Below are 69233 nucleotides of genomic sequence, written 5' to 3'. Positions count from 1 at the left end.
CAAGTTGAGCAACCTGCAACATTTTCTGGTGGAGAACTTAAGTTGGGTTTTGGAAAATATCTACTGCATTAGTGATGGCATTCTCATCTGTTGTTAGTTTTGAGCAGAAAGCAACTCCAGGTTGTTTCATGTGCTGCTCCAAATAAATGAAAAATGAGAAATGTGAAATAAATATACAACTGATTCAGTAGTCGCAAAGAAACATTTTTTATAACACCCGCCTAGCTACCTTGCAGATAAATATAGTTGTAAAAGTCAAATATTGAGATGGAAAAGCAAAAATATAGTTGTCCCCCAAGAAACCTTAACCGAGAGGTATGAAACAGGGTTCACTTTTAAATAGCAAATAATGTTTTTTTTTTTTAATTAAATAAACAATTCATATAGAACAACTAGTCTAATGTGAGTCGAACCCATGACCTCCCATTTATAAAGGGGAGACTTATGCAAGCTATACCAAACGATATTGGGCTTTCTTAAATGACATCTTTTGACCAGCTATTTCAATAAAAAGTTAAAAAATTTGGCTAATTTGAGATAGTTTAGCACCGCTACTAGGTTTCTCACCTGGAGAGACAACGCCAAAGGAGTCTTGTCGCAGTCGGAGGAAGCCGCCGCTGCCCTGCACGCTAAACCTAGGTTTCACTTAGGACCTAGAAGCGCCCTTTTGATTTCTTAAACACATATATATATTAAATGAGGTATTTAAATCAAGGTCCAATTTGCTACATCAATTTTCATTGTAGTCCGGCCACTTTTTTATTTTTAATTGCAGTCCAACCACTTTTTTCATTGTCCATTTTGCCCTTCAAGGTAAATAAAGGAAACTAATCAAAATCTCATAATTTGGGGACTTTGTTTTTCAATTTAAATATTCCTCCTAAAATCTACTCAAGGTAATTATAATTAATAATATGACATTTAAATCTATGTAAGCATATCATGTACCTACATGAAAGGTTAATAAATTCTTAAACAATGTAGTGTATCTATATCAGAGTCAAAAAAGAAAAAATAAGACAAATTAAGTAGCGTTATTGACACAACAATACCTAGAGATATAGTAATAGACTAGTTCATGGTCGAATTCTAATATTATTCCTATTTAATAGGTAGAGAAAAAGAAACCAACACTACTCTACCTTTGTAATAGGTATGAAAAAGTGAAAAATTTTATGCACAAGGTAATTTTTTTGAATCAAAGTAATAAATTCCATTCATCTCAAGCTAGAATGGCACGGATACATTCCTTCCCTTGCCAACTCTAGGGCAAGTTTAGGACGTGGTATGCTAGCACCACCCATTAGATAACCAGTGCTCACTTATTATACGCAAGCCTATAACTATGACAAAACTAGGACAAAGTAAATAGGCATAGTTCAAAGGAAAATATAAGAAAATCAACATGTAAAAAAAACTTTTCTCTCTGAAAACCCTAGGAGCCTCCCTCTGAAAGTGCATGCCCAATCCGACGGCACGCCCTCGCGGCGGCGTCGTCGGACGGGCGAGAAAGGACTTAGTGTCCGGTGGTGAGCCAAGTCGGTGTGGCGGCGGTGTGGGGGTGTTTTTGCTATCTAGTTTGCTTGATGGCCTTGTAGGGGAACGGAAGCAGCTATTCGGAGGTAAGCGTGTGGTGCCGAGGTCGATCCAGTTGGAGCGCGGTCGATCGCCTGATATTGAGCGGGCGGCGGCGGCGAGAACGGGTTCTGCTATGCGAGAATCAGATCGGGTCTTGATCTGGTTTGGCTTATGTGGGGCCGCTCCGAGGAGGGAGCTGGTTGGGTGGGGCGGTGCTCTTTGTCAGAGGGACGGGGATGGTGGGTGGAGACAGGGACAGCCAGCCTTCAGATCTTGCACCGGAGCTATGGCTGAGGGTGGATCGACAAGGCTGCTTTCTGCAAGCTGGTGGTGGAGATGCACCTGCAAGCCTCATGCCTGGCTTGGGCTTGGTAATTGTTGGGCCTGTGCTTTGGCCCAAGACCTATACTATGTTTTGGTTATCTGTTATTGTTTTTTTACTTTTAATTAATTGTGGCTTTATGCCAGAAATAAGTCCCTGTCGTAGATTGGCAGGGCGACGTGGGCGTTGTCCCGGTATGCACACTCTGTGTGCCTTGTCTGGCCTAGTGAGGCGGCGAACTGTTTGCATGATCAAATGGACGCAACCTCCTAGTGGCAGGATGAAACGACGTGTCGCCAGATTTACTTCCGTGCGGCAACATAGTGGGAAAGCTGTGTTATTTGTAATGATGCTTCTTTGTATTAGAGTTATCTTTCCGGTATGTCACCGCTATGTCAAAGCAAATGGAGTAGCTATTCGTGCACTCTTTGCTAATTGGTGCTTGTTAGAATACATAGATTTGGTGGAGACTCCTGGTATTATTTCAAGATGTTCTCTCGATGCTTATTGTAATTTGGGGTTCAGGTTTCAATTCCCCCCCCCCCCTTGTATTCTGGAGTTTCATTAATCAAGGCTTGAGGGCAGCCGCACCAGACCATTTCAAAAAAAAAAAAAATAGGCATAGTTCAATACAAAACTAAATTCTCTCCTTGCCATCCAAACTAGGGCTGGGAGGTTTGGCCGGGATCACCCTCCTGGTTCCCAAATACGAAACCCCATAGAATTAGATCCCAACAGTTTGGTCCACAAAAAGGTCCAAGTCCAAAAGGTATTCTTATTTGTTTTGGGCACCCAAAGCCCAATCAACTTGGGCCATACAAGTGATCTGGGCACCCACCAGCAATTGAGTCCACCTTCTCCTACAGCGATCACCGCCGCCGCCGCCACACGCTTAGGACGTCGTTCATCAAATCTCTGACTCTTCAGGCGGAGGGGCTCTCTTTCAGGTTGGAGTCTTCGAAAAGTTCCGGCCATCCCTTCATGGTGTACAAAACTTCGTATAGGAGTCGCAAATTCCTTCACCGTCGCCCACTGAGAACGAGACTCTTTCCCCTGCCGTGATCGGACCACTGGTAGATCATTCACCGTCACCCAATTACACTTCATCCACGCCAGCAATTCCAAATCCTCACCAGCCTTGAGTCGTGCTCTGCTTGGTCGGATTAGACCTAGATCCTGGACGGAGGTTTCCCCAGTTACCAGCCTCCATCACAAAACTCTGTCACCTGCAAATCCATCCTTCTTTCCAGAGATTGTAGAGAGAGAGATTGATTAAGAGCCCATCGAATGAAGTCGAGGTTGGAATACCCTGAGAAGATAGTCAAAAGTAGAGATAGAGACTCTGCTTGTTGTTTGCACCGACTAGCGTTGCTTAGATCCCCAGCCATGGCGGCTAGGGTTTGATAAAAGCTGGAAGAGGATGCGCCTCATTTTTACTTAACTCTAATGATGGGAATAATTTAACGTAGGTAAAAAACTTTATGCACAAGGTAATGAGAAAAGACTAAGAGCATCTTTAGCAATGCTAGCCATTTTTTAGTCAAATTTTAGCTAAAGTAACTAAAAAGTCATTTTAGCTAGCTACTTTAGAATTACGTCTGCATCAATGCTCTCTATTTTAGCTAGTTTTGAATTTATATTATTTTTTAAATGAATGTTAAATAGTTTAATTGTATTTATAAATTACATAAAATAACTTATAAGGAATGTTTTAAATTATAGAGAGCCTCATCCCGCTCTCTATATTTAGGAGCGAGATAACTAAAAGTTATATTAGAGAGCTACTGAGTCTGGTGCAGTTGCTAAAATAGATAAAAAGCTAAACATGCTCTCCAAAATAGCTAAGGAGCCACAAGAGAGAGTCTGCTAAAGATGCTCTAAGGTAGTTTAAACATGGTTCCTAATAAAAAGGTAGGAAAAAAAAAACAAGAAGAAGAAGAATCATTGCAGCTTGCCTTTTCCCTTAAGAAATTACCTTTGTACTAGGCATCAAAATTGCAAACATATCTATGCACAAGGTAATGAAAAAAAAGCAACTTAGTTTTTAACATTGTTCCTAATCTAAAGGTACGGGAAAAAAGAACCATAGCAACTTGTCTTTCCCTTAAGATATGAAAAATGTATCTCCCTTTCTAGAATCCCTTTCCTTTGTACGATTTATCTTAAGGTGCAAAGGTAGAGATATAATGTAGAATATTACCTCTTTAGATGGATTAAAACCCTTTTTTTTTTTTTTTTTACACAAGGAGGTTAGCCCTTTATTGAAGCAAAAGAAATTACAAAGAAGAAGGGTCAGCTGCTATAGCTGCCATAAGAAAACTAGGAGTAAAAAAATAAAAATTGTCCTGCACTAAGGCATTCCCATGTGCAGCCATTAGATGGGCAACCATATTTGCCCTCCTATTAACATGAACAACCCTCACATTGCCCAGGCCATCCAACATTAGACTCAGATCATCATATAATTGACCAAGTACAGAAGTATTGGTAGTAGAAAGCGAGCTCAGTTGCCTCTGAAGCTCCATAGCATCTGTTTCCAAAATAGCAGGGGTAAACCCATATGCTGCTATAAACCGAACTGCATGCATGCATGCTTGAACCTCAGCATGTTCTGCTGAAAGTAAACCCCTTAAGCTCCCTGCACCGCCACCCAACATGGTTCCATCCGAATCTCTAACAACAAAACCGAACCCTCCGTCTCTAGTTTCGTGAAAAAAAGAACCGTCAATATTTATCTTACATAATCCAACCGGAGGAGCCACCCATTTTGCAACCCTTCCTCGACGTGGACTGCTATGTGAAGGTTTGGAATTATGAAATCTAAATTCCTGAATGCGAGAAATCGAACTGATTATCACGTCACAGGCCAAGCTAGTCTTATCCTCCCATACACGAGAATTCCTCTCTCTCCAAATACTTCATAACTGACATAATAACTCCCCCAAATCCCCTAGGGACAGATTACTTGCACAATAGCTCAACCATATAAATAAACTGAAATTTTCAGATTGTGGATGAAAGCACACCTGTCCCAAAATGCCATCCTGCTTCAACACCTCCTGTGTAAAAGGGCAGTCCCTATAGATATGCAAGGTAGTTTCAACCCCCTGACCACACAACTTACACACTTGGGATTCCAACTCGACACTCTTCGAAGCTAACCGCTCTAGAGAGGGGAGAATATTGTGACAGACCCTCCAGATGAAGATCTTCGCTGCATTAGGAATCAAGACTTTCCAAAGCTTCTTCCAAAAACCACCATTGACCATCAGATCAAAAGGCCTTCGACATGGAGATGTAGAGAAAGAATACCGATACGCAGTTCTAACTGAGAACACACCATTACGCTCAAATTTCCAAACCAACCTCGAGCTGAGAGGAATATGGAGAATTGCCTCTGCCTCCTCCATTGGGAACAACCGTCGGATCCGAGATACATCCCAAACCCCCGTCGCAGAGAGAAGATCACTAACCATAGTAACCTCCTCCTCAGCCAATCTGTTACGAACCGGTTTCCCATCTGGCAATGCAGAGACCCAAGAAGCAGACCAAATATTGATAGAGGTACCACTACCAACTTGCCAATAAGAACCTTCTTTCAATAAATCCCTTGTGGAGAGGATACTTCTCCACGAGAAAGATGGAGATGGGTGAGAGTCAGCAGTCCAGAAGGAACCCTGCGGAAAATATTTTGCCCTATATATACGGGCAATAAGGGACGAGGGATTGTTAACTACCCTCCAAGCTTGTTTAGCTAGCATGGCCGAGTTAAAGTTCGATAAACTCCGGAAACCTAATCCACCCTCCTCCTTTGGATTACATAACGCGTTCCATGTCTTCTAATGAATCTTCCGCTTATCACGTGTTGAACCCCACCAAAACCGAGCGCACATTTGCTCCAGGTCATCACAAAAGTTCTTGGTTAATTGAAACACACTCATTGTATAGGAAGGCAAAGTTTGAGCAACAACCCGAATGAGAATGTCTTTCCCTGCACCACTCAACATCTTCCCTTGCCACACCTCAAGTTTCTTAGCCAAGTTGTCCTTGATGTATTGAAACATAGCGGTCTTTTTCCTGCCTACATAAGTGGGTAAACCAAGATACTTCTCATGTGAAACGACTACCTCCACACCCAACAACTCAGACACTGCGTCCCTCATCCCCTCAGAAACATTGCTACTAAAAATAACTGAGCTTTTGTTGAAATTAACTAGCTGCCCAGATGCTCTTCCATAAGTCCCAATAACATCTTGTATTTCATAACAAGCCTCCAAAGAAGCTTGAGCATATAGCATGCTATCATCGGCGAATAAAAGATGAGCTACAGAAGGAGCCGAATCACAAACCTCAATCCCTGGTAGAAGACCTTGCTCCTGCTTCTGCTGGATCAAGGCAGAGAAACCTTCAGCCCCTAATAGAAACAAATAAGGAGACAACGGGTCGCCTTGTCACAAACCCCGACTTGGAATAACAAATCCCCGAGGCTTACCACACACCAAAAAAGAATACCGAACTGAACTCACACACTGCATGACCATGTCAATCCAATCTTGTGCAAACCCAAACCGGTGAAGAACTTGTTTAAGAAAAGACCACTCCATTCTATCGTAGGCCTTACTAAGGTCCAGCTTTAGAGCCATTAAATCCTCGTTACCCTCTCTCTTGTTATGGATCAGATGCACTATCTCATTTGCCACCAAAATATTGTCAGTAATCAGATGACCAGGAACAAAAGCACTCTGTTTGCAAAAAGCTTTGGACCGCAAGCGTAACATCATCACCGATCACCTTCCAATAGTGTTGAAAAAATAAAGGAGGCAGCCCATCCGGACCTGGAGACTTCGTGGGATACATTTGAAACAAAGCACGCTTGATCTCTTCTGCGCTATAAGCAGCACATAACTGACTATTCATCTCCGGTGTCACACAAGGCTGTATCGCTGCAAGGGTAGTATTCACCGCCTCTTGATCACAATCCTATGCAGTAAACATCTTAGTAAAGTACGAGGTAACAATATTCTCCATGTCTTTATCATCCTCACACCACGTACCATCTTCATCATATAGCCCCTGTAGCATATTTTTGCGTTGCCTATTCGAAGCTTTACGATGCAAAAAATTGGTATTGCGGTCACCCTCCTTAAGCCAAGTTACCCGAGATCGTTGTCGCCAGAAGGTCTCCTCTTGAGATAACAAAACCTGGAGACGATCTAACAAGCTTTTCTTCTCACTCTGGACAGCCTCTGAGATCGGTACATCCATCAACTCCTCCATACGAGCACGAATACCTAGCATACTCAGTTGTCTTGCTCGAAAAGTTTGTTTCTGCCATCGATCCAATCTCAAGCGAGTATGCATGATCTTTTTCGTAACACAAAACATTGGTGTTCCCGTAATATCAGTATTCCAAGCCTCCTGAATCACCCCCTTACATTCAACATGTTGCACCCAATACGCCTCAGACTTAAAGCAATGATGACGCGGTCGTTGAACTAAAGGAAATGAGCTCGCCTGCAGCAATATAGAAGCATGGTCCGAATCGCTGGGAGGAAGATGTCGCACCCTAGCATGGCCAAAGATGTCGCACCATGACGGAGTACACACAGCCCTGTCTAAACGCAACTGCGTTTCCGAATTCCACCAAGTACACATTGGGCCATGAAATCCGAGATCAAGCAGATCACCATAATCGAGTGCTTCACGAAATCCCCTCATCTGCCTTTCAACCTTAACTGGCCCATCGATCTTCTCACTACTGTTCAAGATCTCGTTAAAATCTCCAATTACTACCCATGGCAGTGAATCCAGATCGCTCGGAGTACGTAACAACTCCCATGAACGATCCCGCTCTCCAGTTTGTGCATATCCATAAAAACCTGTCAGGCGCCATTGTGGTTCACCAGGATTCCCAGAAACAACAAGATCTATATGATGCGCAGAGGAGGAACCAGGCACAATACTCACATCCTCGTTCCAAAACATCGCCAATCCTCCAGAATTCCCTTCGCTCGGCACCACCTCGTACTGCTGAAAACCAATAGCGCGATGCAGATCCATAAAATCCACCATCCGACTTATCTTTGTCTCACAGAGAAACACAATTTGAGGACGATTATGAGAGATAAGATCTTTCAGCGCCCTCTTCGTTGAATCATTGCAAATCCCTCTACAATTCCAACTAAGAATGTCCATATTCATGGTATACCAGAACCCGCTTACCAGAGAACCAGAAGCAAACCCTAGAGCGAACCCTAGGTCAAAGTGGTTGAACCACAAAAAAAATATTTAGTAAGAATTAAAACTATGCTTAAGATCATGTGACATGGATTAAAACCCTCTTATGAATACCCATCTAGAATATCTATTTGATTGTATAATGAAGTTGAACAACATGACAATTCTATAATACAGGTGTAGAAACAAGAAGACAAGATATAGGATGTAGAAAAATGATGGTAAGGTATGATCATTTTATGTAAGTTATAATTTTTTTTAATGACGATGCATCAATTAAGGGATTTGTTGTGCTGATGACATATTATAATTGGTATGGTTTTTATGAATACCAAATTGATTGAAAAACAACATTAACTCTCAATTTATTGACGCATAAATTTTTGATTGTTTTGAGTAATATTATTATGGGTAGATTTGGTATGTGAAAAAGTAGAAGTTGACTCATCATGCTAATATAGGAAAGTAAGCTGATGTGGATGCTTAGTCACTAGACCGCAATTAACAAAAATTTTCGTCCGGATTACAATCAAAACAGGTCATGGTTTTTGGACTTAAAACTAATTACCTCTATATTAAATACATATCAAATAATCAAATAGCTAACTGATCCAAAAAAATTAATTTTATAATGTTTGGTAGAAATTCGATAAAAAAAGTGTAAGACAATATAACATACCTACTCAAATTGTACCCTACGCTCTTAAATAGAAGCGAAAATCCTTATTTATTGTATCTATATCATAATTCTCAGCCAACTCTTTTTCTGACCTAATTTACCCAAAAAAAAAAAAAAACTTTTTATGCGACTATGCCTCTTAAAGTGAAATAAAAAATAAAATACAATCAAATACTTCAAGCAAAGAATAACATATATTTGACCAAAAAAAGAAAAAAAATAACATATGAACTAAGTTTAGAAATTTGGGTAGGTAACCGCATTTTCGGTACAAACTGCCCACCCTTAGTGTGTACTACGTCCTTGCTTACGTGGCAGGCAGCTGATGTAGCAGCAATACCAACCTATCACAAAATTTTATTAAATGACGTGGTTATCCCACATCCATTGTCAAGTAAGGTAGAATGTAGGTGATATTCAAAAATGTGGTTCATTTAGCATTATTCTTGGATGTCTCACACATGTAATAGTTTGTTAGACATGATTATGTGTGAAGTTCTTTATTCTAGTTATACAAGATTTTGTCAAAATTTCAGTATATTACAGCATTTTGGTCTTCAAAATGAAGCTTATTCACCTTTAGACCAAGAAAAAAATAATACTGAGTGGCAAACCAATGACCCAGGCACATGAGCACAACACAACACTAAAGATATGGCCTTTCTTTTCTTTGAAAATTGTTTATTATAAGCAAAGTTTATATTCACAAATAAAAAACATGCTAGTGTCTTGACCACGTTCTAATATGGAGAATGACCAAGACTAATGCAAAAGAAGATTAACCTTAGCAACTACATATAAATTAATACCACTAAGAAAGTTGGAATACTTTCTCTTAAGCATGAACTACTCTAAATCCCAACAACCTTGAAATTTCTTCATAGAAAACTCATTCGAGCCTACTATGTAATAAAATATATATCCAGAACGATCGACACGCACAACTTCATATGCAAACATTCGACAGTTATATTCCAACTGAATAAGAGTAATACATATTACATACCAAGTCGGTCAAACATCACTTTTCAATTTTGCACGGCAATGCCAAAAACAAGTAGAGGCATATGGAACCAAGTATTGAAATATCTACAATGTTTCTGATATATCACCCGATATCTCATTTTTTGGAGAAACCGATATATCATAGGGGAAAAATATCTTATCTTCCACCGTTTCTACGAAAATTTTCCAATATCGTCAAATATCCTTGATATATAAGATGTGATATCCCGAAAATTTGTTATTAATTTCTGATGATTTTCTGAAAAATATTAAGTTGATTGTTAGGATGATTATGTGGTTCGGAGATAGAGTGGAATTATTTTCAGATGAATAATTACTCAGAATGCGTCATTATGGGAGCTCGAGGGTTGACTTTTTATACATTCAGTTTCTCAGAAAATTTTCTTCATGAAAATCGTAAAGCGCGTCTATATGAGTTCGTGGACATGTGACACACATAAATCGGAGATCGTATGAGAAAGTTATGGTCAACGGAAAAACCTAATATTTTGGGAAGTTACTATAAATAGAAATTTCCGGATTTAATTTTCATAGCCTACCTTCTTTGGAAACCTTCCAAAAATATCTGAGATTTTTCTCTCTGACCGAAACCTTAACCCAACCCAAACCCGGCATACCGACCTGGTTCCAGTTTCCAATTCCGGCAACATCGACATAGACTTGATCGCCACCACCTCGCCGTTGTTTCCCCTCAACTCACTTGCCCGGAGAGCCACCAAGTACGGTGGATCGAAGGCCGGCGGATTGACGACGGCGGGCCGATCGATTTTCTCTTCTCTGGCGACGTACAGCTGAACACGAAATTGGTCGAGTCTTGTAGCCCCTTGCTTCCTCTTTCGATCTCTACTGGTCTTGTGGATCAATCCGACCGAAGGTGATCGAAATCTGGTGTGGAACCTAATCCTGATCTAGACCGATTTCCAGAGGCGATCCCGGCCGATCTAGGCTAAATTAGTCCAATCTTCGGCTATTAAAGTTGATCATCGTGTTGTACTCTACATTGTGGACGGTTGGATTAGCCTGGAATGGAGGTCGGAGTGGTGGCGTGTGGGGCTCATTATCAGTTAGAGCTCTAGTCTGTCTGCCATTGCATCTCATGGATTAGTTGGGAGTTACTTGGGACTCATGAGTATGTTCTATTAAAAGGGAGTTTCGGGATATTCTTTCTTTTATTATCCAGAGTGGACTAGATTTTCATATTTAATTGTTGGGTAACAGTTAAATATGATTTGTCATGAAGTGACTTATATTATTTTCCTTGGTGCAAGGGATATTGAGTTTTGAAGAGAATTGAGGTGTGAGTTGCTTCAACAAGTTTTATTGTCCAGGGTGGTCTTGGTTTTCATATTTTAAATGTTGGGTTAACATTTTATTTGATTTTGTCACGATGTGACTTGTATTGTTTTATTTTGGCAAAAGAATATTGGGGTTTTAAGAAATCATGATGTGAGTTACTTTTCCTTGAGTTGAAAGAGGTTCCTCATTATTTGCTTGAGTTGTGTGGTTTTATATTTGAGTTTACTCATATAAGCTTTCAAATGCTTACCGGGTTTGTGGTTGCAACCCGGTGCATTATTCAATAGTGTAAGGGTTAATCCTATAGGTTTAGTTAATCGTGGGTGAAGCTGAGATCTAGTAGCAGCTGTACAAGTAGGAAGCTAATTTTGGGGCTTTACTATTGTTAAGACTTCCTCTATATAGTAAGCTCTGAGGAGCATTTACTTATTATTTTGTTATGCAACTTAATTCGTAAACTTGTGTAATGTAAAATATGACTATACGGAGCGAGTCTGTATTGACATTGTGTATTCAGGGCATCAGTGTGTACTTGGTTTAAAAGGAAACATTTTCCAGGTATTTATACTGATGGTTCAGCATAAAAAATCGGGGCGTGACATAAGATATTTAGGATATATCCGGATAAAATGAAGAAATATCTATAAAATCTTATAGAAAAATAAATAAAAAATAGAAAAAAAGCTCACTTATCACAAAAAAACATACATTATAAAATATGGAGCTTATGTGGGGTATAAAATTTTGGGATAATGACCATTTACACAATTTTAGGATAAAAATTGCCCACTTACCCAAACACTCTAAGAGAATATTTCCCTAATACCCAATTAATTCTTTTTTATTTATTGTTGGGACTTTTTTGCCCTCTCCTTCTTTCTCACTTAGAGGGAGAAGTCATCGGAGACCTTGCCGGACTCCGGTGACCAGTGACAATAATATGGTTACTGGGTATTATTATGGGGCAATAAATTCAGACGCCGGAATCCGGTCATTAGTCCGGTCGCCAGATTCGGGATTCCGATGAACGGTCGCCGGATTCCGGTCACCGGAGTCGGCTCCCGGCCACTGGTCACCGGAGTCCGGCCGCCGACTCCGGTGACCGGAATCCGGCAACCGTTCATCGGAATCCCGAATCCGGCGACCGGACTAATGACCGGATTCCGGCGTCTGAATTTATTGCCCCATAATAATACCCAGTAACCATATTATTGCCCCCTAATAATCATATTATTGCCCCCTAATAATCATATTATTGCCCCCTAATAATCATATTATTACCCTCCAATAATCATATTATTGCCCTCAATAATCATATCATTGCCTCCCAATAGACCCCAATAAAAGCCAATAAAAGTTTACACTATCTTCATTAGTAAATTGGTTTCCAACTCTCTCTCCTCTATTAGACCCAAAACTAAAAAAAAAACAAAAAAAAAACTCTCCTCTACACTATCCTTCCCAACCTCCTCTCCATTGTGTACAAGGCCAAGGACAAAGCCACCGGCCAATTGGTCGCTCTGAAGAAGACGCGCGTCGAGATGGATGAAGAAGGCGTGCCTCCCACTGCCCTCCGCGAGGTCTCGCTCCTCCAGATGCTGTCCCAGTCGCTCTACGTGGTCCGTCTCCTTTGCGTCGAACACGTGGACAACAAGAAGGACGGGAAACCGGTCCTCTACCTCGTCTTCGAGTACCTCGACACCGATTTGAGAAGTTTATCGATTCCTACCGGAAGGGCCCGAATCCGAGAGCGCTGGCGCCGGCGATGGTCCAGAGCTTTCTGTTTCAGCTCTGTACTGCCACTCCCACGGCGTGCTTCACCGCGATTTGAAGCCGCAGAATCTGCTTTTGGATAAGGATAGAGGGATTCTCAAGATCGCCGATCTCGGATTAGGCCGAGCGTTCACTGTGCCTCTCAAGAACTATACGCATGAGATTGTGACTCTCTGGTATAGAGCGCCGGAGGGAAGCGAGGGGAGGAGGGTCGGACTACGATCGCCGAGCCGGAGTGCCGACGCTCTGGTTCTAAAGATGATGATGGGCTCTTTTCGGAGAAGCCATGGGTTTGAGAGAGAGAGAGAGAATGAGGGCAATACTGTCAAACATTGTTAGATTGGGTAAATGAGGTTAAAAAACTCTTAGTGGAGTAAGTAAGCAATTGTTAGGTTAAAATCGGGGGTACCGCGAAGGCGTGAGCGGGAGCTCGGGGGTGAGCAGAAGCTCGTGAGCGGGAAACTCAGTGGTGAGCGGAAGCTCGAGGTTGCCACGAAGGCGTGAGCGGAAGCTCGTGAGCGAGGAGCTCGGGGTTGCCGCCAAGGCGTGAGCGGAAGCTCGTGAGCGGGAAGCTCAGGGGTGAGCGGAAGCTCGGGGTGAGCGGAAGCTCGGGGTTGCCGCGAAGGCGTGAGCGGAAAGCTCGGTGGTGAGCGGAAGCTCGGGGGTGCCGCGAAGGCTTGAGCGGGAAGCTCGGTGGTGAGCGGAAGCTCGAGGTTGCCGAGAAGGCGTGAGCGGAAGCTCGTGAGCGGGGAGCTCGGGGTTGCCGCGAAGGCGTGAGCGGAAGCTCGGGGTTGCCGCGAAGGCGAGAGCCGAAAGCTCGGTGGTGAGGGAAGCTCGAGGGTGAGCGGAAGCTCCGGGGTGCCGCGTAGGTGTGAGCGGGAAGCTCGGTGGTGAGAGGAAGCTCGAGGTTGCCGCGAAAGCGTGAGTGGAAGCTCGTGAGCGGGGAGCTCGGGGTTGCCGCGAAGGCGTGAGCGGGAAGCTCAGGGGTGAGCGGGAAGCTCAGGGGTGCCGCGAATGCGTGAGCGGAAGCTCGTGAGCGGGAAGCTCTGGGATGCCGCGAAGGCGTGAGCGGGAAGCTCATAGGTGATGCCCTGAGGCAAGAGCGTGAAAGCTCGGCGGTGTCGCTGAGGCAAGAGCGCGACCGTTGTTAATTATGCTGGGTTGTATGTACAAGTCCCCGAAGTCCCCAGTCAAGGACGGTTTTCTGGCGGGATTGATACCAAAGCGTAGCTTTGTGCCGTATTGCGAGCATAATTAGTGCGAGTGCGTTGTCCATCTAGAATTGGTCAGAGCGAACGCTTATTCCCTTTCGGGTGGGCCCCTGCTAGGCCCTCCGAGGAGTCCCCAACTCCTGGTTATAGACCTTCGTATGGTCAGAAAATTGTTTGATGAGGGGAGCTGCGTTTAAGCAGTGGGTGTTAGGTAGCGAACCTAATCTTTGATACCCAAGTGTCGGGGGTTAACTGCCGGATCAATGGCTGCCGTGGGCTGTGTTAACCGGTCCCTTTAATCTTTCCCGGAGGAGAAAAGCTTGGCTGTAATGCCGCGTGGCGATCATTGTCATTATGAGGTGTTGCCTTTGGCGGTTGGTCGTAGACCATAGACTCGTGGAGTCTAGACCCGTTTAGGTCTATTTTTCCCGTGGGGAGAGTTTGACAAAGTATGGTGCCCGGAGGCTAGACAACATATTCGCATATAGAGTTTATGTAAAGTTTGTAAGTAATAATATATGGATCTTATGACCATGTAACATGTATTTTAGATAATTGCAAGTGTGATGGGTGTCCATATAAAATATTGGGAGTAGCTCCCGGTGGCCATTATGAAGCATTGTGAACTTGGAGCTTAACTAAAGTATGTTGGATATGTTTGAGCAAGTTGGGTTGTGTTCGAGCAAGTTGGGTGTAGTTAAGCGAGTAGGCGCTGTGCGAGCATGCGGGGCGTGGCCCAAGCAAGTCGTGGCCATGCTCGATACCCAAGCGAGTCGTAACCCGAGCAAGTGTTTTTATCCGAGCATGTTTAATTAAGTCATAAGTGTCACAAGCTTCTAGATGAGTCGTCACATGTTGATTTAATTAAGTTGCAATTAAAATAGAAGCGTGGCATATGTGTATAGCATATATTGTAGTAAAGTCGCTAATAACATTTTGTAGGCATGCGTAAGGGTTATGGAGACATGTAAAGACATGGAAATAGCTCGAATTGCAAGAGCATAAAAGATAAGATATAGTTACTTATCTTATGCCAATTTGGAGCGAGTTGGAGTTGGGATTGATATAAGTACCCAAATCATGTTGGAGTTGTCCAAGCATGACGCTCCATTGCTCCGGCGAAGCACCTTAGTCAAAGGATGATGATTTCGGTAATTTGGAAAGGTGATTGGTCCTTGCAACGAAAATAGGTGATTAGTACATGCAAAATGACATATTTGATTGTGTGCCCTAATATGCATTTCAATTTGGCAAAGTAGTAAGCGCCCGAGCCTTTATAGTCATATGCATGCCAAATATAAACAATGAACCACAATGACGACATTGGGTTTGTACCAAAAGTCGTTGCTATTGTGAATGTGCAATTATAATGTTGAGAAGATTAAGGGTGAGCATGTTATACATGCATGGTAGTTCACATAATTGACTTCCACGGTTAATTCATATGTGGGCATGTTCTGCTAACCAATTTGGATCGTTAGTATATATATATATATAGATATATAGCCACATATATACATAGCTCATACCATCACGTGCAATTGTGGTGCTATACAGGACAAGCACTTGACTGGGACTTATGACACAGTAGTTTGTCAAATGGAAGCATATATGAATAATTCACATTTGTGTAAGAGATAACTGACACAGAAGTTGGAACATATAATTGTTTATTTTGACAACTAGCTTAACAGGAGGTGTACGTGTCCACAAGTGATGGGAACGGCACAAACGGCCCATACATAAAGAGATATATATGTGCGAATGTGGAGTGTATGCAGGCAGGTGTCTCCTAGATTAATTATGCAAAAAGCCGAAGCACGTGGTGCTTGAATAGTAAGGAGGAAACCATAAATCGAAGGGAACTTAGCTTGTCGGTGTACAGAGTAAACTGCTTGATGGCTGGGTGCGAAGAACACAGCCCAGATGGCGCTGTTGCGTGGATGTTCGACGCCTATTGAGCATCACTGGTGATGATCATTGTTCAGCACCGATGACGGAGTTGCCATGGTTGCCCATAGTAGATTTGCCTTTGGTAGTAGTGGTGGTGTGGCTGTGCGGTCAGTGAGGTGCTGAGAATGAGTGAGGATACTGGTGTTAGCGTTCAGCGAAGGTTTTGCCGGCGGAGCTAGTGGTGGCGGAGGTTTGGGCCAGCGGAGCTTTGGCGGAGAACTCTCGGCGTTGGCTCCTTGGCAGAGATGGGATGATGAGTAGCGGAGTTCACTGGCCTGCCGGCGGTGGTGCCCAGCGGAGCATGGCCACAGGTGTGTGGCCAGCGGAGGTTGCTGACGGAAGTGATGCTGAGTGGCTTGTTGCTGGCGGAGGCCGCCTAGCAGTGGAGCCTTGGCTAGCGGTTTCTCCTAGCGACGTTGTGGCTGGCGGAGCTTTTGCCGACGGAGGTGGCTAGCGGACGAAGCTCGGGCCAGTGGTGTGGACCAGAGGTGGATCCAGCGGTGAATCCCAGCGGTAATTTTTGTCAGCGGTGCAACTCGACGGTGAAGTTCGGCTGTGAACTTCCAGCGGTGAAGCTATCTGGCGGTGAAGCTTAGTGGAGCATGGCCAGCGGTGCCTTGTCTTTGGCCGGCGGAGGTGTGCCGCTGATGATCATTGAAGAATGGCCATGGGTGCCCAGAGAAGTCCTCTGGGTGTCCAGAGTGACTCATCACCAAATTTTTTTTTCTTTGTTTACCGCCAAGGATGGGTTTTGATGCTGATCAAACTTGGGCAAACATTTTTTTTTTTTTTGAGTAGGTCAGCGTTGACTTTTTGATATGGGCGTTGACCAACCTTGTAGGCGTTGACTAGCCTTGCTCAGTGTTGACCAAGCATTGACCGGCGTTGACCGAGCGTTGACTCGACGCCTACGGGTCAAAATTCGTGGTAGGTGACGAAGCTTTTGTGTTGGTTTCCCACAGACAGCACCAATGTTAATGTTTAGAAACCGAAGACTAATTAACGTTAGAGAAATAGAGAAAAGACACACGATGTATAGTGGTTCATCTCCCGCCTTAGAGGGAAACTACGTCCACTTGAATATTGTATTATGTGTGTTTGGGCCTTGCGGCCCAAGTTGATTACATGAGTGAAATATGTAATGGGATGGTGATCTAAGTGGGTGGAGGTCCCTTTTATAAGTAAGGAAGCCTCCCCTCTTACACTTGTTTTCCAATGTGGGATGCTAAAGCCACTATTCTAGTGTAGAAAGGCCTATTGTGGATGCATGTTGGCAAGGCCGGGAAGGTGGCTTCCCAGCGAGGTTTTGGCCGCTTCTGACTACCGTGGCGTAGTTTGGACATCAGGCTACGGGATGCATGTCTCGGTTGTGCCCCACCATGGCTTGTGGGCTCCCCCAAAGAGGGTGTTACTTATGCTTGGTGATGTAGCAAAGTAGCTTGCTAGTAGAGGTATCTACACAAGTTGAGGGGCATATTGGTAAAACGTGTCAACAAACCAAAAAAGCAAATAAAAGCATTTCAGTGACCATATCTTATGCAAGTGTGCATCTCTCAGCTAACAGAACTAACAATATAATGCACTTTGAAGCAACAATATTTAGGCCATTCAAGCTGGCACATTATCTATTCGCATTCTATTCCATTACTAAAAAAGCTTGTACCGAGTAATGTTTAATGCTCAGCTAAGACAAGATATGTGGGCCATTTTTTCTGTGTCGATGCATACCCCAGAACCCACAACGAGAAAATACTAGCAAATGAAAGAGAAATGCCATTTTACTAAGCACCACAAGACTGAAGTGAAAAAACTAAGCACCCTAAATCCTAAACCTAGAGATCAGTAGACCACAAGAATCCCAACCAAAAAAAAAAAGTCACTTCAATGTTACTCCAAAGTTCGGAAGCTTCAAATATAGTTGACGAAAAACTTAAACTTGAATGGAAGGGGGAGAGTAAGTGTGCAACACTGCAGATTTCTAAATTAGAGGGTCTATAAACTTGGGGCTTGTAATGAAAACTTCATCCGATCAAGGTATGTGCCTCCAACCGTGAAGTGCAATTATGCAAAGCCACAGTTAATAACTCCAAAAGAAGATTTACCCCAAATTTCATAGGCACACCATTACAATTAAAAGAAGGAAATTACAAAAAATAAAAAATAATTGTACAACAGTACTAGCAGATAGTATGTGATCAAGCCAACATAAACTCAGAATGAAAATAAACCAATAAGTCAGAGAAATGCAAACGTGAAGTCCTTGATGCCTACAAGGATCCTCATGAAAATCAAAGTCTAAGAAATCAAGGATAATGCTAATAGGTCCTATCTTATAGAACGCAATAACACTACTTAAATAATAGGACTGGCTAACTTGCTACAGAGGTCTCTTAAATACTCAGATATTCTCCTATCATACCATATAACCAAAGTCGCGCCAGCAGCTCTAACTCCACCCTGCCGAAAAGCTGAAATAAAGAGAGCAATGGTAATCCTAAAAGCAATATAATTATATTTAAGAGAGCAGAAACAATATAATTACAACCAAAAGCAAAACTCAAGTACCAGTTACAGAATTATATAGTAACAGTGAGCGACTAAAAGAAATGGCATGAAGGACAGCCTTCACACATCTACCAGAAAGGATCCAGTGAATACAACCCAGCTTGATGCCATTACGTGGCCATCACAGTTCAAACATTCTATGCCTATGTCAGTGCGCAAAAGCATATTTATGTGACATGCATCTAAAAGTAGTATTTCAGGAGAGTCAACTTTTCCAAATGTCCTAAAACTACACTGCAGGCAAAATGCCCTCTCAAAGAGAAATCCTTATTTCCAATAAATAGAGGGTCTTTCTAAATGTACCTAGCAAATTTCTATGTATACCCAGCTACTTATTTATATTTAAAATATTTATTAAACCCAGCAAATATTCCCAAAATACCTAGAAAAAGAAAAAAGGGGGGACTAATCTATTATAGAGATCTGATTAGGTGATTCTGTTTTCAGAAAACACAAACCTAATGTTTGCCGAAAAATATAATTCTTAGGTTTTCTTATTGAGTTCAGCAACAATAAAATTCTACACATCAATGATAAGTTATGTCATGATGGTCACCCTTCAGCTACATTTTAGGTAGGTAGATCAGTTACATCTAAGATTTATGCAAGATCTAGAAACGTGCCCAACAAAGACAGAATTTTGATGAACTCCATACCTTCCAGTGAATGATTGACGCACAGAACCATAATCATAAATTAAGATATCCCTCACAAATGATATAACATTTTTTTTCATAAGACCTGCAAAACTACCAAACTATTGATATACATAGAGCTAAAGCAAGGAGCAGCTATATAATAAAGCTATGATTATTTATTTGTATCTAGCAGTGAGGCAAGAAAGTTAAAAGAAATATAAACTCCAAAGTTTTTGCAGACAACATGCCATCTATACCAATTATATGACATATGCAACACCCTCCACATGAACGACATGCAAGGACTTTACATAATGAAAAGTCCAGGTATGCACTACATATGGAACATCACAAGATTTGCCTAACAAAATGAATGCAACGACTTGGACATGCAAAATGAGTAAGATGAAGGTATGCATTGTGCACCACTACATATGAATGAAATTTTGAAAAATGAAATGGAAACAAAATCAAAAACTAATTTTCTTCAAAATCATTTCAAACAGTTACGAGAACCAAGATCATGATCTCTACCTGAGAATGCACAATTGTGGACTTGACAAGCCTTGTGTTGTAGTTAAAGTCATAGAAACTCTTCACCTTCTCCACTTGCAAGCACTCCTGTAACATTCCACTTGCAAGCACTCCTGTAACATTCACAAACAAACAAACAAACAAAAAAAATCAATAAAAAAACAAAATCAATCCGGCTGAAAATCAAATCACTCATAAGATCCAAAGGTATACCTTCTCAAGGTCTTGACGAGGCCGACCGAGGCTCTCATAGTTCTTATATTGCTTCAATCGCGCTTCACGGTACTTATCTCTGGTGAAATTAACCCTCTCCCATGGTATTCCCTGTATGTCTATTCCATTTCTACCTTCCAAAGCCGATGTATCACTCTTTAAAGATATTTCGATCTGATGAGTATCAGAGATCTTCCTCCTGAGTTCTACAATAAGAAAACAGAGTTCCAAAGAATTATACTAACATACCAGTAATAGAACATTGATTTTATCATAATTGCTTTATGCAAATTATACATGGTTTTATGTGCTCTACGTTTTATTGCTGGAACCCTGCAAACAACTCTGAAGAAAAAAACAAGGTACCACCAAATTTTTATGAAGCAAAGTGCCATTGTGCATAAACCATTACTTTGTGATTTCAGAGAAATACCTTCATGGTTAACTTCTTTTAACTCAACTTGCTGTCGAAGTTCTGCTACATGATTGACCTAGAAGAGACAAATAAAACAGAAAAAAGAGTTAACAACTATGATAAGTACTCACGACTCATATCGAACATATAAATAAATATGTTCACCGGACAAACTAAACGGCACAATTTCTGATTGTTGTATGAAATGCAGGAGGTGTAACAAAGAGAACAAGAAAACTTATGAGACAGTAAGTTGATTTCAATGCTGAAACTTGTTAAAAAAATATTAACGATGTATACAATAAAGTAAAACCATCAGTTGAGACTTGAGACAGATAGAGAGCAATTACCAAAAACAAGTAGCAAGAATATTAACATAAAACAGTTGATGGAATGGGAAAATTTATCCTTCACATTACATAATTAAAAGATTGTATTGATGCAAAACTTCAGTAAAGTTACATTACCAACACTTTGGCATACAAACATGTATAAGAAACTGCATTCAAATCATTCAAAATGCCAAAGAGCAGGGTTCAAATCCCTAATAATAAACTGAGAAGCTAATAAGTAAGGATTTAAGTGCAAGAACAAGCAAAGATGGTTTTACAAAAATTATTTCGCCTACTGTATTTGCACCTTAAGAGCAATTAAACCAGCTGGACATTTATCTACTGCTCAAAACATCAATTAACAGATGATCAAATATTTGTTGCACCACAGCAACCATTTAAATGAAGATATCACCATACCTCCTGTTCGAGATTCCACTGCACAGTGGCTAGTGATTTCGCAAGGTCAGCATTTGCAGTCTGCAACCATTTTGACAGTTAGTAATAAGAAAATCCAACTAAGGGCACTGACTAAAAAGTTCAACAGAGCAAGAATTCTATTACTTCTAGATGTAGAGGAAAACCAATGATATCAGAATGAAACACACAAAACACAGGGAATGGAAAAACGTTGTCGAACCTCAAGTTTAGCAAAACGCACAAAGGCTTCCATTCTAGTACTATTATGTTTCTGCTTCTCTTTATCAGCCGCTTCCATGGTTTGCATCATAGTCGTTTGTAGCTTTGAAGCCTGAGGCAGTAAGGAGTTTATATAAGGATTAATGGATCATGGGAGAAGATATTTTAAGAAGAATTCAAGTAAACAAACTATTGGTGGAAGGAAAGTGACATTGTGTTCATCAACTTAATATTCAAACAAATGTAAGACTTATCAACAAGTTTTTAAGATGCAGGTCAATTCGTTAATTAAGAAAGAAAACTGCTCAACATGTTATGCATAGTCTCAAGCACACACAAAACAGTTCTGACTACTTGTTTTGACAATGAACAAGAGTAAATAAGAAACCTAAGGATAGGAACAAGAACATCCCAAAAAAAAAAAAAAAAACCCTTACCTCTTGTGCTTGTTGCTTGAACTTCAGGTATTTTCTCCAAGCTCTGCTTCTCCCCTTCCAATCTGGCAACCGTATTTTCCTTCTCTTTAATGGCCTCCACAGCTTTAGCTGCTGCTTTCTCAGCTAGAATCTTCTCCCTCTGCTTTTTCCTTTCCTCCTTCTCACGCTCACTTTCAGAATCAGAACTTGAACTGGAGTCCGAGTCAGGCTCAGAGCTGCCATCAGTTACTGAAGTAAAACCTCTCTTTAAGTCTTCGGAGGTAGAACTCCTAGCAGCTTCACTGGACTCATGCTTACCCCTGACAGTACTATTTCTCAACTGATTGCTCAAACTCTCCCCTCCAATCTTCTTGTCAGACAACCCTTCATTTTTCTTTACTGACTCTAAAGAAAGCTCCTTCGTATCAAAAGCTCCGCCCTTTTCTTCATTTCAACTGAAGTGTCCGCTCCCACATCTCTATAATCCAACTCCCCATCACTCATTCTCCCATTCAACTTCCTACCTTCCCCAACACCTGCTCTCTGCACCGACTTCATCACATTATTACTACTCCCACTCTTTTGATTCTTCTTAACCTCCAAATTCGACAAATTCGAAGCAGAACCTGCACTGCCCTGCCTCCTACCATCCTTCCTCAAACCCCGAACCCCAGGCAAACCATTGCCACGGCTCGATGTAGAAATAGCTGCCGGCTTCGGTGCACAGACAATTAAACTCTTTTAGTGCCAGATCATCAAATTCAATTCTATGTGTTGAATCAGAAAATGAAAATGGCGGCAAACCTTTGGATCACAGCCCAAACTGGCTGTCTTTCGAGTTTGGGCCACACGAAATCAACTTTACTGGAGGCGATGGTGACGGCGGTGACAGCGACTTGAGTGATGGTGGAGGTGACGGCGCCGTGGAGAGAGCCGGAGATGAGGGAGAAGGAATCTGAGGATGTAGAAAAGTGAAAGGAGAGAGAGCAAGAATTGGATTGTGCCGAAAAAAGGCGAGGAACAGAAATGTTGGTGGATACAGAAGAACATTGTTGATTCAAAATTCATGAGGCAGTAAAACCATTAGAAGCAAGCAATTCACCGCATGTTATCATAGCTATTGGACCCGACAAATGCAGTCTTTTAGTTGAGAGGTGTTGAGAAACTTGCTTCATTGTTGGACGAGATTGAGGACTGGAATTCAGGCACGCAAATGCTACCTTCACAACAGAGACAACTTCTCCTGCAACTTCACCTGCAGGAGGGGAAATGCGTTGGTCCAAAACATCCAAAACTGGCATTTGATGGGCTGGTAATGCAGTTGACGATGATGAACACGCCCCCGAAAAAAGAGATGAGAGAAGATCTCCCGGATGTCTTCCCATAACTGTCTCCAATGTCACCACTCCAAAGCTATAAACATCACACTTCTCATTCACTTCCATCGTATAAGCAAGCTCTGCTCGGTCAAATCTCAAACAGTCAAATGTCGGTATACAGAGATAATAATGAGTTAATAAAAATTTAATAACAATAGAGAGCAGAGAAAAACAAATATTACCTGGTGCAATATATCCATATGTGCCTGCAAGGGCAGTCCAATTAGTTGAGTCTGGGTTTAAGAACTTAGCAGTGCCAAAGTCTGAGACACAGGCCTCATATTCATCATCCAGCAAAATGTTCTTGCTCGATATGTCCCGGTGCACAATTGGTGGCAAACAATCGTGATGCATGTAACACAAGGCATGAGCTACACCTTTAACTATATTCACCCTTTTACTCCACCCCAGTTCTTTAGCTTCCTCATCTTTGCTCAACATTGTGGCCAAACTACCCTTTTCCAGATAATCATACACCAAAAATGAGTGTAGCATATGTGAACAGAAACCATAAAGCTTCACAATATTTCGGTGACGCATCTCAGTTAGTGCCCTAATTTCATTCAAGAATGTCTTCTGAAGATTCTTGTCATCATCGCATGGCAAATGGAGTTTCTTCACAGCCACTGTGTAAGTGGATGACAAAGTTGCTTTGAAGACACTTCCCTGTTCTCCCTGCCCTATGCAATACATGGGATCAAAATCTTCTGTTGCCCTTACGATTTCCTCAAACATCGTTTTTCCATCCAACTTTAATATTGAATAAGAAAATTCTTCACTCATGTTGGTTTTTTCTCCATGCTGATGCTTCTTTTTCCTTTTCACTACCAATGCAAATATGAAGGCTAGAAGTGCAAGTGCTCCAAGAATAAGGAACATTATTAGAAATACGAGTTTATGGTCCTTTTTTGGGCTTTGTTTATTGCAGGGTTGCAAAAATCGTGTGTTGCCACACAAGCCCTTGTTCCCTCGCAATGCTTCCCGAGTAGCAGCTTGAAATGCTTTGTTGTTGGGAAGTGGACCTTCCAAGTAATTGTAGGATATGTCTACATACGACAACCCGTGCATGTCTTCAAAACTTGTTGGAATGAAACCAGAGAGATTGTTGTGGGATATATTAAGTATCTCCAGACTCTGCATATTACTAATATCTGATGGTATCTGACCTTCAACTGCGTTAAAACTCAAATCTAGTTGGGACAACTGAATTAACTTCCCCAATTGAAATGGAATTACTTGACCGAACTTGTTGTTGCTCAAATTCAAGTAATATAACTTGTGAAAGTCACCTACAAAACTTGGAATTGAATCATTGAATTTGTTTGCTGATAGATCAAGATATTCTAGATCAGTCAATGATTTAAACTCTAAAGGAATACGACCTGAAAGTTGATTGCCGTCCAACATCAGCTTCACCATTGAAGTTAATCCCCCAAACTCCTTTGGAATTGTCCCGACTAAACTATTTGAAGAAAGATCCAGCTCATGAATTTGGGTTGCGTTTCCAATCTCAGCTGGTATAAAACCAGTAAGTTTGTTTGCAGCTATTCGTAGGGTTGTTAAATTTAGGCACAATCCCCAATTTGGTGAGATTTCACCATAAAGTTGATTGTTGCTCAAATCTATAAAATTGAGACTTGGATAAACGCCAAAGACTTCAGATATATTGCCTGTCAATTGGTTCCCTTCAAGACGGACTCTGAATAAGCTCGTGCAAGTTTTCAAGAATTTGGGGATTGGACCACTTAGATGATTGGAGGAAGCTGTAAAGTGTGTGAGTGATCCAGTTCGGCAAATGTTATGTGGCAAATAACCCGAAAATTGGTTTATACCCAATTCCAATGCTATCAACGTTGGGATATTTCCTATCTCCATGGGAATAGTGCCAGAAAGATTATTTGTATGGAGATAGAGAGTGGTAAGGTTGGTCAAACCACCTAATGTTGTCGGAATTGAACCACTGAGGCGATTGATGCACAACTCTGCCAGATTATTTAACACATAAGGTAATCACCTATCATAAAATATCTTTATGGATTTTGTTTTGGAACGTGGTTTCTTGATTTTCTTCTTAGTCATTTGCTTCATTTGGTTTTCTCAGTTTGATTCTTAATAATGAGCTTGCATCTTACTTTCAGTATGATTCTGAAACAAAAATCATTGAATCACCTTTTTTTTTTTTTTTTTTTGGGTTTTCTTTTGGTGCAGGACAACTGACATCATATTCTTCACTCTTAGGAATAATCAGTAGAAGCTTTCAGTTTTGGGGTTTTGGATATATTTTGCTTCCAGGTCGGGAGATAGTAATATAATGCTTTCGTTTTATGTTTTTCCTTCTGTCGATTTACAATTTGCAAAGGTGCATGAGCTTTTGGTTATAGCTGAAAGCTTCAAGATAAGCTTGAGAGAAAAACCAGAAAATAGAAACTGAGCTTCTGTATATATTGGACTTAAATGTTACAGAGAGATTTGGGTTACGTATTTATAGTAACAAGCCAACCGGCTTAATTAGCACGCTAACTAATCAACCTAACTAATCTTCCATGAGACCAGCAGCAAGGTGATGCGTGTCACAATAACACACAAAGACTACACAGCACATGAGGTAAAAGATAAAAGGTAAATGGTGTACGCGTGTATATATGTATATATGTTATCACCCCTCCTCAGCTTGATGTGGGGGACCAAGCTTCAAGCTGGAGCACAAATAATTGTGTTGAGGAGAACAGAGACCCTTGGTAAAGAGATCAGCGAGCTGTTCCTGGGAGCAAACAAATTGGAGTCGAATGGAACCATCTCTTACTTTATCTCTTGTAAAATGGACATCAACTTCAATATGCTTCAACTTGGAATTATGCACAGGGTTTGTAGCAAGGGCAAGTGCAGAGATGTTATCACAATGGAGTGTAGGGGTAGAGTCAAGAGAGAGATGCAAGTCAGCAAGTAGAAGTTGAAGCCATTGTAGCTCAGAGGTTGTATCAGCCATGCTACGATACTCGGCCTCAGTAGAGGACCTGGAAACAGCTGTTTGCTTCTTACTACACCACGAAACGGGAGAACCATTAAGTAGAATCACAAAGCCTGTGGTGGACTTTCGATCATTCGGGTCCCCAGCCCAATCTGCATCACTATAGGCTTGAAGAGAGAAATTATGATCAGAAAAGACTTGAAGCGATAGACTAGTATCCGAAGAAGAAGAGGACCCCCTCCTGAAGGTAATGCCATAATCAGATGTACCTTTGACGTACTTGAGTATACGTTTAGCAGCAGTGAAGTGTTGATCAGTGGGGCAATGTAAAAATTGACACACAGAGTTTACACTAAAGGCAATGTCAGGCCTTGTGAAGGTAAGATACTGCAAGCACCCCACAAGGCTTCTGAATTGAGCAGCGTCGGTGGAAGAGAGAGATGTACCATGGTCTTTGAGAAGTTTGAGGCCGGACTGACATGGGGTAATGTGAGAATGACAATCATCCAAACCTGCTTTGTGAATGAGATCCTTGGCATACTTTTGTTGGGACACAAATAGACCGTGAGAGACATATTTGATCTCGAGTCCCAGAAAATAATGGAGTGGACCTAAGTCCTTCATCTCGAATTCTTGTTGTAAGGAGGTTTTAATCTCAGTGAGAAGTGTGTCACAATTGCCAGTGAGTATAATGTCATCGACGTATAAGAGAAGATAGGCCTTGGAAGAACCAGACACAAGAGTAAAGAGTGATGGATCTGCATATGAGGGTTTAAAACCAAGAGAAGGTAAAAAGGAGGTAAACCTTTCGTTCCAGGCTCGAGGTGCCTGCTTGAGGCCATAGAGAGATTTATGAAGCTTGCAAACATGAGTGGGATACAGTGAGTCCTCAAAGCCAGGAGGTTGTGCCATATACACTTCCTCATTAAGCACACCATGCAAAAAGGCATTTTTGACATCAAGTTGATGTAATTTCCAACCATAAGAAGCTGCAATACTCAGAATCAAACGAACAGTTGTGTGTCGAACCACAGGGGAATATGTCTCGTCATAATCTATACCATATTCTTGGCTAAAGCCCCGAGCAACAAGTCGAGCTTTATGTCGAGCAATGGAGCCATCTGCATTCTTCTTCAGTTTATAAATCCACTTACAAGAGACTAGATTTTTATCAGGAGGAATTGGAACCAAAGTCCAGGTATGTTGACTGATTAGAGCATTATATTCTTCTTGCATAGCTGACTTCCAGGCTGGAATTTTTAAAGCTGTTTTATGAGAGTAAGGTTCTGAAGTCGTAGGAGCGGAGCAAGTAGAGGAAAGAACAGAGAGAAAGGCCTTTTTCTTAACAATTCCTCGTTTGCTTCTAGTCAGCATGTGATGGTCATTTATTGTAGCATCAGTTAGACCCTCCACAGGATGTAGAACATTGGACTGGGATAGGTGACTAGTATGTCGAGATGGTGAGCATTCCAATTCAATTGAGAGACCAAGTCCAGGTTGGGAGGTAATATCAATGGAACCGTCATTTTCATCAAAGTGGATAATAGTGTGTGTGTCAGTGGCATGAGTGGTAGCATGTGCTGGAATAGTGCTCATTGTAGATGGTGATGTAAAATCAGAAGAAGAGGAAGTAAGTGGAGGAATAGTGTGCATTGTGGACGGTAATGTAGAGCTAGAAGGAGCATTTGGAGGAATAGTGGCTGCATGTGGAGGAATAGTGGCATTAGTACAAGTAGTAGATGAGATAGTAGGCTGACCTGACAAGAGGGTTGTAGTGGCATGTGTAGTTGAGTGCGGGACCGGTGCTGGGATTATAGGCTGCGCATGGGACTGAGTAGCTGAAGAGCAGGGCCATACACAAGGCTGCTGTAGCTTTGACCCAAAGGATAATTGAGAGCCAGCGAAAGGAAAAGTTGTTTCATCGAAGAAGACATGCCTTGAAATGATATACTTTCTTGTGACCCAGTTGTAACAAATGTATCCTTTGTATCCAGCTGCAAAACCAATAAAGACACACTTTGTGGTTTTGGGTTGAAGCTTGTCAGTCCTATAGGGTGTCATGAGAGGGTAGCATGCACATCCAAAAACCCTTAACACATCAACAGAGGGAACTGTATTGTACAATTTTTCAAATGGAGAGAGCATTTGTAGGATAGTAGTAGGCATCCTATTGATGAGATATGTGGCAAGAGCACATGCATGATACCAGAACGGTGAAGGAAGAGAAGCAGTTTGTAAAAGGGTTACAGCTGTTTCCCTTATATGTCTATTCTTTCTCTCTGAGATACCATTCTGCTCTGGCGTATAGGGACATGAGACTTGATGAAGTATCCCATTAGCATTCATGAAAGCTTTGAACAGTGAGCTAGTGTATTCACCTCCCCCATCACTGCGCAAGGTTTTAACTCTCGTGGAAAAATGGGTTTTGACAAAAGCACAAAGAGACTTGAAGTAAGAAAGGACTTCTGATTTGTTTTTCATTGGAAACATCCAAGTATATCGTGTACAATCATCTATGAAAATTACAAAGTACTTAAAGCCATCTAAGGACAAATAAGGAGCAGGGCCCCAAACATCAGAGTGGACTATATCAAATGGTGCGGCACTTCTGGTGTGAGAAACTGGAAAGGGAAGCTTGTGAAATTTACCAAGCAGACATGCTTCACAAAGTGTAGAATCAACAATAGTATCAGCCGAAAGTTTGCACTTATTTAACATACTTTTGACAACTTCATTGGTAGGATGACCAAGTCTTTGATGCCAAAGCAAATTTTTTATAGACTTTCCAACATATGCAGTCTTGGAAGAACAGCTAGTAACAGGAGAAGAGGATGTAGAACCAATCTTGAGTGGCAGATCAAATGGTATGGGGTACAGCCCTTGTCTACTCAGTCCCTGATAGAGGATTCTTCCCAGCACCTTGTCCTGTATCACACACATGAACTCATCAAACCAAACAGAACAATTGTTCTGTTTGCACAATTGATAGATAGAGAGTAAATGAGCAGCTAATTCGGGTATGATGAGGACATTATCAAGCTTGAGTAAACCAAGAATTGTATTACCAATATGAGTGATATTGAGTTGTTTGCCATTACCAACTTGAACAGTGTCAGAGGCAGTGTAAGGAGCAACATTACTAAGCAATTGGACCTCACTAGTCATGTGGTTGGTGGCACCAGAGTCAGCAAGCCAATACTGAGGTGTGGAGGAAGAAGCGAACATGGCAGATGGATGGATTGGAGGTGGTGATTGTTGTTGATTCGGAAAGCCAATAATATGATAACACCTATCAGCAGTATGGTTCTTTTTCTTGCAATACTGACACTCCACACCAGCAACAGAGTTGGTACCAGGGTAGGGCTGCACAAAGGGCTGATATTGGGACAAAGTTCTGCAAGTCCGAGCTCCATGACCAGCTTTGCCACAGAGTTGGCAAGAGAAGGTGCTCCCAGATTGTGAAACACTGTTGGAGGTATCAGCAAAAATAGAACTAAATTCACTTTGGCCACCTGAACTTTACGCCATACATCATTTGTGCCCTTAGACTTTTAATTTCATCATACATACCCTTTCACTTTCCGGTTTCATCGTTCGTACCCAACTGTTAAGTCCTCCGTCAACTCCTCCATCAATTGCTGACGTGGCATGTCGATTTTTGAACAATGGGTCCTACTAAAAGGGTAAAATAGATAATTGCAAGTTCCCCCCACCCCCAAATTTCCTACTGATCTCAATGAAGCATACGATGTCGAAATCCCTTCATTCATCTATCAATACTAAAACCCAGAATTCAAATTGATATTCTAACTCATAGAACAAGTTTCTTGTTGTAACGTGTCATTAGACAATGAGTCCACAAAATGAAACATAAGTAACCAAACAATAGAAGAAGAAAAGAACCTGTCTTTGATGTGTTGGAATGAAATTACATTCCATCATACTGGTCGTTGTGATCTTTATTACGAGAGAGGCAACATGATAAAACATGCAGCATGCTTTGTTTATCACTATGAAAAACAAAACCATAAATTGTTACGTTGAAAACAAATATAAGCATTAATAAATAGGTACTAGTTAGAAAACTTAACAAAATAGTGTACAACAAGCCATTCTTATATGTCACGATTAACATCTGATGTTTAAAACCCATTACACAACATATTTTGGCAATCTTTTAACCTCTAATCATCTTATCAAAAGATTAGAGGCTACAACCCATTGACACATCAAAAGGGTTGCTCAAAAAGTTGCATCAGAGTGTAACATTACCAACCAATGTTTGTCAATTTGAAAAATAAATTTAAGACTTGTTGAACTGCATTACCATAAATTAACCCACTTCTAATTCACATTCTTTGGGACTTTCCTAATACGGGCAGATGCTCTTGTTGGTGTCGCAGCCTTGACACTTGTTGAAACCTTAGAGGATGTTGCCGTTTTGGAAGTTGTAGAAGTTTGAGAGGGTTTAGAAGATTTTGAAGCCTTGGCAACAGCTCTAGCAGCCTTGATACTAGCTATAGAGGAAGCTTTAGTACCACTTGCTTTGATTTCATCTCTTCGTTCCTGAATTGGCAATAAAATCATTTAAGTTTGCAACCTTGACTACATATGCATCAGAACATGACAACCAAGTGCAGGAAGAAGTTTAACATACCAAAAATTAAAAATTTTACCTTGGCTTTCTGTGCTCTTTCTTTAGCTTTCTCCCTCAACTTGTTCTTCCTAATCACACTTGCTTTTTGAGGTCCAACGTTCTTCGGCAAAAAAAAAAAAAAAAAAAACAGCAATCAAAGAACTCTAGTTAAAATGCAATGAATATCACTTTGATTCTCATTTGAAAAGAATGTTTTAGTGCACTTATTAAACCTGGCTTTGTGTTGCACTAGTTGAAGCTTCACCCGAGTTTAGCTTCCTTTTTTTTGAAACTTTCTTGCTGGTTTTTTCCTTAGGAGGCAAATGTCTATGACATGACTTGATATTATGTCCAAGTACATGACAGTTGCTGCACTTGAGCGATCGCTGTACCCTCCCCAATTTAAAGCTAGAATTCTCCACCTTCTCGGATGCATCCTTGATTCTTTTTGTTCTTGGCCTCCCTGGTTGCCTATTGTATTGTGGTGGAAGGATTTGAGCTTGATCAGAGACTTCCCACAGATCCATGCCATTGATTGGCAAGATTATGTTGTCATAGATTTGCATGTATGTAGACTTGCGGTAGCAGTTGTCAACATAATCCTCTGGCTTGTGCCTCTTGTGATGAATTGCAGAAATCGCATGCTTGCACGGAATGCCACTCAAGTCCCACAGCCTACAAGTGCAAGTTCTATTCTCAAGATGCACCACATACTGTCCCCCTCCGATACTTTCAACTTCAACCAATGGACCACCAGACAATCTCGATATGCAATCAGTTGCAGCCTTGACTTTGTTCTTGTCTAAAATTTCTCTTGGCTTTGGGCATATATTCCCTTCATACTTCATCATCTTATCTCTTCTAATCTGAATCCTTTTCATCAGCTTCATTCTAATCTCCTCAAACATTGAGATGATTGGCTTACCCCTTGCAGGCAATATAAAGCTGTTGAATGATTCGCATATATTATTCACTAGAATATCACACTTCAGATGCGTGTTGAAGTGTGATCTAGACCAATTCTTAGGAGGTCTATCTGGGTCTTTGTCACAGTTGTCAAAATAGTCAATTCTCCCTCCCACATATTTGTTATTGATTATCCTCCCACCATGAAAAATCTTCACAGTGAATAAATCGGGGATGTCTGCATACATATAGAAGCCAACTTAATTCAGCAATATTAAAGAGACATGAATATGACAATAACTCATGTTCAAAACACTCTTTCTGATATCACAGAAGGACCACAACAACATAAAAGCATTAATTTTCAGAAATGTTAGACAAGAAGCTTCGTTTTCTTTTTTGGTACAAAAAGGAGCTTTAGATCTCTATTAATATTGTAAGGACTATAAATAAATTTTACACCCAATTCCATCTACACCAACCACATTATTAAAAGCTCTTATTGCTACCCCCAAAAACCCTCACATGAATCATTTATAGAATATAAAACTTTTGCATACTAACAACACAAGAAGAATGAACAAACAGACAAGCTAAGCATAGATTAAGAGCCCACAATAGCAAATATACGAATAGATTATCTATACTTTGACCACAACCAAACCCTCAAAACCATAACATTGTAGCTTTCTCACAACGTCAAAACCCAAAGTTCCAAACTTTAAACACTATTAACCTCCTTGAAACGAAAACCATATACCCAATTATAAAGAAAAATCTAGAATAAGGAAGATTTGACTGACCATAATTAGGGATTTCACCGATAACCACTCCTGTTCGAGGCACCCACTCATCCATCACAAAGCATGAAAAATCTCAATGAAGGCTTCTGTTTGATTATGGTTTCAATAAGAAATTGGTTTTCAATTTTCTAGGCTTTCACTTAAGGTTGTCTTCTAACCGATAAGTGATTGATTAAGGGTGAGAGGGTTATGGGTTGTGGTGCTTTAGAGCTTAATTTTTTTTAATTTTTTTCTTCTTCTTAGAATCTATAGGGCCTAATTTTATGATTAAAAATGGGGTTGAAGTGTGTGATTGTGTCAGATAGATCGAGCGGGAAACTGAAGGATGGGTGTCAGATGTATCGAGCGGGAAAACAAAGGGTAAAATAGAAATTTTAGCCTTAATTGGGACCCACAACCCAAATATCGGCATGCCACGTCAACAATTGACAGACCAATTGACGGACCAATTGACGTTTGGGTACGAATGATCAAATCAAAGAGTGAGAGGGTATATATGATGAAATTAAAAGTTTAGGGGCACAAACGATGTATGGTGTAAAGTTTAGGTGGGCAAAGTGAATTTAGTTCGCAAAAATACCATTATTGTAGTTGCTACCGGCAAAGCCTCTACCAGCCATGTGAGGGCCTCGGCTAGGTCCACCAAGTCTCCCGCGACCTCTACCAGCATAAAAGCCGGCCATCCCAAGTGTAGGGTCAAGCATTGGGAAAGTATGGAATGGAGAATAACCATAAGGCACAGTAGGAATGGGAACATAAGTTGGCTGGGTAAGGGGAGATGGAATAGGATTGGGAGCTGGTGAAACAAGGGGACTAAAACCAGGAGGGACAGTGGAGACTGTAGGAGAAACAGATGAAGTGGAAATGGGAGTGGTTGGTAATGAAGGAGTGGTGGAAGGAGTGGCAGAAGTGGAACTCTGTGCAACCATAGCAGTAAGAGGAACAGGTTGTGACTCATTCTCAATGTCAACTTCAGCAGCTTTGAGCAGGGTTTTGAGCTCCCCCATAGAACAACTAACAAACTGAGCTCGGATTACCGTTTTAATGGCAGCAAATTCAGATGGTAAACCCCTCAAGACAGTAACCACAATATCTTCATAGTCAAGAAAAACACCAACAGTTTCAAGGGCATCCCGAGCAGCCTTGACCTTGTCCAAATAAGTCTCTATATTATCGGAACCTTTCTTGAGGCCTTGGAGAGTGGACTTAAGCTGCAAAATATTCTGCCTATTTGGAGCAGCAAATTTGAGACGAAGATTGGACCACATCTCATGAGCGGACCGACTTCCCACAGCACAAGACATAGCAATTGGACTCAAGGTCTGTCCTAGCATGTTAACGATGCTCTGATCCTGTGTTTTCCAAGCAACATACTCACTGGATACAGTCCGAGTGCCATCAGAGGCAGTGACATACTGTGGTGGACAAGGTGTGGATCCATCAACAAAACCAAAGAGGTTCTGGCCTCGTAAAAACGATTCTAGCCAGTGGCGGAGCGAGAATTTTGAATTTACCGGGGCACAAAAAGATATATAACTGGACATGTTCATCTTCTCCAACACCCACCATGCATTCAAATATGAAATTTAAAGCCAATCTATAGAATCATTTAGTGTCTCTCGCAGCAAAGATATTAACTTTTCCCTTGATCTCTATCCAACTACAGCCCGGATTCTTTTTCAAACCTCGCCGATCAATCCTATCCCCCAACTTCTTCACCTCTTCCCACTTTTCTGCCTTTGCATAATATTTGCTAGAAGTAGACCCAGTGTTTTCTGGCTCTAGCTCAAAGACATGCTCTGCAACTTTCTCTGCTAGTTTCACATCATGGTGAATCCTACAACGGTACAAGTGTAACCACAGAGCAAGGAACCCCAGATTGTGGCATCTGGCTCAATTGGCATCATGTTAATAAATTTACATAGCCTTGGTTAGATTCCCAGTGCGAGCAAGAAGATCTACCATGCAAGCATAATGCTCCAACATGGGCTCGATTAATTTTGTAATCATTTCTCATAATATCAAAGAATCTCCATCCTTCCTAAACTAATCCAGAATGACTGCAAGCATAAAGTATAGAGATGAAGCATGGTGGGTGTTGGAGAAGTCTGAAGCTAATCTGAAGCAGTAAATATATGTATGATATCTACAAATATTTTTTGTTCGTTTAGTTAACTGGGGCACGGGACCCAGTTGGTCCCCTAGTGGCTCCGCGCCTGATTCTAGCCGAAAGAGCCAAGTAGGATAATTCGACTCATCTAACAGAATGTTAGGAAGGTACACAGTGGTTTGAGTAATAGCCATAGAGAAGCAATGGAATAGTTCAACAAGCAAATCATAGGAAGGAAACGAAATCGCAAAAACTAGGGATTCAAGTGTGAACAAGTAACAAGAATAACCAGATCTGAAGAATTGTGGAAGAAACAACCGCAAGAATAACCGGAATTGCAACTACGATTATGAAGAACCTCTAAAATAAGGGTTTCGATCTTGAACAAGTAACAAGAACACGATCTGAACAACAATGATGATATAAACCAGAGATATAACCAAATCCAAAGCTTCGATGATGAAGAACTGCTAAATCAACAGTCGAAATCGGAGACTTGAAACGAAACGAGTAGAGAGAACAAACTTAGCTGAAATGAAGAACCGAGAGTTGACAAACGAGCACCGGAGACTAGGATAACACCGGAACTATGATCGGAAAGACGACGGAGCTCCACAGTGACCGGCCATGGCTGTGATACCATGAAAGCTTCAAGATAAGCTTGAGAGAAAAACCAGAAAATAGAAACTGAGCTTCTGTATATATTGGACTTAAATGTTACAGAGAGATTTGGGTTACGTATTTATAGTAACAAGCCAACCGGCTTAATTAGCACGCTAACTAATCAACCTAACTAATCTTCCATGAGACCAGCAGCAAGGTGATGCGTGTCACAATAACACACGAAGACTACACAGCACATGAGGTAAAAGATAAAAGGTAAATGGTGTACGCGTGTATATATGTATATATGTTATCAATAGCTAGCCTGCGATTTCATCCCTCCTTAAGAAGTCTCCCTTTTTGTTTTTTTTCCTGTCGCCAAGTGGGAACAAGACATATTATGATTTCAGGAAACCAGGTGATTCAATCTACTAATCCAATCGTTTTCATACGTTTTGCTTTTGTCTTTATTTTTTTGTTGCCGCTTAGGCCCTCTTTATATTTGTTAAGGTCTTTTTGGTGAGATTCTGCTTTATCACTTTAATAATTTTGGTTATTGGTTTCGCTACTTTGGTCATCTTAATTATTGAATAATTTTGAATCCGGGTCTAACAATTGATTCATTGTCATCTATATACAATACTAATAATGGACTTGCTGACTAAGCGGGTATTCGATGTGTTCTTGGTCATTTACTTATGGGTGCGTAATTCATGCTAGAGGGATTGATTTATAATTTTTGTAGGTGTTAATAATCTCTTTGTTCTAAATGATTGAACATGAATACTGACAGGGATCAAAGTTTTTGCTAAACGCTGAAAAATCTAATGTGTTTTCATTGCTTGGAATTATTGTCATATTTTGATTCGATGCAACCCAAAAGTCTGGAGAACTGTAGCTTTGTGGTTTGATGCTTTGTTTTGTTAATTTTAATTGATGGTTGATCGAGATGCGTAAAAAATATTGATAGAGAACAATTAATGGAAGATTACTTATCTCTTTGTGCTTGCTACTCATAAGGGCGATTTTTTTTCTCTCAAATAAAAAAAGAAGGGTGTTTTTGTTGGTGAATGTATTGGAGTTTAATTAGAAAACCGTTCTGGTAAAATTATCCTTATGTTATTATTTTGGGTTTAATGTCATGATTAGTGTTTTGGAGCAGGTTGTGTAATGAAAGGCTTGGTTGTAGGGTTGTGGGGTAGAAATAATGAGCCAAAGGAAATATTGAGGTGACCACTAAACAAAAGAAGCCAAAGCTATCTGAGCTAGAGCCGAAGATGGTGAAATGTACTGAAATTATGTTGCGAGTCTACCTTATTTCATGTTTTTGCGTAATTGTGTACGTTGTATAATGCTTTTGGTAGTATTGATATTATTGAAAAACACCTGCCCAATAGTATCATACGGTGTATCTTTTTTCTTCTTTTTCTCGCTCAATTGCTTCATATCGATGTTTATGTATCTCACATGCATTGTTACAGTTCTTTTTTTTTTTTTTTTCAAATCGAACTCTTCTAAAAAAGTTATATCTATTTCGGTACGTGATCACTCAAGAGAATAAAGATATTCAACTGCATAAAAGGATTTACAGGAAAAAAAAAAGAAAAAAAAAATAATCGCCAAACAACAAGTGAATCCGGAAATTCAATTTTTGTTGCAATGTAAACCATTAACCAATATAGATAATGATAACGTTAAATCGGATACAAACATAACACACGCACGCGCGAGCGAAACCCTTCCGCACAACCGAAATTTTGAAACACTCAACGCACATGTTTCCCCTGCAACTTGAACCCTATGAATATCCAACTGTGCTAGAGGTGCAACTGATGATCAAAGTACCCCATCTGATGATCCAATCGAATCATATTATAGATATTTCTTGCAACTTTATAATATCTGTGATATTAAAATATTACACAAGTTAAAATATTAAGTACAGATATTTCCTCTAATTCAAGTTATTCAACTGTGAATGGCACGCGGTTGTTCTGGAGTTACGATCGTAATGTAATTATAAATACATGTAGATAACGGTTGATATGTATCTCCAGGTGTTTTACCAAGAAGGTCACTCATTTCGTTCGAAGTAGTCAGCGATCTCTGCCGGACTACATCAATCATTACGTCGGCCAAGCGTGTGCGATTTGCAGTCAAGATCCCACTACCACCGGTCGATTTAAGACAAAAGAGACATATATCGTAGTCTGGTGTCTTTCTGCATGTTTCCTGGATAAGATTTTCGTCCATTGGAAAGAAAACTTGGCTGCATTGGCTTATTGGAAGGAATATGAGAAAACAAATAAGTTGAATGAGAAATATGGGGGTTGATGGATTCATCATCTTTTCTGCACTTTAGGGTTTTATTAATGGTGTTTGCGAGAGGAGTGAGTACGTGAGTCTCTTATATAGGGTACGTACATAAGGCAAAAAGGGAAAGAATGTATTCAATTAACAATTAAATGTACAGTAATTAAGTACAGAGAAATGCTTTCTGATTGCTTTCTATATGTTAAGAACCATATTTATTCCCCTTTCAAAAAAAAAAAAAAAAAAAGAACCATATTTATTCTACCTTGCCTTATATTGTACTATAGCCCCTTAACATGTGCTCCGCACATGTCAATTGGCTTTTATTTTTTTAAATTAAAAAAGTTACTGCAATTTCTCTTCTAATTTTAGGGAAGCTTCTCCTTTTTTCATGGGAGGTATTGCAAGTTTTTCAAATATGATATAGCATATTGACTATCTTATCCTCATTATAGAAATAATTTATTTATTAATATTTATATTATGTGAGGGCATATATGGTAGTTTAAAAATTTAACCATTCCCTGAAGAATTGACTTAATTATATAAGATATATCCTAAAATTCTTCGCTTTATCGGAGATGTTCCACAAATATTGTAGACCAGCGAGCGAAGAATTTTAGGATATATCCCCAATAAAGTGAAGAAATATCTGTATTTATTTTTTAATCATATTTTATAGATATTTTTTCACTTTATTGAGGATATCTTAAAATTCTTCACTTTATAAACCTATTATATTTTATAGATATATTTTACAAATATATCCTAAAATTTTTCACTTTATCGGAGATATATCACAAATATCGTAGACCAGCGAGCGACTTTTTAACCACCTAGAGTATTTTTTTTTTTTTATAAACCTATTATAACTTGTGGTGTATAGGTTGAAGAAAAAATTTATAAAAATAAAAAATAAAAAAATAAAAAAGAAACACCTAGAGTATTTTTTGTTTTTGTTTTTATAAACCTATTATAACTTGTGGTATATCTCCGATAAAGCGAAGAATTTTAGGATATATCCCCAATAAAGTGAAGAAATATCTGTATTTTTTTAATCATATTTTACAGATATTTCTTCACTTTGTTGGGGATATATCCTATTATTCTTCACTTTATAAACCTATTATATTTTATAAATATATTTTATAGATATATCCTAAAATTTTTCGCTTTATCGGAGATATATCACAAATATCGTAGACCAGCGAGCGGCTTTTTAACCACCTAGAGTATTTTTTTTTTTTTATAAACCTATTATAACTTGTGGTGTATAGGTTGAAGACAAAATTATAAAAAAATAATAATAATAATAAGCGAAGAAAAAGAAAAAAAATGCAAAAAAAAAAAAATGAAAAAAAAAAACAAAAAAAAAAATCTTTTTTTTTTTTATAGTTTTTTTTTTGTCTTGAAATGACCATTTTAGCCCTCAAAAGTCAGACTTAACGGTCCAAATTGGACGGAATAGTAGAAATTGGACACGGATGATGAAATTTGAGAGTACAGGGACTAACATGATTAAATTGAAACTAGAGGGACTAACATGATGACGACCCCTAACCTCAGAGGGGTAAACTGAAATTAGTCCTTATTTATATCGAGATAGAGAGTGGTAAGGTTTGTTAGATCCCCCAGTGTTGTCGGAATTGAACCACTAAGTTGATTAGCGCCCAAGTCTAGACTCACCAATGATTTCAGGTTTCCCATCTCCATGGGAATAGTGCCAGAAAGATTATTTGTATAGAGATAGAGACTGGTAAGGTTGGTCAAACCACCTAATGTTGTCGGAATTGAACCACTGAGGTGATTGGTGCTCAAGCTTAGATTCACCAATGATTTCAGGTTTCCTATCTCCATGGGAATAGTGCCAGAAAGATTATTTATATCGAGATAGAGAGTGGTAAGGTTCGTTAGATCCCCCAGTGTTGTCGGAATTGAACCACTAAGTTGATTAGCGCCCAAGTCTAGACTCACCAATGATTTCAGGTTTCCTATCTCCATGGGAATAGTGCCAGAAAGATTATTTGTATAGAGATAGAGAGTGGTAAGGTTAGTCAGACCACCTAATGTTGTCGGAATTGAACCACTGAGTTGATTGATGCCCAATTGTAGATCCACCAAAGATTTTAGGTTTCCTATCTCCATGGGAATAGTGCTAGAGAGATTATTTGAATAGAGATAGAGAGTGGTAAGGTTGGTCAGACCACCTAATGTTGTCGGAATTGAACCACTGAGTTGATTGGTGCTCAACTGTAGATCCACCAATGATTTTAGGTTTCCTATCTCCATAGGAATGGGGCCGAAAAGATTATTTGTACGGAGAATGAGAGTCGTAAGGTTGGTCAGATCACCCAATGTTGTTGGAATTAAACCACTGAGTTTATTGATGCCCAATTGTAGATCCACCAAAGATTTTAGGTTCCCTAACTCTTTTGGAATGGTGCCAGAGAGATTATTTGAATAGAGATGGAGAAATGTGAGACTTCTTAGAAGACCAATTTCTGGTGGGATTTTCCCAGAAAATTGATTACTAGATAGATTAAGAAAACTGAGTTTCGAGAGGGAACTAATTCCAGGTGGTATAACATCGAAGAGTTTATTTGAGCCGAGGTTTAGATACACAAGACTAGGGAATGACAAGAATGAGAATTCATGTAGCATACCTTGTATACTATAATTGGTAAGGTTTATCCTGTTGACACTTCCAGCAGCATTGCATGAGATACCGGTCCAAATGCATGGGTTTGCAATTGCTTTGGGATTGCTGGAAGTATTGGTGGCATTATTTGTACTAGGAAGGTACATCCATGAGTTGATAAGCTGGGTTTGATTTTGTAAGCTGGCTTTCCATTTCAGAAGGGCTTGCGCTTCAGTAGTTGAACTGGCAGAAGCAAAAGCAAAGTAGTTTTGTGATGAAAGTAGGTGAGCATACAAGAAAATAAGGCAATAATAAGATCTCATGGTTATTGTTTTGTTTTGGTGTACACTTGGTGAGGGTTGGCTATCTATTTATAGTGCAATGGTCTCGTGCCCTGCTTTTTCTTTTTTACTTCTCTTATCAAAAGTAATTTGTCCACCTGATTGGAACTAATTGGTGTTATAAGTCTTCAAATGAGCGTGTGGGGCTTTCTTTTCATCCACCTGAAAAGTCGGTTGACGCGTTTCCAATAAATAGGGAAGCCCCTTTCATACGGTTAGTTGTCAGCGGATAGGAAATGAGCGATCAAACAGGTGAGTGAGGTGACACATGACCTCAACTTTAAGTCAAAACAATGGCAACACGTATGACAGCCATTAGCCAGTCATGTACTAGTTTAAGTAAGCGCTGGGCCGCTGGTTTACAAAATTTCCAATGGCGAAGATATGTCGTTTCTTTCAGAATCTTGCTCAATCGTCGCAGACGGCCAGTAACTGGAGGCATTGCTATCCCCTTTTCTGAGTGTTGAACCCACCGATTGGGACCGATTTCACCTAGAAAAAGAAAAAAGGGGGGACATATATTATAGAGATCTGATTAGGTGATTCTATTTTTAGAAAACACAAACCTAATGTTTGCCGAAAAATATAATTCTTAGGTTTTCTTATTAAGTTAAACAACAATAAAATTCTACACATCAATGGTAAGTTATGTCATGATGGTCACCCTTGACCTACAGTTTAGGTAGGTAAATTGGTTACATCTCAGATTTATACAAGATCTATAAACATGCCCAACAAAGACAGAATTTTGATGAACTCCATACCTTCCGGTGAATGATTGAGGCACAGAACCATAATCATAAATTAAGATATCCATCACAAAGGATATAACATTTTTTTTTGGATTAATTTCAGTTTACCCCCCTGAGGTTTAGGGGTGTCATCATTTCACCCCCCAAACTCTCAATTTCACTTTTTTACCTCCTGAACTTTTCAATTTCAATCAGTCGTGTCCAATTTCTCCTATTTCGTCCAAATTGGACGTTAACTCTGACCTTTCAGGGGTAAAATGGTAATTTCAAGATAAAAAAAATAAAAAAAATCTGTTTCTTCGTTTTTATTTATTTTATTTTTTTTTTATATATTTTGTCTTCAACCTATACACCACAAGGTATAATAGGTTTATAAAAACAAAAGAAAATACTCTAGGTGGTTGAAAGTCGCTCGCTGGTCTACGATATTTGTTATATATCTCCGATAAAGTGAAGAATTTTAGGATATATCCCCAATAAAGTGAAGAAATATCTGTAAAAAATAATTTTACACTTTATCTGTAAATAAATATCTGTAAAAAATGATTTTACACACTCGCTGGTCTACGATATTTGTGATATATCTCTGATAAAGTGAAAAATTTTAGGATATATCCCCAATAAAGTGAAGAAACATCTATAAAAAATAATTTTACACTTTATCTGTAAATAAATATCTGTAAAAAATGATTTTACACACTCGCTGGTCTACGATATTTGTGATATATCTCTGATAAAGTGAAGAATTTTAGGATATATCCCCAATAAAGTGAAGAAATATCTATAAAAAATAATTTTACACTTTATTTGTAAATAAATATCTGTAAAAAATGATTTTACACACTCGCTGGTCTACGATATTTGTGATATATCTCTGATAAAGTGAACAATTTTAGGATATATCCCCAATAAAGTGAAGAAATATCTATAAAAAATAATTTTATACTTTATCTGTAAATAAATATCTGTAAAAAATGATTTAAAACAGATATTTCTTCACTTTATTGGGGATATACAGATATTTATTTACAGATAAAGTGTAAAATTATTTTTTACAGATATTTCTTCACTTTATTGGGGATATATCCTAAAATTCTTCACTTTATCGGAGATATATACCAAATATCGTAGACCAGCGAGCGGCTTTTAACCACCTAGAGTATTTTTTTATTTTTATAAACCTATTATAACTTGTGGTGTATAGGTTGAAGACAAAATAAATTTTTTTTTTTTTTAAAAAAAAAAAAAACGAAAAAATAGCAAAAAAAAAAAAAAGAATTTTTTTATTTTTATTTTTAGTTTTTTTTTTTTGTCTTGAAATGACCATTTTACCCCTCAAAAGTCAGAGTTAACGTCCAATTTGGACGGAATAGGAGAAATTAGACACGACTGATTGAAATTGGAAAGTTCAGGGGGTAAAAAAGTAAAATTGAGAGTTTGGGGGGTGAAATGATGCCACCCCTAAACCTCAGGGGGGTAAACTGGAATTAATCTTTTTTTTTTTTTTTTATGGTACCTGCAAAACTACCAAACTATTGATATACATAGAACTAAAGCATGGAGCAGCTATATATATATATATATATATAAAGATTATGACTGTATTTGTATCTAGCAGCAAGGCAAGAAAATCAAAAGAAATCTAAACTCCAAAGTTTTTGCAGAGAACATGCCCCATCTATACCAGTTATATAACATATAAAACACCCTTCATATGAACTACATGCAAGGACTTATATAATGAAAATTTAAGGTGTGCACTACATATGGAACAGCACAAGATTTGCCTAACAAATTGAATGCAAGGACTTGGACATGGAAATTGAGTATGAATATGAAGGTATGCATTGTGCACCACTACATATGAATGAAATTCTGAAAAATGAAATAGAAACAAAATCAAAAGGTAATTTTGTTCAAAATCATTTCAAACAGTTACGAGAAACAAGATCATGATCTCTACTTGAAAATGCACAATTGTGGACTTGACAAGCTTTGTGTTGTAGTGGAAGTCATAGAACCTCTACCCCTTCTCCACTTGCAAGCGCTCCTGTAACATTCACAAGAGTTACTACACAAACAAAAGAAATCGATCCGGCTGAAAATTGAGGCACGCATAAGATCAAAAGGAATGAAGTCATGGTCTTGACGAGGCCGACCGAGGCTCTCATAGTTCTTATACTGCTTCAATCGTGCCCCATGGTACTTATCTCTGGTGAAATTAAGTCTCTCCTATAATATTCCCTATATGTCTTTTCCATTTCTAGCTTCCAAAGCCGAAGTATCAGTCTTCACCTTGCAATGTAACTCCCAAACATCACTAAGCTCAGCTCAATTTCTCAAAATCAAGTAAATTCTGTTCAAGAAAATTGAAGAGAACCAGTGAGGCGTTACCGAATCAAGGTAGTCTTCAAAGTCGTCGGAGTCGACCTCGAGGCTTCACCGGGGGTGGTTATCAGCAAAAGCGTCATTTTGTTCCTCAAACTCAACGACGTCACCGTAGTAGTCGTTCGCCACTTGAAGGAACCAACGTGGCCAAGATTCTTCCTGTATGGATACAATGGACTAAATAAGGGTCTCCGGTTTTGCGTAGTTGGCCATGGTGAGCCTTCTTGGCAAATGCAATAGCTTTTTGCACCTGACTTCACACACAATTAAACTCTTTTAGTGGAAGCAGGTCATCAAATTCAATTCTATCACAGAAAATGAAAATGGCCCCAAATAAAAATGGAAATGGCGGCAAAACCTTTGGATCACGTCTAAGGAATTTGTTATGTGCATTGGATCACCGTAGTCTTCAGAGTCGGGGCTGAAGGATAATCCTTGCTTTGATCATCAGTTGCCTCTGTTATTTCCCTCCCATAAACAATCTTCTCTTGAGCACCATGACTAGCTTTCTAGCTCCGTGGTCTTCATCTTGGGTGACATGATCAAAATTATCTTCATAGGTAATTTGGTTCAATCCTCCACCCATAGAAGTTGTCCATATCCATATCTTTCACCTCCACCACCTGTTCTGCTTCCACCATCTTCATCATCATCAGAACTATCCGGAGTTGTTGTACCACCACAGGCATCATCACTATCTGAATTATCTCCTAGGTTTTTAACAACTTCTTTAGATGATTCATATGATTGTACTTTATTTTTTTACACTCTTGTGCAAATCATAACCAATAGTCTGTTGAGGCCAATTCCAACATGGCTCCATCAAGTTTTTCTTTTGCTGAAATTGCTCCATCATGAATTCTCCTCACCCAGATTCATTTCGAGGGAATTTCTCCACACCTGAATTCCACTTCTCACTCGGATTTCCCTCGAAGAGAATATTCCTCACCCAAATTAGCTTTGAGGAGATTTCTCCTCACCCATATTCGTTTCGAAGATATCTCTCCTCACACAGATTTGCATTTAGGAAATTACTTCTCATCTAGATTCGCCTTGAGAGAATTTCTCCTCATCCAGATTCGCCTTGAGAGGATTTCGTTTCATCCAAATTTGCCTTCAGATGTTTCACTCCGAGGTATTTTTCTCAAACAGGTTAATTTGCCTCTTTATTAGGCCATCAACTAAATAGAAACTGTTGTTAAAATTTTATACCCCCATGTAATCCTCCATATTCCGTAATGTATGTTTCTCTATGAATAATTGAGTTTTTTTTTTCCATAAGATTTTACAGATATTTCTTCATTTTATTGGAACATATCCTAAATATCTTATATATCGAGGATATTTGACGATATCAAAGAAATTTCAGAAAAACGGTGGAAGATAAGAAATTTTCCCCCTATGATATATTAGTTCCTCCAAAAAGAGAGATATCGAGGGATATATTGTAAATAGCACAGATATTTCACACCAAGTTAATCAAAGTACCTCATCTGATGTTTCTTTAGTTGCCTTAAGTTTTGACTCTATCAGTTTAGGCACAGAGCGTAGTGCGACCTCAAATGAATCTCATGAAGGCAACAATCAATATGGCTATGATGCTTATGGATATAATCAATATAGAGAAGTACATAATCAGTCATCTAGTTGGATTCATCGTCATTATCCCCTTATAGAGGAAACAGTCGGGCAGCTCCAACGAGATCTGTAATTATCATGTTCATCGATCACTACAATTTGTATTATTAGGTCATATGTCTTGGTCCGATTATTGTACTTTTGTAGACCAGTGAGCGACTTTTCAACCACCTAAAGTCACTTTCTAGATGTAGATGATTGATATTTATATATATTTATATGTAAATCCAATAAATTAACTCTAAAAAAATTATATATTTTCCAGAATATCCCCACTATTTTTTTTTTCAAAGTTCTGATAGAAATGTTAAAACTCGATATTTTAATCCTTGAGCACAACACAACATTAAAGATATAGCCTTTATTTTCTTTGAAAATTGTTTATTATAACCGAAGTTTATGATGGGTTCACAAATAGAAAACATGCTAGTGTCTTGACTACGTTCTAATATGGTCAATGACCAAGACTACGGCAAAAGAAGGTTAACCTTGGCAATTACATATAAATTAATACCACTAAAAAAGTTGAATACTTTTCTGTTAAGCAACCACTCTAAATCCTTTCTTCCTTGAAATTTCCCCTTAGAATGCTCATTTGAGCCTATTATGTAGTAAAACATATATCTAGAACATTATATACTACATCCAGAACGATCGACACGCCACTGCATATATAAGAGCACATGCACCATTGTACTCATTGCCAAACCAGTTGGAGAGATGGAGTTTTGGTGATGCAATGGCAATTTATTGCCTGACTGATTTACCCTAGGCAAATGGGTGACTGATTCTTGCCCATCCAATTTTCGTGGGCTCCACATATTTGGTTGGCACCAATGGGCAATGGCAACCATTATATAACCGTCATTTAATTTCAGCTGTTGGATCTTCAATCCAACGGGTATAATTAAATAGCAATGATAATTTTTTTTTCTTCTGTTAAATTTAATTTTTCTATAAATAATCGTTCTTTCCCTTTAGCTGCTCACACTAAATGAAAATTGATCGATAATCTTATCAATTGTCATCCAATTTTTTTTTTTTTTATGATAACGATTTCTATGTTTGATATAGAATTTAATTTGTTAAAAAAATAATTTTTTAAATTAATATTGTATGATTAATCTTATTATTAATTAATTAATCAATCAAATTATATGTTTAACATTATTTGTGAATTAATTTTTTTTTTTAATCAACCAATCAATTCTCATTCAACTCAAGCCGTTTGGATACATATCTTTCCTTGTCAAACTTTATGGGCAAGTCTAGGACGTGGCATGTTAACACCACTTATTAGACAACCAGTGCTCACTTATTAAAAGCGGGCCTATGAACTATTGAAGAAAAAAAAATAGTAAATAAGCTAAGTCCACAAAAATGAAAAAACTTTAGTTTTCTCCAGCCTAGGGGTCTAGGAGGCTTTATAAGATAGGGTCCGTGACCATCAGCCCCAATTTTGGGCAATTTTAGCCCACTTACACCAGCAAAAGAAAACTGTTCCCACTAACCCAAACATGCATGAAAAAGACCATTTTACCCACTAACCCACCTAACTCATTAAGGCGGTTCCGTTTCCATTTTTAGTTTCAAAAAAATTTCGTCTCTTCATCTTGCTCTCGCTCTCGATTCTGGGTTTCCGAATCTCGCTCTCGATTCTCAGTTCCTCCACCAACTCTGCAATCTAGACCAACTCCGGCGGCGCTTCAACATTCTCCGGCGTCTGTATTGATAGAAAGTGAGTGAAAATCTCTTTTCCGTTTCATATTCTTTTCCTTTATGTGAGATTGAACTTGTTCGTAGCCTAGGTTTGGTTAATCGAGTGGGTAAATGACAAGAATAGGATTTTTCATGTTTCAAAATCTGAAAAATCTAGGGTTTCGGTTTCAAATCTGTTACAAATTCATGTTGTGGTGAAGTAGATATGTATTGGGGCCAAATACATGTCTATTGGGGGCCAATACATGTATATTGAATAATGGACATGTCTATTGTCACAATTGACATGTATATGCCCCCAATAGGCATGTATTTGGCCCCCAATAGGCATGTATTGCCCCCCAATAGGCATGTATTGGCCCACAACAAAAGCTTCTGTTGTGGGGAAGTAGATGTCTATTGGGGGCCAATACATGTCTATTGCCCCCCAATACATGTATATTGGGGGCCAATACATGTATATTGTCCCAATAGACATGTTTATTCGGACAATAGAAGCTTCTGTTCTGTGCAGTAGATGTCTATTGGGGACCAATACATGATTATTGCCCATAACAGAATCATCTACTGGGGGCCAATACATGCCTATTGGGGGGCAATAGATGTTTACTGAAGTTCAATAGTTGAGGTGTTAATCATTATTAATGATTTTTTATTTTTTTGTTTATGAACAGAATGGCAAGAACCAAGCGACCACAAGTCAGTTCCAGCTCTGAAGAAGATAAGGAAGAAACAAAACGGAAAACACTTCAGCAAAGGCTGATAGCATTAAAGAATAAGAAGAAATCTAGAAGAGAAGAAGAAACTTCTACTGAAGATGAAGAAACAGAAGAACAGGCGGAAACAGAAGAAGAAGTAGAAGAAGAAACAGATGAAGAAGTAGTAGAAGAAGAAGAAGGAGGAGGAGAAGGAGAAGAAGAAGAAGAACAACAACAACAACAAGAAGAAGAAGAAGAAGAAGATGATGATGATGATGATGATGACAGAGAAACGACACAAAGGTTCTATGTCCAGACAAGAAGTCAAAGGAGTAAGAAAAGACAACAGTCTGACTATGACATGGATGAACAGACAACGAAAAAGAAGATTAAAATGGAAAAGTCAAAGACAAAAGAGAAAAAGCCAAAGAAAGGGGGAAGGAAGAAGAAAGAAGATACAAAAGAAAATGCAAAGATCGAGTGCAGGCAATAGAAATGCACTCTAAGTGCTTAATTTCTGGAGATTGATTGACACATACAGAGACAAAATCCCAAAAGAGGCTTGGGATATTTTGAGTACTACTGTATTTTGGGGGATGATCCGGCCATTTTTCGAGAAGAAGCTCACTGAAACTCAGCTACACAAACATGAGGCCGACTTGGAGATTATATTGAAGTACTTTGATGTTAAAAAAGCCAAGTTTGTGTTTGGGGAGACAGAAATGGAAATAACATTGGAAGACATAAATGAATTGTTTGACCTGCCAACAACTGGTATTTAATGGGATCTAAGCAAGAAGGTGCTCAAGGAGGAACGGAAAGCATCTTCTATATTTGACGTCAATATGAGGAAAGAAACAGTAATCAAACCTGATCTGGAAAAGGCACTTGGCAAGGAGCTCAACAAGAAGAAGAAGGCTAATCCTAAGATAATTGCGGCACTGATTATCATGTACCTCTTCAACGCATTCCTCTTCAGCAGGACATCTACAACCTTAACATGGGACCTCATCAACGCTTGTGAAGACCTAGACAACATAAACAGCTTCAATTGGGCAAAGATGGTACTAGATTTTCTGATGGATGGGCTTCAGAAGTATCGAAAAGATCATCCGTCAACTCTTTCTGGCTGCCTCCTTCTCATATATGTAAGTACAATACATCATTTTCTTGAGTATTGGGGGGCAATAGATGTCTATTGCCCCCCAATACAGTATAATTGGGTGTCTGTTGTTCATTTACTAACAAAAATGGTTTATTTTACAATACTGGTTCTTGGAGAAGACAAAGATCAGAAACTGGATTCAAGGAATGGAGAATGAAAAACCGTGATTTGTGAGGTGGTCAATAAAGGAGCTGTTCAACCTGCAGAAGCTCCACCAGAATCCAGACTGGCCGGAGGAGTTAATAAGAGAAGGGTCGTGGTTGGAACATAACTTCGTCAAGTTATTGGGTATGGAAGAGGAGCAGGAAACACCAACTTTCACCAACTGGGTAAGTTAGCAGGTACATTGGAACTTTACAAATTGTCTATTGCGGGGCAGTAGACCTGTCTTGGCACACAAATACTAGGTTTATAATGTCTCTATTGGGGGGCAATAGATATCTATTGGACCCCAATACAGGTTTTGTAAAGTGTCTACTGCCTCCCAATAGACGTCTATTGCCCCCAATATTGGTAAAAAAAATTTTGACTTTTTTGTTTTGTTTTATTGGTTCCAGGTTCCACAAGCGAGTCAGGAAGAGAAAGAAGAGAACATTAGGGTTACTGGGAACATGAGAGTTCTCCTAAAGGAGATGAATACAGTGATTGAAGACGAAGGTGACAAAAAGAAAATGGAAGAGAAAATGAAGACTATCTTACAAGCAAATGAAAACTTGGCAAACCATATTAAGGTGCTTTGGGAAAATATTATGGTTGCTGATGACAAGATTTTGTCTATGGAGAAGAAAGTGACTGAAGTTATGCAAGAAAACAGAGCGCACAAAAACCACATTAGAGCTCTGAACAAATTGTTGGCAAAGGCAAATGGGAAGAAACCTGATGAGGAAAGTAGTGATCAGAGAGCTAATCAACTTCAGATGGTGCTGGCGTCAATGGAGCAAGAAGATGGAACGGGGTATGAATATGATAGAAGCCAAGCTGAATATCAACCTCAAACACCAGTCAACGAAGAACCAAGGGGAGGTGATCCAGTTAACGCAGTTCCTCTATCTTTCAAGAAATCAGAAGAGGAAATACTAAATGAGGAGGAGATACTAAATGCTGTAGAAGCACAAAAAATAGATATAATTGTCTCGACAATTCTCGAAGCAGCTAATTCGGCAGAAATGGCAGAACCAGAGAAGAAAGAAACTGCCACAAAGACAGAAGACATGAAAGAGAAGGAAAAGGTTGCCATGCATTCTATTGAGAGGAACGTGAAACAAAACAAGAGAAAGGCATCAACTAAGGACAAGGATGAGGATTTTGAGTATGACACTCCAGAGATCTTGAAGACTTACGGAAAGAAAAGAAAGACTGCTCCACAAGAACAGCCAAAGCAGAGAAAGAAAGCCGAACAGAAGCTGGCAACAAACCTGCAGAAAGGGAAACAAGTGCAGCAGCCAATTCAAATTAAAGATGTGAATTGCGAGAAGTACACTTGGAAAACCTTAAAGCCTGAACTCGCAAGACACTACCAACAATTCTTTGAGATGGTCGATGACAATTTGTAAGTGCATAGCATAACTATTAAAATTTGAATATTAATGGGTTATAGACATGTAATAACTACAAATTTTTTTGTTTGTGCAAATATACCTACTGGACAAGTAGAGATGGCATAATAGGGGTAACAAGGAGAGACATGAAGATTATCATCCAAGAGGAAGATGTGGATATTAGTGTAAGTTTTAAATTTTTGTTTTTTTTTTTTGTCCCCAATAGTCACCTATTGCCCCCCAATAGGCATATATTGGTCCCCAATATGTGACTATTGGGGGGCAATATAGGTGCTGAACTTCACATATATAATACTAACAAATTAAACGATTGCAGGTGATCAAGGCTTACACTGAAATATTACAGAATGAACTGAAAGAAAAGAAGACTCATATTGGATTGCTGGACATTGAAGCAGCGGTAAGTAATGAAACAAAAATAGCAGCGTGTCTATAACAATTGAATGATTTAATATGTGTCTATTTCCTGTACAGTACTACGCTATTCAACATGAAAAGAAACTGGCAGACTTCAAGAAAGAAGGAAAGAGCCTTTTGAAAGACGACTTCAAAGGCCATGAGATTGAAATAGAGTTATTTCTAATTGAACAACTGTGGAGTAACTTCAGCTACCCCAAGGTGCTTATCCTGATCCACCATTGCTACAGCCAGCACTACACACTGCTTATCATCGACAATGAGAAAAAACGCTTTGTTCACATGAACTCTATGCTGCCTCCAAAGAAGGAATGGACAAAAGATAACCACCACTACACCAACGCAAACTGGGTGGTAAGTAATAATATCAAAACAATGTGTTTATTTTTCAAAATGGTCAAATTTAGAATGTCTATTGATGCTTCATATATCTGTATCAAACAGGTAAAGCACATAAGGAGGTTCATCCGTGATGTGAACATGACAGCCAGAAAATTTGACACTGACAGCCAGGATCAAGACAACACAAGAGAAAAGTGTAAAGGTGAGGACGCTCAAGGAGAATTTATCACTGAGGTTGAAGAAATGACCGAAAGAGAGAAAGAGGTCAGAAGGTGGATCTTGGATAATCATATCGGCGAACAGGACTACGAGCTTGTAGAAGACTTCAACTGCCCTCAGCAGAAAACCTCATCGTAAGTGCTTCAAAATGCTTTAATATTTGTTTATGATGTGAAAAATGACAATTTAATTATTACATTTGTGCCAAGTTTTCAGTCTATTGGGGGGCAATAAGTACTTTGTTGTGGATCACTAAGTTTAATTCATGATTTACAGGGGGGACTGTGGGCCTTTTATGCTCTATTTCATGGAAAGCATAGTTCACGGAGTGGCACCGAACAAGAAGAAAGCCGATGACATGAGGAAAACAATTCTTGAGAGGTTTGCAATGGAGGAATGTGGTTGGAGTGTTGAAAGATACCATCAAGAAGCTGCACTTACTGTAGGAAACGCACAAAGCTAGAAAATGTAGATTTTATGCACTTAGTTCCAGTTGAACTTATTTTGATTTGGAATATTAATACTACTTTGGGATGATTTGAAAGCTTTTCAATATATTTTCTGTTAAGTTGAAAGAATTTGTTTCCAGTTTCTACTGTTTAGCATATCACACAGGTCAATATTTAAAATACAGGCCCATATTACATACCTGTGCATTTAGTCCTCAGAAATCAGGTTCTATTGGGGGGCAATAGACATCTATTGGCCCCCAATAAAACTTGTATAGAGGGCCAGAAATAAAATAGTAGGACATCAAACTACATTGCAAATATGCAAGTGTAAAAATTCCACACTTGTTGAACTTCAAGCCTCCAAAACTCAGGTTCTATTGGGGGCCAATAGATGTCTATTGCCCCCCAATAGACGTTTGTAGGGTCAGTTAGCTTTCACAACCCATTGGAAAAACTTGCAACTCAGAAACAGACATGCTAAAATGAAATAAGAAAAAGTTAAAATGAAATAAAAATGGATAGAACAAGCAGAAAAAATCTCAATACAAGTTCTTGAAAAACTTAATCAATTTATCAGTTAGCAATAAAATTGAAGGACCAATCAATGTCAATAATCTTTGACAGCAAAAAATGTTAAACTGACCCTGGATAAAATCATTTATTGCCCCCCAGTAGCCTATTACTGCCCCCCAATACAACCAGTCAGAATGCTAAATCAATTGACAAATTTACATTCAAATAGGTTCAGTGCAGGTCTTCTTGTTATGCTGTCCCATTTTGCCACATCGGCTGCAACGAATGAGCTTCTTTTCACACTCTCCTCTAGACTTGAACCTCTTGAGCCTAGGCCTCCCAGGAGGCCTCTTTGCATTTGGAGGAAGTATGAAGCCACTGCTAGCAGATTTCGAAGAAGCCATATCAACGTTGGAAATTGGATAAATTGGAAAATCATAGCACTTCTGGCAATAATCAACATGAAAATGCTTATCTATAAAAGCATAAACATCCAATGAGGCAGCTTGAATTGCAGCAAGACCATGGCAGCAAGGAAAGTAGTTAATCTCCCATTTTTTACACGAACAAGAAAGAGTTCCAAGGTCCACAACATAAGAATACTTTGATCTCACTTCATAAATATTTGTATGGGAGTAATGAACATTGAAACGGCAAGCTTTCTGCATACCTTCTTTCAAACGACCCTCCATAACAGGAGTAAGTCACGAGGTCCAAAGTTGAGCCTCGTCTCTCCTCTCACCCATCATCTGCATGACCCTAATCCGAGTCTGATCAAGCATAGTGTATACTGGCATGTCACGCTCAACAGCAAACCAAGCATTAAAAGATTCAGCTACACTATTAGCCATAATTCCATAACGGCATCCAAGGAAAAATGCGCGGCACCAATTTTGAAGAGGCAAATCAGCAAGAAATGAATCTATAATATCAGCACCACTAACTTCTCTCAACTCTCTTAAATGAAAACGATATTCCTTTTCAGTGCACGAATATGCCAACTCAAAAAACTTCTTTTTAACATCATCTTTCAAAACAGAAGACCCTTTACCGTTGTATTTAGTCATAAGGTTATGCACCAAGTGCTTGTAAAAGAAAATATGAGGATTACCAGGAAATATCTTGTCGAAAGCACTCAACAGTCCAACACCACGATCACTAATAAACGTAATTAATCTACCTTGAGGTTCCAGCAAGCTCTTCAAGTGTTGGAAGAAAAAGGACCAATTAGCATCAGTCTCAGAATCACAGACACACATTGCAAGAGGAAAGAAACCTGCAAACAGAAAAAAAAAGTAAGTCTATTGGGGGCCAATACATGTCTATTGGGAGGCAATACTTGATAGCAGCGTGCCGCTGCACCGCCAACGGGAGCGTACCGCTCCACATTTTCAACAAAAAAAAGAATCAAAAAACAATAATAAACATAAAAAAAATAGAAAGGGGAAAGAAATCATAAGAAAATAAACGTGTATTGGGGGGCAATATATGTCTATTGGGGGCCAATACATGATTGCAGCGTGCCGCTGCACCGCCAACGGGAGCGTGCCGCTCCACATTTTCAACAAACATACAAATAAAAGATCTTAGAAATGAGAAAAGTACCATGATTTCCATTCTTTCCAGTTGCACAAAGTATCTGCCCCTTGTAGACACTCTTCCCAAAAGTCCCATCGACAAACAAGACGGGAAGACAGAATTCAAAGCCTTTAACACAGCCTGCATAAGCTAGGAAAAGCCTCTGAAACCGATTGCTTGATGGATCAACTTCCAAAACAAACGAAGATCCCGAGTTAGTCTCAAATACAGCATCCCTATACCATGTTAACTTGTTAAACGAATCAGTCTCAGAACCATAAATCATTTCTCTAGCCTTCTGCTTTGCTTTCCAAGCAACCTTGTACGATATATCAACACCGTAATGTCAACACAATCCAACTTGTAAATCTTGGCACCGCTAAACAGCATCTGGAAATCGTCATCATTGCGAAGAAAAAAAATAGAACATCCAGGAAGAGAATAATGAAGCTCAATACCATTAGTTGCAGAAAAACTGAACCGTTCACAAATGTATTCAAACAAATGAGCATAGCTCATATATTGATTAATACAAGACATAAAACTTTGTCCAGTATGAGTGCACTTAACAGCCAAAGAACCATCCATATTCCTGTATAAAAAACAAAAAACAAAACAAAATCAAACCACTATTGGGCCCCAATAGACACATATTGCCTCCCAATAGAGGAGTCTGGAACACCAAAATAACTTCACAGAACAGAAAAAAGTTACTATAAACAACTATTTCTGAGCTTCATTACAAACTAAGCGTATCAAAAAAGAAAAAAAGCAGCTCTGTAAACCATCTATTGTCCCCCAATATGGGTCTATTAGGGCCAATAGACACTTCACAAATACCGAAACGGATCGAACTGTTCTAAAACAGAACCACACAAACTTAGCACTGATACGCTCAAAGCAAGCGCATAATTTAACCCTGAAAATATCATTAGTAGTATAAGCAAATAGGGATCGTTCTATTCCGGGGATTGAGGGTACACCTGTCATTGTCAAACAATTAAACAATTAAAATTAAAACAAAGTATAATATTTACAAAGATATTCACAAGTATAAACATTATTTACAAAAAAGGGGGGATTTTTGATTTTGGTTTTCAAAAAATTAACTAAGTTAAGAAAACAAATATAACACAAAAACATAAAAACACGAATGGAATGAGAGAACAAAGATCAAAACCGAACCTATGATTAAAATCAATTTAAACTCTAATATTGTTCATCAAAGTCATGCAAGAGGAGTTGATCATGTGAAACGTTAGAAAGCAAACAATTCCCATATTTTACTTTTCAATGCTAATTAATCTAAGTGAAAGCACAAAGACTAATCCTATCAAACATGCATTCAAGCTCTAGAAAGCTAGACAATCATAACATGTTCAACGCATGAAACACATAGAAAGGCTATCAACTCAAGTGTGCAACTTAGTATGAAAAAGTCCACCTAATTGCAATCCTTTTCAATTGAATTCGATTTTTGCACAAAACCTTTACTACTTTTCGATTTAAGTTACACAAAACCAAAAAGTTGATTTATGTTCTTAAATTCTAGCACCACTCATACATAAACCCTAAAAGTTTCGAACAATTTAGAATTAACATACAAGAGTTATCAATTAAGCAAATTCAATCGAACAATCACACAAAAGCAACTAAGAATCACAATACAAGAATCGAAAACTTCTCAATCAATCATAAAATTTCAGAATTAATAATTTGTTCAAACATATATGTCAACTAGTTCATAACCAACGAATTCAAAACAAGGTTTACAAAGGAGAATCGGATTACACCGTGGATGATGATGAAGTTGTGGTCTCTTGAATCTCGAAAGCAATCTTCAAGGATGGTGATGGATGATGGATACTCACGGCTTCTTCTTCTCCCTTGGCCTTGCTTGAACTTGTGGAGATGACTAGAGGATGGAGAGAGGGATGAAGATGCTCACGGCAACTAGAACTTTTTTTCTGATTTTCTAAAGTGTATCACGTAAAGGAGAGGACCCTTGACGTTGAGAATGAGAGAGTATATATAGGGGACGGCAAACTTGGTCTCCAAGCCGTGCACTTCTCTAGGAATTCTCACGGCATTTACTTGATAACTCCACATAGTTTCCTCCAATGCTAGCTTGCCACATAAGCCCTATGAAGTGGTCCAACCAATCACAAAATTCCAATGTTAATTCCCTAAATAATCTTGCCGAAATTCCCTTGCAAATATTCTGATTTTTCTCTCTTTTATTTCGGCCAAACTTCCTTTAGGAATTCTAGGGATGAATCTAGACTCCTTTGAGAGCTTTTCGTGTTCAACACATATTCTCTTTCCTTTAAAATCTCCCTAAGAAATCTCTTTGGCGTCACTTTGCTTGACCTTCACGTTGCTCCTTGTTTCTCTCTTGATACTCCACGGCAAACTCTCTCTAGGGTTTATTCCTTGCGTCACAAACCCTAATTCCATGGGCCTTCATGGGTCTTGATCCATTTTGCCGAAAATCCAAGTCAATCCATAAAGTTCTTGGGCCTTGTTGCGTCAACTTCAAGCCTTGTCACCTTCCAACGTCATGACACTTCATTTTTTCGATTTCCTTTTCATGGTTTCGTTGGAAACTTGCTTGGTAAGCTCTCCTCCATTTCGCAGGGTTTCCTGGTTGGAACAGGAAAGCTCATTTCTTCATTTCTGCTCAATTGTGTGGCCCTTTATGTCTCATTTTTGCTCCCCTTAACGTTCGCAAGCTCCTCTTTCCATTCGTGAGTTCATTTCCACTTTTTAGCTCCGAGGGCCTGAAAATAGAAACTATTAATAAAAATAGAAACTTTCCTAAAATGAAAAATGGCAACTTTCCTAAACTGAAAATGGGAAACTTTCTAAAAATGAAAAATAGAAACTACCAAAATTGGAAACTTACTAAAAATGAAACATAGAAACTACAAAAAAAATGGAAACTTTGTACAAATAGGAACTTTCCCAATCGAAGAATGGAAACTTTCCTAAACAGAGTTTTATTAAGGAAATAACGCAAGAAATGTAAGGAAATGCAGTTAAAACGTCGCATTAAAATGCTCCTATCAAGCACAACGAAAAAGATCTAACTTAGCACAACAAATTTATAAGCATGAAAATAGCAAATCGAACCAAATCAAAGATGAAATTCACGCTTTTCGAAAAAGAAACAAAAAATAGAATTAACGAAACACAAACAAATCTTAGCGCAATCATTCGGAAATAACAAACCGCGCAGGAAAACAAACTCAGATTCAATGCAGGTGAATAGCAAACATGGATCCAAAAAAAAAAAATCGAAGAAACGGAATTGAAATCGAAGAAACAGTTCAAACCGAGCTGAAGCAAAGTTGAAATATAGAGCCACATTGCTTCTTTCTCTCTCCATGCAAGCTTCTCTCTCTTCGTTCTCTCTCTCTATCGCGTGAACCAGAGTTTCTCTCTCTATCGCGGTTCTCTCTCTTTCGCGCGAACCAGAATTTCTCTCTCTAAGCGAAGCTTCTCTCTCTTCGTTCGCTCGAAATTTTGAAACACACGGGTTTAATGGGTGAGACGCTGGGTACTTAAGAAAAGGGCAAAAATGTCAATAAAAAATATGTAAAAATGGAACTTTTGTGTAAAAGGAAATAAGTCTTTAGATTGTTTTGTGTAAGTGAGAATTAAAAAAACTTCATGGGGTAAGTGGGAGCATTGACTCTAAAATTAGGGTAAATGGACAAAAACCCTATAAGATATGATATCTCAATCCTCCTGGATTCTAAATACGAAATCCAAGAAGACCCGAGCCTATTAGTATGGTCCAAACTTGAGCACATATCTGAAAAACTGCTTTAGAGACACAAGACCTAATTGATTTGGGCACCCCTCCTTCCTCTTTGACAATTGCATATCGAACCCGGGCGTCAATCCGCATTTAACCCAAACTGTGATGGGCACCCAAATTGATTTGGACACCCAAAAGCAAGGAGGCACCCAAATTGATTTGGACACCCAAAAACAAGGAGCCTATTGCCGCCACAACATGGAGAGGCTTGTGGATCTGCCATGTTGGACGGACCTTCTCTCCTGCAGATCAGAGTGCAGCAGCATCAGAACAAGCCCGGAGCGTCCAAGGCCCCGCTGCAACAGGTGATCGATGCCTATGCTACTGCCATCGCAGATAGGATCGCGCTGCCCGTCGCCGCTCGTCTCTCTAGGCCTATCGCCGCCGTTCCCTCAGTCATGATCAGACCACCTGCAATCGACTGCCGCATCCAGTTCGAACCAAACCTTGGCAGAAAATTTAGCTCCTCACAGGCCTTGAGTCGCTTCCGACCTGGTCGTACCCCATCCGGATCTTCTGCTAACAGCCAATTCGAGAGACCAGACTCGACCATCCCACTCTCTGCTCCAAGTTTACTTCGGTGAGTCTCCGTAGAAAAACAAACCGAATGAAAATTCGTCGAACAAAAACGACGTTGGATTGCCGCAAGAAGACAGCGAGAGGCAGAGATAAACGGTCTGCTTAGTGTTGGCGTCGTACACCATTAATAGAGTTCTCAGCCATCAAAGCTAGGGTTTACCAGAGATGCTCTAAAAGCCTAGTTAGTATTGTCTTTTGAATTAGTAAATTATTCAGATTTGAAGTGTGAATAGTAGATTCGTAGTCAAGTTACTTTTTATTGGTGGATAGGCAATTGCTAATTTCATATGAATAGTGAAATAAATCAGCAATAACCTTTAATTCATGAGTGCATTTGCTCTAAACATTGGACAGTATCAATCCAACTGAAAAAGAGTAATACATACCAAAGTCAGTTAAAAATCACTTTTCAATTTTGAAGGACAGTGAGATGACTTAAAAAAAAAAAAACACATATTTTCCATTGAAATCTGATGAAATGGGAATGTTAGGTCTCAAACTCTCAAACATTACATTGGATATAACTTTTTTTTTTTTTGGATATTTGGTGGATCAATCTCGCTGAATATAAAAACCCAGAGCCCAATATACCAGAGGCATGAACTTTCTCGGCCTCAGCTAAATATAGTTGTAAATACAGTTGATAAAGAGACCTTGGCAAAATATACACCTTCATCTTCCCATGACTGATAGACTTGAACTAGAACACTATTTCTTGACAGGGATTATAGTGCCTCTTATTGAACTCCAATACACTACCATATCGGCAACCCCAACAAACAAAGCTTCAGAGTCGGGGCTGAAGGATATTCCGGCAATCTCACCAAACAGATCAATCTCGTCCCTTTGCATATCCGGACTGGGTATCAATGATGTGAACAAAGTCTGCTGGCTCAGCCATGGCCATAAAACGACCACCAGAGGTTAATTTATAGCTCTTATTGCTCCCATTCTTCCCTTCAACACAGCTAGGGACTCTGACAGGTTCCTTATGTCCCATAGCCTGCAAGTAGCGTCTCGGTTCCCAGTAGCCAAGATTCATCCATCCGGGTGCCAAGCTGAGGAAAAGCAATAGTGTGAGTGCCCTTTGAGGCCACCGACAGCCTACATAAAGTAGGAAATATATCAGAAATCTGCACATTGTCTGCATCAAACAAATTATATAGGCAGAGAAATAGTGATGCGACTTACTTTTCCAGACTGAGCATCAGCAATAAAACAGTCTGCACTATCACCAAGCGAGTAGCTTACCATCGGGACTAACAGAGGTGTTCTGCCAATAAATAACGAAGCCAACATTGAGCGAAATGGTAAAGAATAAAAATAAAAAAATAAAAAAAAAAGGTTTCTATAGGGTACTCACATTTACATACCACTTAAAAGGAGAAGCGATTGAAGCAAGCGAACTTTTCGATGTCAAAAACAACTTAAGCATCATTATTTGCAGTCATTACCCTCATTGAACCACTACACAGAGCATTCAATCAAATTAAGTCAAGTCAAGCAACTTGCAACATTTTCTGGAGGAGAACTTACGTTGGGTTTCGGAAAATATCCACTGCATTAGTGATGGCATTCTCATCTGTTGTTAGTTTTGAGCAGAAAGCAACTCCAGGTTGTTTCATGTGCTGCTCCAAATAAATGAAAAATGAGAGATGTGAAATAAATATACAACTGATTCAGTAGTCGCAAAGAAACATTTGTTATAACACCAGCCTACCTTGCAGATTAGTTCACCTTGGAAGCCCCCAGCAACCAACAAATTTTTCTTGACAGCCATAGTGCTTATTTGCACTAGAGAGTGGTCGTGCCAACAACCCAGGTCGTTTCTGTAAGAACATACCGACATGAATCACAACATCATTTTAGCCTGGATTTCCGTAGTAATCAGTCTAGCATTAATACCTCAGTAGGTACAATTGGTGTAGCCACATTGAGTACTTCGGTGCCTCTCCAGTGCAAAAATTTCCAACGCATTACTTCTGCATCAGGTATGCATCATGCTTTGATGTGGCCCATAACAAATTTCTTAGCTGAACAAGAAGAACGAAACCAAGTTGAGGGACATATTGGTAAAACGTTTCAACAAACCAAAAAAGCAAATAAAAGCATTTCAGTAACCATATCTTATGCAAGTATGCATCTCTCAGCTAACAGAACTAACAATGTAATGCACTTCGAAGCAACATTATATAGGCCATTCAAGCTGGCACATTATCTATTCGCGGAGTATATTTGTTATGAGCTTCACATCATGTCGCATTCTGTTCCATTACTAAAAAAGCTTGTACCGAGTAATGTTTAATGCTCTGCTAAAACAAGATATGTGGGCCATTTTTTCAGTGTTGATGCATACCCCACAACCCACAACGAGAAAATAATTACTAGCAAATGAAAAGGCAATGCCATTTTACTAAGCACCATAGGAATGAAGTGAAAAAACTAAGCACCGTAAACCTAGAGATCAGTAGACCACAAGAATCCCAACCAAAAAAATAAAAAGGAGTCAACTAAATGTTACTCCAAAGTTTGGAAGCTTCATATAACAAAAAACTTAGACTTGGATGGACAGAGAGAGAGTCAGACTCAATTCTACTGCCCTGAAGTGACAAAGATAATTTATGAATAGAAATTTTGGTGGCTGTACAGGAAAGCATTTTATCAGACATGCAAGACTGCAGATTTCTAAATTAGAGGGTCTATAAACTTGGGGGCTTGTAAAGAAAACTTCATCCGATCAAGGTATGTGCCTCCAACCGTGAAGTGCACTTGATGCAAAGCCACAACGTGATCACTCTCCACGCCTCCCGAGTAGTTTATAACTCCAAAAGAAAATTTACCCAAAAATATGAAACTTACATGGCACACCATTACAATTAAAAAAAGAAAAAAAAATCTACATCAGTACTAGCAGATAGTATGTAATCAAGCCAACATAAACTCAGAATGGAAAATGAACTAATAAGTCAGAGAAATGCAAATGTGAAGTCCTTGATGCCTACAAGGATCCTCATGAAAATTCAAGTCTAAGAAATTAAGGATAATGCTAATAGGTCCTCTCTGATAGAACGCAATAACACTACTTAAATAACAGGAATGGCTAACTTGCTACAGAGGTCTCTTAAATGCTCAGATATTCTCCTATCATCCCATATAACCAAAGTCGCGCCAGCAGCTCTAACTCCACCCTGCTTAAAAGCTGAAATAAAGAGAGCAATAGTAATCCTAAAAGCAATATAATTATATTTAAGAGACAGCAGAAACAATATAATTACAAGCAGAAGCAAAACTCAAGGACCAGTTACAGAAGTAAACAGTAACAGTGAGTGACTAAAAGAAATGGCATGAAGGGCAGCCTTCACACATCTACCAGATAGATGCAGTGGATACACCCCAGCTTGATGCCATTATGTGGCCATCACAGTTCAAACATTCTATGCCTATGTCAGTGCACAAAAGCATATTTATGTGACATGCATCTAAAACTAGAATTTCAGGAGCAATCAACTTTTTCAAATGTCCAAAAACTACACTGCAGGCAAAATGCCCTCCCAACAAGAAATCCTTATTTCCAATCAATAGATCATAGAAGGGGGGGGGGACTAATATATATATTATACAGATTTGATTAGGTGATTCTGTTTTCAGAAAACACAAACCTAATGTTTGCCGAAAAATATAATTCTTAGGTTTTCTTATTAAGTTCAGCAACAATAAAATTCCAACACATGAATGATAAGTTATGTCATGATGGTCACCCTTCACCTACAGTTTAGGTAGGTAGATTGGTTACATCTTAGATTTATGCAAGATCTATAAACGTGCCCAACAAAGACAGAATTTTGATGAACTCCATAACTTCCGGTGAATGATCGAGGCATAGAAGCATAATCATAAATTAAGATATCCATCACAAAGGATATAACAATTTTTTTTTATAAGACCTGCAAAACTAACAAACTATTGATATACATAGAACTAAAGCAAGGAGCAGCTATATAAAAAGGTTATGATTATGTATTTGTATTTAGCAGCACGGCAAGAAAGTTAAAAGAAGTCTAAACTCCAAAGTTTTTGCAGACAACATGCCATCTATACCAATTATATGACATATGCAACACCCTCCACATGAACGACATGCAAGGACGTACATAATGAAAAGTTAAGGTATGCACTACATATGGAACATCACAAAATTTGCCTAACAAAATGAATGCAAGGACTTGTAAAATGCAAATTGAGTATGAATATGAAGGTATGCATTGTGCACCACTACATAAGAATGATCGCTGAGGAAGCTATTTCCTAACAGACTTCTTCCTGACCATTTCCGATGTATTCAACATTGCGAATCCCCGTGTTTGAGAGGGGGAAAGGGGAGGTAATATCTATGCTTATATATAAATAGTAATCCATATTGACTCTAAATCTCAATGACCCAAAACTAACGCGCTACCAAGCTGCGCTACATCCCTTTCAATTGGTCTACAGTGTCATTGTAGAGAATCCCAAATTTTGAGAAATGAAATGGAAACAAAATCAAAAACTAATTTTCTTCAAAACCATTTCAAACAGTTACGAGAACCAAGATCATGATCTCTACCTGAAAATGCACAATTGTGGACCTGACAAGCCTTGTGTTGTAGTGGAAGTCATAAGAACTCTTCCCCTTCTCCACTTGCAAGCACTCCTATAAGATTGACATTCACAAAAGTTACTACACAAACAAAAACAATTGATCCAGCTGAACCAAGGCACTCATAAGATGCAAAGGTGTACCTTCTCGAGGTCTTGGCGAGGCCGACCGAGGCTCTCATAGTTCTTATACTGCTTCAATCTTGCCTCACGGTACTTATCTCTGGTGAAATTAAGGGTGTTTAGGGTATTCCCTGTATGTCTTTTCCATTTCTAGCTTCCAAAGCCGATGTATCACTCTTCACCTTGCTCAGAGAATGAAATTAAGTAAATTCTAGCTCCCAAACATCGCTCAGCTCAGCTCAATTTCTCAAAATCTAAGTAAATTCTGTTCATGAAAATTGAAGAGAAACAGAGAGGCGTTACCGAATCAAGGTCGTCTTCAAAGTCGTCGTCGTCTACGACCTCGAGGCTTCGGCAGGGATGGTTATCAGTAAGAGCGTCGTTGTCTTCCTTAAACTCAACGACGTCACCATTGTAGTCGTTGACGACGTACTCGAGGTCATCGTTCTGGAAATACGCCATTGGAACCTAGACACAGAACCTTCTGATTTCTCAAAATTCACATTACCGAATACACAATAATTGAGATTTCACAGTGATCAGAATCAAAATTACCTGGAATTGGGGGAGGAATGGAGCTGATTAGGTGGTGCAGGGAGCAAAGGAATCTGAGGATGATGAAGTAGAAGAATCTAGAGAGCAAGAATTGGAGAAGCACATTGTTGATTCAAAATTCATGAGGCAGTGAAACCATTACAAGCAAGCAATTCACCGCATGTTATCATAGCTATTGGATCTGACGAATGCAGTCTTTTAGTTGAGAGGTGTTGAGAAACTTGCTTCATTGTTGGACGATATTGAGGACTGGAATTCAGGCACGCAAATGCTACCTTCAAAGCTATAACCATAACCGTCTCCAATGTCACCACTCCAAAGCTATAAACATCACACTTCTCATTCACTTCCATCGTATAAGCAAGCTCTGCTCAGTCAAATCTCAAACAGTCAAATTTCGGTATATAGAAATAATAATGAGTTAATAAATATTTAATAAAAATAGAGAGCAGAGTAAAACAATATTACCTGGTGCAACATATCCATATGTGCCTGCAAGGGCGCTCCAATTAGCTGAGTCTGGGTTTAAGAATTTAGCAGTGCCAAAGTCTGAGACACAAGCCTCATACTCATCATCCAGCAAAATATTCTTGCTCGATATGTCCCGATGCACAATCGGTGGCGAACAATCGTGATGCATGTAACACAAGGCATGAGCTACACCTTTAACTATTTTCGCCCTTTTACTCCACCCCAGTTCTTTGGCTTCCTCATCTTTGCTCAACATTGTGGCTAAACTACCCATTTCCAGATAATCATACACCAAAAATGAGTGTAGTCTATGTGAACAGAAACCATAAAGCTTCACAATATTTTGGTGGCGCATCTCACTTAGTGCCCTAATTTCATTCAAGAACGCCTTGTGAAGATTCATGTCATCATCGCATGGCAAATCGAGTTTCTTCACAGCCACTGTGTAAGTCGATGACAAAGTTGCTTTGTAGACACTTCCCTGTTCTCCTTGCCCTATGCAATACATGGGATCAAAATCTTCTGTTGCCCTCACGATTTCCTCAAACATCGTCCTTCCATCAAACTTTAATGTTGAAAAAGAAATTGCTTCATTCATGTTGGTTGTTTCTCCATGCTGATGCTTCTTTTTCCTTTTTGCTACCAATGCAAATATAAAGGCTAGAAGCGCAAATGCTCCAAGAAAAGGGAAGAATATCATAAATACGAGTTTATGGTCCTTTTTTAGGCTTTGTTTATTGCAAGGTTGCAAAAATCGTGCGTTTCCACACAAGCCCTTGTTCCCTTGCAATGCTTCTTGAGTAGCAGCTTGAAATGCTTTGTTGTTGGGAAGTGGACCTTCCAAGTCATTGTAGGATATGTCTACATACGACAACCCGCGCAAGTCTTCAAAACTTGTTGGAATGAAACCAGAAAGATTGTTGTGGGATATATTAAGTATTTCCAGACTCTGCATATTACTAACATCTGATGGTATCTGACCTTCAACTGCGTTAAAACTCAAATCTAGCTGAGACAGATCAATTAACTTCGCCAACTGGAATGGAATTGCTTGACTGAACTTGTTGTTGCTCAAATTCAAGTAATGTAACTTTTGAAAGTCACCTACAAAACTTGGAATTGAATCATTGAATTCGTTTGCTGAAAGATCAAGATATTCTAGATCAGTCAATGATTTCAACTCTGAAGGGACACCACCTGAAAGTTGATTGCCATCCAACATCAGCTTCACCATTGACGTTAACCCTCCAAGCTCCTTTGGAATTGCCCCCACTAAACCATTTGATGAAAGATCAAGCTCATGAATTTGGGTTGCATTTCCAATCTCAGTTGGTATAGAACCAGTAAGGTTGTTTCCCGCTATTAGTATGGTTCTTAAATTTGGGCACAATCCCCAATTTGGTGAGATTTCACCATAAAGTTGATTGTTGCTCAAATCTATAAAATTCAAACTCGGATAAACACCAAAGTCTTCAGATATGTTGCCTGTCAATTGGTTTCCTTGAAGACGGACTCTAAATAATCTCGTGCAAGTTTTAAAGCTTTTTGGGATTGGACCACTCAAATGATTGGAGCCTACTGAAAAGTTTGTGAGTGATCCACTTCCGCAAATGTTCTGTGGCAAATAACCCGAAAATTGGTTATTAGATAATATCAATTCTGTCAACTCATGGATATTTCCCAACTCTTTCGGAATGGTGCCAGAGAGGTTATTTGTATGGAGATAAAGAGTGGTAAGGTTCGTCAGATCCCCCAGTGTTGTCGGAATTGAACCACTGAGTTGATTGATGCTCAACGATAGATCCACCAATGATTTCAGGTTTCCTATCTCCATAGGAATAGTGCCAGAAAGATTATTTCTATAAAGATAGAGAGTGGTAAGGTTCGTCAGATCCCCCAGCGTTGTCGGAATTGAACCACTGAGTTGATTGGTAGACAAGTCTAGATGCACCAATGATTTTAGGTTTCCTATCTCCATAGGAATAGGGCCAGAAAGATTATTTGTATGAAGATAGAGAGTGATAAGGTTGGTCAGATCCCCCAGTGTTGTCGGAATTGAACCACTGAGTTGATTGGAGCTCAACTGTAGATCCACCAATGATTTCAGGTTTCCTATCTCCATCGGAATAGGGCCAGAAAGATTATTTGTATCGAGATAGAGAGTGGCAAGGTTGGTCAGATCCCCCAGTGTTGTCAGAATTGAACCACTGAGTTGATTGGTGCTCAACCCTAGATCCACCAATGATTTCAGGTTTCCTATCTCCATCGGAATAGGGCCAGAAAGATTATTTGTATAGAGATAGAGAGTGGCAAGGTTGGTCAGATCCCCCAGTGTTGTCGGAATTGAACCACTGAGTTGATTGGTGCTCAACTGTAGATCCACCAATGATTTCAGGTTTCCTATCTCCATCGGAATAGGGCCAGAAAGATTATTTGTATAGAGATAGAGAGTGGCAAGGTTGGTCAGATCCCCCAGTGTTGTCGGAATTGAACCACTGAGTTGATTGGTGCTCAAGGCTAGATTCACCAATGATTTCAAGTTTCCTATCTCCATAGGAATAGGGCCAGAAAGATTATTTGTATGGAGATAGAGAGTGGCAAGGTTGGTCAGATCCCCCAGTGTTGTCGGAATTGAACCACTGAGTTGATTGGTGCTCAAGGCTAGATTCACCAATGATTTCAAGTTTCCTATCTCCGTAGGAATAGGGCCAGAAAGATTATTTGTATGGAGATAGAGAGTGGCAAGGTTGGTCAAATCCCCCAGTGTTGTCGGAATTGAACCACTGAGTTGATTGGTGCTCAAGGCTAGATTCACCAATGATTTCAAGTTTCCTATCTCCGTAGGAATAGGGCCAGAAAGATTATTGGTATGGAGATAGAGAGTGCTAAGGTTGGTCAAATCACCCAATGTTGTCGGAATTGAACCACTGAGTTGATTGATGCCCAAATCTAGATCCACCAATGATTTCAGGTTTCCTATCTCTATAGGAATAGTGCCAGAAAGATTATTGGAACCGAGATAGAGAGTGGCAAGGTTGGTCAGATCACCCAGTGTTGTCGGAATTGAACCACTGAGTTGATTGTAGCTCAACCGTAAATCCACCAATGATTTCAGGTTTCCTATCTCCATAGGAATAGTGCCAGAAAGATTATTTGTGTGGAGATGGAGAGTTGTGAGACTTCTTAGAAGACCAATTTCTTGCGGGATTTTTCCAAAAAATTGATTTCTAGATAGATCAAGATAAATGAGTTTGGAGAGGGAACTAATTCCAGGTGGCATGACATCGAAGAGTTTATTTGAGCTGAGGTTTAGATACACAAGATTAGGGAATGACAAGAATGAGAATTCTTGTAGCGTACCTTGTATACCAGAATTGGTAAGGTTTATCCTGTTGACACTTCCAGCAGCATTGCACGAGATACCGGTCCAAATGCATGGGTTTGCAATTACTTTGGGATTGCTGGAAGTATTGGTGGCATTATTTGTACTGGGAAGGTACATCCATGAGTTGATAAGCTGGGTTTGATTTTGTAAGCTGGCTTTCCATTTCAGAAGTGCTTGCGCTTCAGTAGTTAAACTGGCAGAAGCAAAAGCAAAATAGTTTTGTGATGAAAGTAGGTGAACATACAAGAAAATAAGGCAATAATAAGATCTCATGGTTATTGTTTTGTTTTTGTGTACACTCGGTGAGGGTTGGCTATCTATTTATAGTGCCCTGGTCTCGTGTTCCACCTTAATTGACTACTGTTTCAAGTCAGTCAAGCATCTTCTTTTCTTGATTATAAGATGGGCTGATCTCAGTCAAAAGTAATTTGTCCTTGTGTTTTAACTATTTCGTGTTTGAAGTGTTCTTCAAATGAGCGTGTGGGGTTTTCTGTTTACCACATTAAAAGTCGGTTGTCGCGTAACGTGCACTTCGTTTTCTGTTGGTTTAGTAGCTCATGTACTTTCCACTGCTGAATCTTCGCTTGCAAAAACGGGGTTTGAACGCGTATGTTGCCTTCTTAAAACTGGAGGCCTACTTTGTTAAGATGAAATTGAAGACCATTTACTAGCTATACTGCTATACTACTGTCTTTTTCAGGACTTGTCAGAAATAAGATTGCTTTGAGAGAGTCGGAGAGATGAACCTTCTCTCGGCAAACCTAGAACTGTTTTAGTGAAGCAAGGGTTCCATTTGACTCTTGGCGCAAATAATAGGATTGTCATTGGCCCCATTTGGAACCCAAGTAGACTTTGACGAATTTATGTGTGGATTGTTATTTATCTTTTCCATTGAATTCTGTTGAAATGGGAAAGGTTAGGTCCCAAACTCTTAATCAAGAGGCAACTGGAACTTCAAACAAATCCCATGTTAACATATTAGTCTAAGAATACAACACTACACATAAAATGCAAACAGTAAAATAAGTAAATGCACTAGGAAACCTTGAACTGTTTACAAATACACACACCAACAGGAAGAGCTTTACAATCCAAGAGTTATTTATTCCATTTCTGCTTGATGAAAAAAAAATACATTTTACTGAAATGGAGAAACAAAACTCTAAACCTGCGACTTGCATCGACTGTGAAGCTAAGAAGAAACAAAACTGGATACAATTTTTTCTTTTTTTGGATACTTGGTGGACCAATCTCGCTGAATATAATAACGCAGACCAATCTCCCCGTCCTCAGCTAAATATAGTTGTAAATACAGTTGATAAAGAAACCTTAGCCAAATATACACCTTCATCTTCCCATGACTGATGGACTTGAACTAGAAGACTATTTCTTGATAGGGATTATAGTGCCTCTTATTGAACTCCAATACACTACCATATGTGCGATCAGCAACCCCAACAAACAAAGCTTCAGAGTCAGGGCTGAAGGATATTCCGGCAATCTCACCAAACAGATCAATCTCTTGTCCCTTTGCATATCCGGACTGGGTATCAATGATGTGAACAAAGTCTGCTGGCTCAGCCATGGCCATAAAACGACCATCAGAGGTGAATTTTATAGCTCTTATTGCTCCCATTCTTCCCTTCAACACGGCTAGGGACTCTGACAGGTTCCTTACGTCCCATAGCCTACAGGTAG

General features: G+C 39.3%; 9 protein-coding genes, 1 long non-coding RNA gene and 1 pseudogene across 19 annotated transcripts in view; 2 read left to right on the top strand and 9 right to left on the bottom strand.

Annotated features, from left to right (window-relative positions):
• Positions 1 to 4176: 4176 nt before the first annotated feature.
• On the bottom strand, positions 4177 to 6681 carry LOC133744174 (uncharacterized). Its single transcript, XM_062172319.1, has 4 exons — positions 6429 to 6681; positions 5872 to 6314; positions 4927 to 5577; positions 4177 to 4728 (listed from the first exon to the last, which is right to left on the bottom strand). Exons 1-4 carry the CDS (start codon positions 6679 to 6681, stop codon positions 4177 to 4179), a joined length of 1899 nt encoding a protein of 632 aa, XP_062028303.1.
• A 5896-nt stretch (positions 6682 to 12577) lies between these two features.
• On the top strand, positions 12578 to 15127 carry LOC133744173 (cell division control protein 2 homolog C-like; annotated as a pseudogene).
• A 2341-nt stretch (positions 15128 to 17468) lies between these two features.
• LOC133745152 (uncharacterized) lies at positions 17469 to 22025 on the bottom strand. The gene is made up of 8 exons (XM_062173150.1): positions 21849 to 22025; positions 21413 to 21523; positions 21193 to 21252; positions 20459 to 20516; positions 20026 to 20231; positions 19813 to 19899; positions 18495 to 18543; positions 17469 to 17530 (listed from the first exon to the last, which is right to left on the bottom strand). The coding sequence occupies exons 2-8, from the start codon at positions 21500 to 21502 to the stop codon at positions 17484 to 17486; spliced, it is 597 nt and encodes a 198-aa protein (XP_062029134.1). The 5' UTR covers positions 21503 to 21523; positions 21849 to 22025; the 3' UTR covers positions 17469 to 17483.
• A 542-nt stretch (positions 22026 to 22567) lies between these two features.
• Positions 22568 to 25138, bottom strand: LOC133745143 (MDIS1-interacting receptor like kinase 2-like). The gene is made up of 2 exons (XM_062173138.1): positions 23389 to 25138; positions 22568 to 23286 (listed from the first exon to the last, which is right to left on the bottom strand). The coding sequence occupies exons 1-2, from the start codon at positions 25079 to 25081 to the stop codon at positions 22892 to 22894; spliced, it is 2088 nt and encodes a 695-aa protein (XP_062029122.1). The 5' UTR covers positions 25082 to 25138; the 3' UTR covers positions 22568 to 22891.
• A 5128-nt stretch (positions 25139 to 30266) lies between these two features.
• LOC133745144 (uncharacterized) lies at positions 30267 to 40569 on the bottom strand. 2 transcript variants are annotated; one of them, XM_062173139.1, is made up of 4 exons: positions 40209 to 40569; positions 31044 to 31954; positions 30851 to 30931; positions 30267 to 30740 (listed from the first exon to the last, which is right to left on the bottom strand). In XM_062173139.1, exons 1-4 carry the CDS (start codon positions 40504 to 40506, stop codon positions 30519 to 30521), a joined length of 1512 nt encoding a protein of 503 aa, XP_062029123.1. In that variant the 5' UTR covers positions 40507 to 40569; the 3' UTR covers positions 30267 to 30518. The 2 variants fall into 2 exon arrangements, with proteins under 2 accessions (XP_062029123.1, XP_062029125.1); XM_062173141.1 differs by lacking the exon at positions 40209 to 40569 and adding an exon at positions 32520 to 32661 and having other exon boundaries at positions 30278 to 30740.
• Positions 35555 to 37795, top strand: LOC133745158 (uncharacterized). Its single transcript, XR_009863489.1, has 2 exons — positions 35555 to 35650; positions 36382 to 37795. It is a non-coding gene; the product is annotated as an uncharacterized LOC133745158 (long non-coding RNA).
• A 12038-nt stretch (positions 40570 to 52607) lies between the features above and the next one.
• LOC133744172 (uncharacterized) lies at positions 52608 to 53078 on the bottom strand. The gene has a single exon (XM_062172318.1). It carries the CDS (start codon positions 53076 to 53078, stop codon positions 52608 to 52610), a length of 471 nt encoding a protein of 156 aa, XP_062028302.1.
• A 12-nt stretch (positions 53079 to 53090) lies between these two features.
• Positions 53091 to 54250, bottom strand: LOC133742859 (uncharacterized). Its single transcript, XM_062170540.1, has 2 exons — positions 53992 to 54250; positions 53091 to 53662 (listed from the first exon to the last, which is right to left on the bottom strand). Exons 1-2 carry the CDS (start codon positions 54248 to 54250, stop codon positions 53091 to 53093), a joined length of 831 nt encoding a protein of 276 aa, XP_062026524.1.
• Positions 54251 to 59198: 4948 nt separating this feature from the next.
• Positions 59199 to 63586, bottom strand: LOC133742858 (uncharacterized). Its single transcript, XM_062170539.1, has 8 exons — positions 63428 to 63586; positions 62970 to 63056; positions 61737 to 61873; positions 61472 to 61591; positions 60087 to 60195; positions 59903 to 59994; positions 59558 to 59639; positions 59199 to 59510 (listed from the first exon to the last, which is right to left on the bottom strand). Exons 1-8 carry the CDS (start codon positions 63584 to 63586, stop codon positions 59199 to 59201), a joined length of 1098 nt encoding a protein of 365 aa, XP_062026523.1.
• Positions 59404 to 67871, bottom strand: LOC133745235 (probable leucine-rich repeat receptor-like protein kinase At1g35710). 5 transcript variants are annotated; one of them, XM_062173276.1, is made up of 12 exons: positions 64148 to 67871; positions 63680 to 64046; positions 63428 to 63592; positions 63146 to 63306; positions 62970 to 63056; positions 61472 to 62310; positions 60272 to 60399; positions 60087 to 60195; positions 59903 to 59994; positions 59730 to 59833; positions 59558 to 59639; positions 59404 to 59470 (listed from the first exon to the last, which is right to left on the bottom strand). In XM_062173276.1, the coding sequence occupies exons 1-2, from the start codon at positions 67806 to 67808 to the stop codon at positions 63799 to 63801; spliced, it is 3909 nt and encodes a 1302-aa protein (XP_062029260.1). In that variant the 5' UTR covers positions 67809 to 67871; the 3' UTR covers positions 59404 to 59470; positions 59558 to 59639; positions 59730 to 59833; positions 59903 to 59994; positions 60087 to 60195; positions 60272 to 60399; positions 61472 to 62310; positions 62970 to 63056; positions 63146 to 63306; positions 63428 to 63592; positions 63680 to 63798. The 5 variants fall into 5 exon arrangements, with proteins under 5 accessions (XP_062029260.1, XP_062029261.1, XP_062029257.1 ...); XM_062173277.1 differs by having other exon boundaries at positions 61472 to 61565; XM_062173273.1 differs by lacking the exon at positions 61472 to 62310.
• Positions 67872 to 68546: 675 nt separating this feature from the next.
• LOC133742178 (uncharacterized WD repeat-containing protein C2A9.03) overlaps positions 68547 to 69233 on the bottom strand; it is a 4949-nt gene continuing 4262 nt past the window's right edge. For all 5 annotated transcript variants that reach the window (XM_062169857.1, XM_062169862.1, XM_062169859.1 and 2 more), the window contains one exon: positions 68547 to 69233. This exon is cut by the window's right edge and continues 91 nt beyond it. In XM_062169857.1, the coding sequence (XP_062025841.1) occupies positions 68911 to 69233 (323 nt within the window). In that variant the 3' untranslated portion in view covers positions 68547 to 68910.

This window comes from Rosa rugosa, chromosome 4 (genome assembly GCF_958449725.1).
Source record: "Rosa rugosa chromosome 4, drRosRugo1.1, whole genome shotgun sequence".
NCBI classification, from domain to species: Eukaryota; Viridiplantae; Streptophyta; class Magnoliopsida; order Rosales; family Rosaceae; genus Rosa; species Rosa rugosa.
Note: the sequence above shows the minus strand (reverse complement) of the source record. Positions and strands in the feature narration are given on the sequence as shown.

Excerpts from the sequence above, each read along its gene's own strand:
- LOC133744172 (XM_062172318.1), bottom strand. The coding sequence starts at position 53,078 with ATGGAGGGTCGTTTGAAAGAAGGTATGCAGAAAGCTTGCCGTTTCAAT.
- LOC133745143 (XM_062173138.1), bottom strand. The coding sequence starts at position 25,081 with ATGGAGATAGGAAATATCCCAACGTTGATAGCATTGGAATTGGGTATA. Across the intron at positions 23,287-23,388 it reads ATATGGATATATTGCACCAG|AGCTTGCTTATACGATGGAA; the intron begins GTAATATTTGTT and ends TTGACCGAGCAG.
- LOC133744174 (XM_062172319.1), bottom strand. The coding sequence starts at position 6,681 with ATGATGTTACGCTTGCGGTCCAAAGCTTTTTGCAAACAGAGTGCTTTT. Across the intron at positions 6,315-6,428 it reads GATTGACATGGTCATGCAGT|GGGCTGAAGGTTTCTCTGCC; the intron begins GTGTGAGTTCAG and ends TGTTTCTATTAG. Across the intron at positions 5,578-5,871 it reads GGAAAGACATTCTCATTCGG|GGTTCCTTCTGGACTGCTGA; the intron begins GTTGTTGCTCAA and ends TATTTTCCGCAG.
- LOC133745235 (XM_062173276.1), bottom strand. The coding sequence starts at position 67,808 with ATGAGATCTTATTATTGCCTTATTTTCTTGTATGTTCACCTACTTTCA. Across the intron at positions 64,047-64,147 it reads ATATGGATATGTTGCACCAG|AGCTTGCTTATACGATGGAA; the intron begins GTAATATTGTTT and ends TTGACTGAGCAG.
- LOC133745144 (XM_062173139.1), bottom strand. The coding sequence starts at position 40,506 with ATGAGATCTTATTATTGCCTTATTTTCTTGTATGCTCACCTACTTTCA. Across the intron at positions 31,955-40,208 it reads TACCAATTATAGTATACAAG|ACATCCCCGATTTATTCACT; the intron begins GTATGCTACATG and ends ATATGTATGCAG. Across the intron at positions 30,741-30,850 it reads AAAGAGCACAGAAAGCCAAG|GAACGAAGAGATGAAATCAA; the intron begins GTAAAATTTTTA and ends TTGCCAATTCAG.
- LOC133745152 (XM_062173150.1), bottom strand. The coding sequence starts at position 21,502 with ATGATGCAAACCATGGAAGCGGCTGATAAAGAGAAGCAGAAACATAAT. Across the intron at positions 21,253-21,412 it reads TGCGTTTTGCTAAACTTGAG|ACTGCAAATGCTGACCTTGC; the intron begins GTTCGACAACGT and ends AAATGGTTGCAG. Across the intron at positions 20,517-21,192 it reads AGTGGAATCTCGAACAGGAG|GTCAATCATGTAGCAGAACT; the intron begins GTATGGTGATAT and ends TGTCTCTTCTAG.
- LOC133742859 (XM_062170540.1), bottom strand. The coding sequence starts at position 54,250 with ATGATTTATGGTTCTGAGACTGATTCGTTTAACAAGTTAACATGGTAT. Across the intron at positions 53,663-53,991 it reads TGGAAAGAATGGAAATCATG|GTTTCTTTCCTCTTGCAATG; the intron begins GTACTTTTCTCA and ends TTCTGTTTGCAG.
- LOC133742858 (XM_062170539.1), bottom strand. The coding sequence starts at position 63,586 with ATGGCGTATTTCCAGAACGATGACCTCGAGTACGTCGTCAACGACTAC. Across the intron at positions 61,874-62,969 it reads CCACAATTGTGCATTTTCAG|TTGATTGCTCCTGAAATTCT; the intron begins GTAGAGATCATG and ends CATTTGAAAAAG. Across the intron at positions 59,511-59,557 it reads CTGATGCTCAGTCTGGAAAA|ACAATGTGCAGATTTCTGAT; the intron begins GTAAGTCGCATC and ends TGTTTGATGCAG.